This window comes from Mercenaria mercenaria, chromosome 8 (assembly GCF_021730395.1).
Source record: "Mercenaria mercenaria strain notata chromosome 8, MADL_Memer_1, whole genome shotgun sequence".
Lineage (NCBI taxonomy): Eukaryota > Metazoa > Mollusca > Bivalvia > Venerida > Veneridae > Mercenaria > Mercenaria mercenaria.
Window position 1 is genome coordinate 75,303,602 of NC_069368.1, and position 72,089 is coordinate 75,375,690.

At 33.6% G+C, this 72,089-nt stretch overlaps 2 protein-coding genes across 3 annotated transcripts in view; one reads left to right on the top strand and one right to left on the bottom strand.

Annotated features, from left to right (window-relative positions):
• The first annotated feature begins 2,207 nt into the window (after positions 1–2,207).
• LOC123566046 (carbohydrate sulfotransferase 15-like) lies at positions 2,208–35,061 on the top strand. The gene is made up of 8 exons (XM_045359872.2): positions 2,208–5,520; positions 6,961–7,070; positions 7,808–8,030; positions 17,345–17,446; positions 22,707–22,866; positions 23,631–23,775; positions 32,011–32,161; positions 34,102–35,061. The coding sequence occupies exons 1-8, from the start codon at positions 5,433–5,435 to the stop codon at positions 34,278–34,280; spliced, it is 1,158 nt and encodes a 385-aa protein (XP_045215807.2). The 5' UTR covers positions 2,208–5,432; the 3' UTR covers positions 34,281–35,061.
• A 21,322-nt stretch (positions 35,062–56,383) lies between these two features.
• The window catches only part of LOC123566044 (alpha-(1,3)-fucosyltransferase fut-5-like), a 17,078-nt gene continuing 1,372 nt past the window's right edge, over positions 56,384–72,089 (bottom strand). The window contains exons 1-2 of one of the 2 annotated variants that reach the window (XM_045359867.2): positions 69,235–69,603; positions 56,384–57,795 (exon numbers count right to left, since the gene is read on the bottom strand). In XM_045359867.2, the coding sequence (XP_045215802.2) occupies positions 56,556–57,795; positions 69,235–69,263 (1,269 nt within the window). In that variant the 5' untranslated portion in view covers positions 69,264–69,603 and the 3' untranslated portion in view covers positions 56,384–56,555. Of the gene's footprint in view, positions 57,796–69,234; positions 69,604–72,089 lie in introns of those variants that run through there. The other variant, XM_045359866.2, reaches the window with a different exon arrangement.

The following is a 72,089-nucleotide window of genomic DNA, read 5'->3' on the forward strand; positions in this document are numbered from 1 at the left end:
TGGTTTTGTCACCCCTTGAAGAATGTTTACACACATTCGCAGTTACATTCATATTTCATAGGCGCCCTGACTCTATTAAACTTGTTCATATCGATATTAAGGAAATGACTATTAGAAAATCAAGGACCGGGCTGGAAGAAATGTAAATACTTGTTTTTCAATGTATTTTATATTCATCACTAGATCTAAATTTAATGCATATTAGTAGTCCAATCTCAGGAATGAAGAAAATAATTTCCAGGAAATATATTCATATATCGCAAAGAATATTCTGATTGCTTCTCTCTTCAAAATATTTCAATATCTTTTAAAGTTTCCGATAAATTTCTCGTTCATGAACGGACGTGTCTCATTAATGGTTACTTCTGTGATCGTCCAATTGAATTATACTTAAACGGTAAGATAAATATTAGCAATAAAAATTATGATCTGGCCTCAATTAAGGGGAAATCTGATATATATTACAGAAATATAGAGGAACATGCCATGAATTTCCATACTTTCTCGTTTAAGAACGGATGTGTCTCTAACGGTTTCGTTAATAATAAGAACTTAAGAAACAGACTGATTTACCTGCGTCAAATTCGGCTACGAAAATAATTTTATAAGTGCAAAAATAAGCCATAAACTGAATATTTTTCTTCCAATTTAAACTTTATTTCTTTCAATCTATGGATCAAGTATAACATACTTTCATACGAAAAATTACTTCTCTTATTACGAAAAAAACGACTATAATTGTTATTCGTGAGTAATTTTAGTTTTCTCGAATTGCTTTGATGACGCATATATTTTATATAATCAATTAATAACTTTGCTAAAACTGATGAAAAAAAAAATCAAACTACGAAAGGTAACGAGATCATAGCGAAGAAATTCTATCCATTTTTGTCTACCATTAGGTCTCAGTCTTATTAAACTTTCCCTCAATTAAAAGACACTATAAGTGCACTATGAAAAACTCTATATCTTTATATATTATAGACGAAATGGTGTCAGTTTGCTTTCAAATATCACTCAGGTATATTGACGATTTAGGGGCGTAGTAAACCAATGACACAATAATTTTCATCAGATTTTTTTTGTAATATTAGTTTTGTTGCCTATGTTTTCTTGTTGGTTGTAAGCGTTGTTTCCTCCTTCTCGCTTCCCTATTGCCCCCCTTTTCCCTTACATTTGTGCTCCTTTTTGCATCCCCTTCCCATATACTTTCAGTTAGTTTTCGTAGTTCCCCTTTATTTTGGCTGACGGAAACCTAAGGCGAAACATGATTGTTTTTCCCTGCTTATAGGGGTGCGTTTGTGTGCTCGTGAGTCTAAAGTGGTGCCGTTCTGTGTTCTTGTATCTTACTTGTTTGTTTTTCAATGTTAGTTAGTTGGGTGTGGTTGTGTGTTTATCTTTGGTACATGAGTGTCTGCACTTTTGTGCTTTACGTTTAAGTGTAATTGTGATTCGGGAACATAGCATTCCCTTTGTATATTCATCGTTGTTCTACTTTCCCTTCCAACTTCCTCGCATCACCCCCCCCCCTCCCCCCCACACATGCACCTCCTATTTTACCCCTGACCACCTTCTCCACCTCTATCTTTATTTGGCATAAATTTATCTGTACTTGTTTGATTTTTGAAGCAACCCGTCTGTAATAATTTTCCTTTACAGCTTCTTTTTGTTGTGGGCCTACTTTGCAGTTGTGTGGCTCTGAGGCTGTGTTTTTGATGTCATCGTTTCCGAGAAATCTACCCTAACCTATTATCTTAGGTAATCTAAGTATATTGACGATGATACACGGCGTTAACGTCGCGCGAACGCTGTGTTCATTCTTTCTTTCATTGATATATACAGGATATTGCAAGTTCAGAAACATCTAATCGTTTTTCTTTAAATATATTTACATGATGTACATTGTTGCGTTTTACAATCCTAGTATTATATCTAGTAATATATGTCAAAGTCAGTAAAAGCTACTTGCCCACAGTTTGGGTGAAATATTTCAACATGTTCATGTCCACCAAGTTTGGCACAAATATGAATGTGAAGCGCTAAAACAGCTTATCTGGCTACTATTCAATGGTAAGTATAACATTAGTGTTTAGTGAATAATTTTATTTCGATAGGTCTCCAATAAGGAGATTACCGTGGTGATTGGAGGGGGTGGGGGTGGGGGCTGGGGGAGGGGGGTGGAGGAAGGAAATAAATCTATCTCCATGAATTAAAACGGAGCGGTCAAAATTCTTTATTTTCAAATATATGTGTTGTTTCCTGAGAAGAAAAAAAGGAGGAACCTTCCGACACATGCTTTGCAAATTTACATTTTACAATTTGTATGAAATGAAATGAAAGTGCGAAACTATACGTCAGCTTTTCAGTTTTGTAACGTCATGCCTTATTGCTGTTCAACTAATCCTCTGTTTACAAGATACGAAATGTGGTGAAACTGCTTTCCAGTTGAACGGTGGCAAAAACACCTATCTCGTTCTTTTTTGTTATGATATATAACTTTGTTTAGATATTTTGATTTTCATTATATCCTAATAGTGTATTATATTTCAATCACTTTTTAAACCTATATCGAATATTTTCAATGAATAACATCAGTGTGTTTTATTTTCTAGACATGTTCTATATGGAATCTTAAGCAGAAAATGAATGAATAGACTAATGCCAAGTACGATGAAAACAAGTACTTCAGTCTGTGTATTTGAAACTGCTCCTTGAATAAGGCTCATGTTGGTGCCACTGAGTACATGAAGCTTGAAATGTCAGCGTGAATACACAATGCAGTACTGTATTGAGAGAAAACTTGCTTCCAAACGACATAACAAAAAAAAAACTCTGGCACATTTTGCTTCAAAACATTCAGGAAATATAATAAAAAGGTACAGTCGACGCAAACTACATTTTAGGATGGTAAGATGGAAGAAGAGTGGTAGAACTGGGCCTGCTTGCGAGAAGTTACGAGGCATGCGTTCATTGTTCAGACGCGCTGTTTCTGTCAGATGTTCTCAAGAAAACGCACTTTCGACCTAGTTTATTGTTGTACATTCAAAAAGTCTCGAATATAAAATTTTGGCGGGAAATTGAGGTCATTCTTATTTCATGAAGGTATGTCCTCAATTCCATTTCAAGCCTAAGTATGATATTCCAAAGCTGAATATAATATTAAAAAGGACAATAATTTCATCTCATGCATTTCTGTTGGTGTTTCAAAAATTTTAGAAGACGGATAAAACTAAAGAATAGATAAAACAGTCATTTACTTTGAAATGTTTCGTTATTTACATGACCGCCAGAATGCTGAAAACAAAGTATTTAACTAGTATTTAGTGTAAAAGCGCATTTTGACGCAGATGCGATTAAATTTGGATATTTCCGGACTACGAAGACTGTGTCTCACTGCAGACCTTTGTAAATTACAGACTCCAGTATACAGCAATTTGACTGAAAAGTATCTTTAATGTATATATTTTGTGACCATGGTAATACTTACCAGTATATTACACATATTATACTCTAAATGCATGCTGTCATGCAACAATTTGCGTATTTTGCCGTGCGCTCCGATTGAGGACTTGCGCAGAAGACCGCTCCAGCTCTGGTTGACTGCAATGAGCAACATCGCTTAAAGAATTTCCGTGACACTGAGCTTAAAGTGAACAGATGTTGCGATATGCAAGCATCAAATGGGGATTTTATATTCACTTATTTAAATTAGCCTTGTCAGATTTTTCTGTTGATTCTTTTTCACAATTTTACATATCACGGTTCACAAATGAACCATAAATTGAAGTAAACAAGCAACCATCGACTGGATACATTCCTTAAACAGTTACTGAGATCATGGCATTGGAGATGTACGTCTTACAAATATACATTGAACTGATTAAACTGAAGTATACAGGCATTTACTTAGCTCTAGAACTTTCCAAAATGGATAAAACAATTTACCAGATGCATATTGGTTGCACACAATACTTATTACGACGCCAGTATTTAGAAATCCTTGTGAATGTACAATTTGATCTTATAGATAGTCTAAAACAATTTATGACAACCCTGAAACTTTAATACTCTGACAGAAAAGGCAAGGGTGCCTAAAGTAAGTCATCATTAATAAATAATATTTTACATGATAATATAGTCAAAATTAGTCAAAAAAAAAATCCGTTTATCTGATATTGAAGTATATTTCAAGATAATATACTGAAATTATCAATTCCTTATTAATGTTGATAATGTTAATCTGTTTAAATAAAATGAAATTCATTTTGTGTACTTTCATTGTCCTGTATATACAAACATGTACCTATAAAGGAAAGAATGAACAAATCGTTTGTGTGACGAAGGTCATATCAACGTCGCTTATCAACTTTTCCCCGTCCCTACTACGGATATCTTTTTATCTCAGCATTTTCCAAATGGCATAATTGACGAAACGCAATTTGTAAACAATAAAACTGAATTAAGCTATTCCTGAGTTTGAAAAATTGTCATTACATTAATTCTACCTAATAATGACAGAGTAATGGCAATTTCCCTTAAAAAACACATGTCTCGCTTGGAGGGTGGGGGCGCTCCTTAAAAAAATGTGGACTCGGAACGTTTTCATTTTTTCTCCGAATGAAAGACAGGAGGTGTTAGAACATACAGACCGTATATTAGTCTTATATCTCATAGTTTCGTAGGAAACCCACGAACCGACTTAAATGTATGCTTTCCATTTTTAAGGTTGTTTGCAGCTTATCAACTGCAATTATATAGAACTATAAGTGTATACCGATTGTGTAGGAGCAGTTTCAATGTAAGGGAGCTGTGTAAGAGGGGAGCATGGAAGTAGTGTAGAATATAACATAATGTAGCTGGCTTGATAACCAGAATGTAACATAATTGAGTCTAGATTACCACTACTAAAAATAATGTTCAATGATAATTATGTGATATGTTGTTGATTCTCATTATGTGTAAATGTGATAGTATTCTCTGTGATATTTGATAGAACAATATAGATGATCTCAACCGGTCTCATTGCTTCAGGAGTGATAGTTATATATCATTATTATGTTACTAATGAATCTTGGAAATCTGAGAAAGCATATGGCTAACAGAATAATGGAAATAATATATTTAAAAACTTGTAACAAGAGACATTTTTCAGTGATTTGGAGCCCAAAGTTTTAATGACTTATAGCCAGTACTATTTGTTTCAAATAAGAGGTCAGTTTTTCTTTTATAAAACTCGCGGGTCCATCCATAAACATAATATGGCCAGCGCCTTAGCAACCATAACTGTGTCAGAGCTAAATTGTCTCAGAAATATCTTAAAACTTGATATAGTTTAACAATTAATTATTCAGCAATTTTACATAGGAATGTTTATTATATAGCGAAATTGCTTTATAGCTTCTTTGCATTTTGTTTATCTTGACATACAGAAAATGGACAAGAAAACTAAACACTTTCTCACAGTTGTTCTGCTTACAGTTGTCTGCTTAGTATGTCAACGATTATGGATCCTAATTAAAGGTGAGAATATTTTTCTCTTTCTAAACCTTTTTGTTGGCACATTCACAGTATTGATATAAACATGTATTAGACAGGATCATTGAGATACAATGTTGTTAAATGATCTCCCATCTTGCGGAGCGGATGAAACTGAAAATAAGAATAGTGCATTTTTTATTTATCCGCAACCCTTTATATTAATCTAGTACATATGAAATAATTTAAAGGTATATATAATCAGGTTCTACTTCTTAAGCTTCGTTTTGTTAATTTTTGTATAATATTTGTATAAACGATACTTTTCTTATTAGTGTTAGGCATGAATTGCAATGTCCCCCCTATTTTACCACTTCCTCCCCTCTATCTATATTTCACATAAATGAATATTTACTTGATAGATGTTTGAAGCAAACCGTCAGTAATATTTTTCCATTACAGCTTCTTTTTGTTGTTGGCCTACTTTGCAAATGTGTGGCTCTAAGGTTGTGTTTTAGGTGCTTTGTGCTTCGGAGATATCTACCTTTACCTATTACCTTTTGCTCATATCGTTGGCGTGTACTAAATTTGAACGTTTAACATTGAAAGTTAAGATCTCTATGACACGCTATGACACGCAAGGTACAAACCTGGGGTTTATGCGCAAGCAAGTTTTCCTTGTGTCAGTTTCACAAATTATTGTCTTATATCCTTAAGAGCATTGAAAGTGCATTTTTAAACATGTTTAAATTGTAACAAATTCGTAACCTAAGCTCACTACGTGTTATCATGTTAGAAAATACTGGTTATCAGTTGGCAGGGATGGAGAAGGTTGGGAATGGATTCTGACCCAAAGGGTCCATAGTTCCCATTAACTTTATAATAATTTATGTAAATATTTTGTTTTGAAATTTGAAATATCCAAATTCTATTTCAAACCAAAGTATGATATTCCAGTGCTGAATGTAATATCAAAAAAGACTATAACTTCATCTGATGAGATGTCCAAAATGTATTAATTTTGTAAAATTTCTACATGAAAATCTAAGATAATTAAACGTGACGAAATACTGATAAAGCATTATAAATCATCTTAAATAAACAATTTCGTATTTGTGTAACATTTGGAATTCTACTTATACTTATATAAAGATCCAATTCTGCTTATCTAAAATAAAAATAAATAAAAAAGAATTGAAAACATCGAACAAGTCATTAGTTTCGAGGCTCAGTCTTTGCTTATAATACCGGCAACTACTAGTTAAGACGTTTAGATTGATAAAATGAGAATTACATTTTTAGGCTTTGTAATATTTTAAATAAATATTCAGTTTTAGTGAAAGGTTCTTGAAAAGTTCTGTAGCATTACTGCTGTAGTATTAGAATCATAATATATAACTATTTCATGTTGTTTTATTTTGTAATGCACGAAATAAAAATGCTTGAAATTAATTTGCAAAAATATATCATTTTAATTCTTTTTAGTTGAAGAACAGACATATATTTTACCATCAAGCAATACAGAAAGCATACATAAGCGAAATTATACACATGAGATACATTTTCACAGGAAGGACACCTCTCCTGAGAAAACGGTAGGCTAATTTGAATAAAAGTGTTTATCAACAACCATGTTTCCCGAAACTAATTGACATTTTAAAACTAAAACACAACAGTCTCAATATTAGGAGACAATATTACCTTTACCTTGGCAGAAAGAAACACATTTTTAAGGGAGCAATCAAATATAATGCATTCACATCATACTTCATTTATATTTTATTGCGCTCGACAAAACGTGCTCCACTAAACTAAAAATAATATATATTTATTAATTTTTTATTGCAATCATATATATATATATATAGGGAGAGAGAGAGAGAGCACAGGAACAACAAATCCATTAACCCTATAAGATAAGTTTCGATCCTGCTTTAAATACGCTACCGCATTGCATTGCTATCATCCCCACTGGTTCAACATATGCATATATAGTCAAATCTCTGTAATCAGGTCTCAATAATCAGCAGGCACATTTTAGCTTTTGTAAATGATTGCGATCAGAGAAACTGTTTTTACTCTCTCTGAAATTAAACTGGATCGCATTGAAACACTGAATTTATAGAGAGAGTTTGCATTAAATTATCTAATTCAGAACAGTTGACTTTCCCATACGTGAGACCTGTGAGGTTAGAATCTAGCATTGAGAAATATTACGGAAGTAGAGAGAATGTATACGCCTACATTACATGCTTTACAATGTTTTACAAAAGGAACTAAATAGAAAAAAAATCATAAATCACAATGACAGGATCTGACTTGTTATTTACAGGGGGCATTACAGTTTCTTAAGAATTTTAAAAATCCTTGTTGGAAAGAAGCGACTGGTCACGGAAAAAGCATGCGCATCCAATGTTTACCTTATTTTTACATAGTTGGCTCTCCAAGATGTGGGACAACTGACTTAAATAGTAGACTCATCATGCATCCTTCTATTTCAAAAAGAGTTTCTAAGGAAAACCACTGGATAGCAAGGAAAAGATTTTACAGAAAAGGTAAATAATCTTAAAAAATGGTTTACGAGGGATCTACTTTCCAGATTTTAATCTTTGATATAGCCCGACATTATCTTGACTTCTGATAGCATTATTTGATATAAGCATAAAATTGTCCTTATGACCAAACATGAATTTTGAAGAGGCTGTCGTTTTCTATGGTTTTAAAATATAGTATAATGAGGTCAATGATCAATCGTATGTGTTCACAAATAAACTTTACCACAGCACACTCATGCTATTTTTATTCAATTCTTATATAAGTTAAACAATGAAATTTAATTTTGTTCTTATTGACATACAGTCGAGTCCACTTAATACGAACTCGCTTGATACGAATTTTCGGCTATAACGAACAAAATCCGGATTCCCCGGCTGAGTCCTTCTATTTCTTTGTAAAATTATTTCGGTAATAGCGATCTCGCTTCATACGAATTTTCGGGAGATACGAACACATTTTGGAAGTCCCAATGAGCTAAAATGTTATAAGTTTCCTTTTTTTGATACAAACTAATTTTAGAAGTCGGCGGTCTTTTTCTTTTTTTTTTTGCTACGCTTGATCTTTTAACAGTTTGAATCTCTACAGTGCTGATATTTAGTCGAAGTGATTATCACCTGTATTCGATAAATACATAATAATGAGATTAATGTATGCAGTTATTTTATTCATTACAGTCGAGTCCAAGTAATAATGTCTTTAGCAATTCAGCGATAATTACTTTCATTTTTACAGTAAATGTTCGAAATACCATGTGTAAAGTACCTGTTGCAAAAATGCATTGACATATATTCGTTACTGTATTCCTGTGTAACTATATGTGCTAGATCGATATGTGCTATAAACACTTGGTGATTCAACACATTTGTATATTAAAATTTATTTTTCATACATTTTTACGTGTTTAAGTATGAGTTATTTCATTGTAAACTGAACACACTCACTTAATCAGTTACAACTACTAATGAGCATCTATTCACTACTGTATTTTATTTATCGGAAGCTATTCACCGGCGATACCGGTGATACTGCCCAACTTGCTCGTGCAAATTACCCGGTAGTCATACATTCGTTAATACGAATTTCGTTTGATACGAGCACATTTCCCAGGTCCCGAAGAGTTCGTATAAAGCAAGTTTGACTGTATATTAATTTCAGTCTGACTATACATCAGGAAAATTGTGACCTCAGATTGAAATGTTTGATAATGCTTAACAGCTATGCATATCCCTATACAATTTGTACTGGTTATTTTATGGTCAATGACAGTTGGAGTTATTAGTACATTTCTTTCCTTAATTTTCAACGTAAGATGGATTTGATTCATATTCTATAGTAATCGGGTGGGAAAAGGTACACGCTGAAAAGATAAATCATTAATTACCAAGTCTTAAATGCCATTGAATATCAGAAAACATATATTAAATAGAGGACATTAAGTAGTTTTGTTACCCAAAACTTCAATGATTTATTCTTATAGTCTTTATTCCCACTTTGCCCAGCGAAGCTGAACAATCTTAAATTTCATGAAAATAATGATTATGCAAATAACAACAATTTGCAAAATAAATTGAAAAATCACTATTCAGTCACTATTCAATATTTACCTATTTATCTACCCAGATAGAAAAAAAAACACCTACAATTATTGAAGTTCTCCGAATCTACGAATGTTCAAGATTCCACAATAACCTTTCAGTTTCTTCTTTATTTCATATAAACGATAAAATGTTAAAGCATTTCAATAATATGAAAATCCTGTGTGATCGCTTAGTAAATCTGTCTTCTTATTAAAAACAAATACGAAATATAAACATGTTTTGTTGAATATAAAATATTATATTTTCTGAAAACCATTACCCTGTGAAAATGCTCCAATAAAATTAGCCGTTTAGCAATTACTAGTATGTAGACAGTTTCCCAAAATTATTTAACGAAATTCTGGAAATTTACGATAAAATGGTCTAGATCTTTTTTCAATACAATAAGCAATAATACTAAGCCTAAAAAAAGAACTGCCACATCCTCATATGATTCTTGTATTAGATTTCGTCAACAGCAACATTTTCACTTCTTCAAATGTAACACGGAGTAGTCATTTCCTGATTGTTGCAATCAGTCATCAACTGCTTCAACTGTATGTTTTGCTTTAAATTTCATTAAAACATAGAAATTAATCGACAAGTCAGAATCGCTGGGGTCACTACTGATTTAAATTACATGCGGGTAGATATATTGTGCTAGTAAATTTTACTTATGGGGGATTCTGAACCAATATGAAATTATTTCAGAATCAGCACAGGAAGTCAATGCAATTTGACCTTCTGTCAGTGAAATGATATCGATTGATAATTTAAATTTTCTGCTTACTTGAAATATTTGGAAATGGATCATATGTTCATAGATAAATTTCCTGTTTAATTTTGATTTTTCTATGCGCCTAACATCGTTACCTCTACGCTTTTAGTTACATTTAATGTTTCTGATATATTAATTATCCAATGTGCATTGCAATCTAAAAGAAATGTAATACATTTATCCGAAGTCATTGCATATATTCTCATAAAATCATTGAAAAGGGAAAAGTTGATATTATGAGAGAAGAGGGGTGGGGGGGGGGGGGGGGGGGGGAGAGAGTTTGGGGATGGGGGCTATATGTAGCAAAATAAACCATGTTTGTAAGAACAAATGAATTGTTTAATGTAAAAAGAACGTTAGAGTGTCATTAAAAATAAATATATTATCTTATTTTATGCTAACTAATGAAATACTGTATTGTATCAGTTAAATATTTTTATATCTCATCACTCACACTGTGAAAATATGAAATCTATATTTTCACACTGTGAGAGATATAGCTCCACCCCCTCATTACATTGTGTATGAATTTTAAATTATTTGCTTAAAACAGGATGAAAATTTCGCACTTTGTTCTATATAGTATATTTCTCGATTCAAATTATTTTACTTAAAGAGAATTTCATACCGTTATGCAGCAAAAAATAAAACAAAACGGAACTTTAGATAGCATGCGTCTTTATAACGTCACAGCACGTCTGACGTCATGTCTGTTTACGCGCGCCTGTTTCCCGCGCTGAGATTAAAATAGTTGCAAAATGCACATCTCAACGTAATTGAGCATAAAATAAAAAGAACATTTGTTTGTTATTTTTTCGTGAATATTGAATATATCTCACCTCGAAGTGAGAAAATTTTCACATTTTCCCTCGCGCTACGCGCTCGTGCAAAATATTTGAAATTTCCTCACTTCTCAGTGAGCTATATTCCATATTCACTCAAAACAAACAAATATCCTCTATATCGTAAACTACTGAATTCCCGAATAATGAATTGAAATCTCTTCAGTGTCTGAAGACACTGAAAAAAATCATAAAGTAAAGACAACAGTTTTAATATCTATCATCAGAATAGGTAATATGTAGAGATCAGGGAACTATTTAGATGGTTAAAGGGAATTCCGATAGTTTTTTATGCGCATCTTTCTGCGCAGCCGACACTTTATATGGAAAACTGAACTGAAGTCAACATTTGTTGAAACATGTTACAGACAGTCTTAAATATGAGAAATCTTGAATGAAATAACATTTTTGATAAGTTTTATCAGTAATCAAATGTTGATACTGGTTTATGTTGTATTGACAAGTATCATGCCTGACAGGTATCTTGCTATTTTTGTGGTTGTGTTTTCAAATCGCATTTTGGTACAAAGACAGTGTTGTTCATATAATGTAAGATAATTGACTTAGTACTGATAAGATAATATCACCTTTCAGATTATTTAGTGTTCAATTATAGAAAGAATTAAGAATTTTAAAAACTTGTTTTTAACTTCTAGGAGACATACATGTAATCAATTTGGCCAGGTTCGCGCCTTTTTTCGTCCGAACAGGTGTTGTATTCTAGCGGTGTTAACATAAAATTTAGCCTGGTGACCCATACATTTTTAGCCATTCTTATGCTTATACATTGCTTATACAATTATCTATACACAAGAAAAACAGGAAAAAATTCAAATTTAAAAAAATATTCTTCACTATGGGTATTTTTCACTGAAAAAAGTTCACAAAAGTAAATATGAAACAATATTTTTTTTCATTTGTACCCATTATTGTAAGGATAGAGTATTACAAATATGACTATGATATCAAATAAGTATATGATAAAATCTGTAAAAAGTAAAAAAAACTTTATTGTGCTGTCTTGATGTATATTTTGGTTGGTATTCATAAAAAAGCAGAAAATTATGAAAATGTTGAAAAATCGCTAGCAGTTTCAGCAACAGTGGGTGTGTTCAAAACAGTTTTTTTAAAAAAACAAGCCTGGTGACCTATTGTTTTTATTTGTTCATTGTTTTCAGCACAAATTTTCCTATTATATATGTGAATTTTAAAAAAAATCTATGAAAGGAAAAAAACTATAGGAATTCTCATTAAATGGTTTTAATATTTTGGATATAGTTTGTGTTTTTTTTTTCTAATTTATATTTTACTACTATCCCAAAATTCTTACTCTCTGCCCTTAACAAATTGACTATTCAAGTTGAACATTTTGCCATAATATTCCGTTAACACACACATTCGATTAAAAAAATATCCACCTTCATTACAAAATTAAGGCAAATATAACATGTGTCAGCTATTACAATTAATGTATCATGTACGGTATACAAAATTCTGTTATAGTTGGTTTATATAAATTAGTTGTTAAATCATATTTGTTTGACTCATTTTTGCGTGTTAGTCGATCACCTTTAACATCTACTATGCTGAAGACATATAAAAGAAAACATACAAATATTCTGCAAATATGTATAGGGTACGATTCTATTAACAAGTCCAACTCTATTAGGTGCTATTGTTGCACAGATCCACAGTTGCCTCAGATTTTAACGGCAGAACATTTTGATGTAGTGCTTAACTGAACATTGACTGTAATGAGTCCAAAATGATAAATCGTCGGGTAAGAGCAAAAACCTAGTATCTCCATTTTTTAAAACTTCTCAGGAGAAGCAAAAAAACAGTATCATTTTTATGTATCTTTTATTTGGGGAAAACTGTTTTACACATATACTGGAAGTAATATTTTCTATGTTCTGTTCAAGTGATTTGTAAGTAAACTTAGTATTTATGGAGAAAGAGGCAAAAATTGCTTTTGCACAAACAGTTGTATATATTTCAAATATAATTTTAGTAAAAAAACACGTATATTGATAAACAGTGTTTTTGTTGGAACAGGTACTCGAAAAAAAAAAATCAACAATGCAAAACATTGCAAATACGTTTTTTTTTCTTGCTGGCACATTTATGTTAATTCCACTTCTAATACACCCTGCATAAACGCTGCAAATGTATATACATGATGTTTGCCGTCACAGTTTGATTATATTATCACTGAATTGCTGGGAAAGAAAATTGCTAATGAAACTAAGTGACTTATGCACTGACCAAACTCATACAAGTACTCGGTAAAAAAACAGTTATAAATATAGAATACGAAGATAAGACATTTTGTCATAACAATTATAGCAGATCTTAAGATAAAAAAAATGACAATATATATAATATACATGCACAATGTCTTTGCTTAATTGATTGTCTATTAAATAGTGAGAAGAGAAGACACGTAACAGTATCTTAAGTACATTGCTTTAATACAAAATAATTATGAAAGCATATAGTAATGAATACTTTCGATCTTTATTCCTGGTATTCAAAAATAGTCAGTGGGTAACTTCTTGTTCCGCTTCCTTCAAAAATAGTTCATGTTAGGATCTGTGTCTCGATCGCTTCCCTCAAGTCTGTTTTTTTTGCAAGCAGTACATTAGTCAATTTACTTGTCAGAAGAGACTTGTTATAATCAAGAAAGTCACTTGAAATAATTTTCTTAATAATCTTTTTCTTTTCGCAAATTGTAAAGAGCTTTTTCTTTTTGTGATTGATATACAGCTTCGGTAATTTGTGTTTGACTGGTAGTTGACTATCTTTTGTGAGTTATATCCTCTAATAATTCTTATCAGTCCTACTTATTTTGAAATAACAAGCCTGGAATTGTCTTTAATAAAACTGATTCACTTTATTTTCGTACAGTTTTACTTTCACTCCATTGTCCGAATGTGTGAGATTGATTTTTGAGAAAGTTATGTTTGTTTGTGTTGGATATAACGCCGTTTTATAACAGTAATTCAGTCATGTGACGGCGGGCAGTTACTGGATTCTGTACTAGTACAAACCTTTCCTCCGCAAGTAACTGCCAACTTCCCCACATGAATCAGAGGTGAAGGACAAATGATTTCAGACACATTATCTTTTGTCAAATCTTCATGGAGAACATACGCCCCGCCTGAGGAACAAACTCAAGACCTCGAGACCCGTAGACCAATGCTCTACCTACTGAGCTAAGCGGGTAGGCAAATTAAGAGTATCCATATGTTATTGGCACAATAGTTTACGGCTTGCCACGTCTGGTCATGGTTATCACAGTGTCCCACTATTTTTGAACGTTGATCTTTATTTTGTAAACTTGATTGCAGCGTGAATGATGTCGCTCTCCATATGTGTGTTGACAGATTAAAGATATATCAGATCTATTTGTTTAGTATTCTTGAATAAGTTTACAGCAGACCTGATAAAATAACTTGTTTCTGTTCTGTCCCGTGCATGCATCCGACTATTATACGACAGTTTCAACAGATGATGGTAGAGATTGTAGGTAAATGGATGCTCGTATAAATTTTCTAGAAACCCCTCTTTCCATTATAACTTCAGACCACACATAACATGAACCATTGCCATTTCTGAAACTTTAATTTGAGAGATTAAAGCAACACAACTTCCTCATACAGTAAATTACACTGACTAAACTACAAGGCGTGTACAGCACCGATTGTAGATCAAAGGTGCACGTGTGTTGCTATTATTCTGCTTGGTTGCATTCTTTGCTTCCAAGATATCTTTTTACAGATTTTACTTACCGTCATGATGTGGTCACGAATCAGTACCTAAAAAAAACACGACATATCCTATAGGTCTAAAAATTTGTGATGATGTGCAAATGATCAAAAAACATGTAAAAAGTCATTTTACCAAAAATATGTAGATACAAGGTTTTCGCTGTAACGCCGCGATATGTACTTGCTTCAAATGCACACAATTATAGTATTCAGTATGTTGGTAAAAAGTCTTTAAACATTCGTTTCCTTCAACATTCATAAAAATGCGTAGGAGGAACAATTTTCCTACCCTTTTTTACCAATACTTTCTTAATTAGACGAGAAAGCAGACTCGTGCCGTTTTCAAACACCTTTTTACACTGTATCATATCTAATTCAAATTTACACACGATACGTTCTCCATCGACATGTTGCCAGTCAATCTGACCGTGACAGACAATTTCTTTAATCATGCTTCATGAATAAAAAGGGATTGACTTCAGTTATGTTCCTTGAATATTTTGCGAAAGGCGTGTCATTATTCTGTGCATAAATAGTTCAGAAACTATGTTATATCTAATTACAATAAAACTTTTCCGACCTGGATGTTCAAGCAAATGCCTTTCGTACAGTTGTAAATGTGAAATTTCAAAGAATTGCTATTCACATGCCGTCAATGTCATCACTGGTAGTTATGATATTATTTAAAACAATGGTATTCCTAACTTGTTGTTTAAAAAAATATAAATAAAGAGTTCCTCAAAGATTGATTTTGATGCTTGTCGTGGTGAAGTTTCGGAATCCATCGCATTTTTAGTGTTAAAAGATGTCCTCGTGACAATGCTTATCTTAATCCATTAACGTCATAGAACGTATTATTTATTAACATTGTCCATTCTCGTATGTTTAAAAAAAACAGTATCTACTTCCATCAAAAACAGAAGTTTACTTTAAGACATCTAAAAACTGAAACCCTAGAACTTCAGTCTAAGTATGTTTTATTCCCAGCAGATAAAGCGGACAATAATCATATCATCATATGACGTGTACATTGTTTTTATTCTTTACGTAACCAACTAAATAGCATTAAATCTTATACAAACTGTATGTGAAGTCCTTGTGTTGAAAACCATTTTGTCACTGATCGCATCACTGAAGCCTGTAAATACTTTCAAGGTCTTCAGTCGGGTCTTTTTCCTTTTGCATAACACTTTTGCCGGAAGTTTTACTACTTGCATTATTAAAGATTGTGCCTGACGGAAGAGGGGAGAACTTTATGACACGTTGAGTTTTAATTCGATCAGGACTGAACTGTGTTGATTTCCATCTTCTAATTTGCACCATATTCCCCCTTTTCGCGCTTCTCTACATGTTCTGTCTTCTGCAAATGTATGAGTACATGCGTTTTTTTCTTTGATTCTTGACGTTTGCTTTTTACAAGTTACAATATTATTTTTCTTGTTAACATGCCATGCCTTCTGTTGGTATCGCGTTCTTAAGGGAATAACTTGGCGGGAAATGCTTTTATTTACACTTTCTCGTGGCTTTGTAACATGGTATGGGTAAAACTGAGTTTGGGTGTCCACCATAAACCGGTAAAAGCTGTCAAGTGGTATTTTTACCATAGACCGTTCCAAGAGCGTGCCAAGATGTGTTCCTTTTATTTGTCATTGTTTTTTTGTTTTGTATATGTTTGAGTGTGTCTGCAAAATGGTCATGTACTCGTCTGCGTGTTATGACTTGCTATATTGGGAGGCTGTATTTTTTATAACGTGGAATTTCCCTGTTGGATATTTATCCTTGGTTTCTCTTGTATTTTTTACCTGATAGTTTTTTGATTTGGTTTATCAGCTTCACAAAATTAAAGATATGGCGACTTACGAACTATATTTGAAAAAAAGTTATAGAAATTTTCACCAAGATACCGATTATTTTTACACCCAGTGCATGTTTGGTGTATTCTTTTTAACACATGGTCATTACGCTTTCCCCTTTGATTGCAGTGTTCCAGCTTCCTCCTTAACATTTCATCAGCTTTTGTGTACATTCGGTGATGGGCAAGTGATTTCAAGCCTGCGATTTGAACAACATGGTCTCTATTAGTATTGTGAATATCATCTAGTGTATAATATTATCTGTTTGTTTCTTTTTAAGCTATAGCTTATTATATTGTGTTCGTACTTGTTAAAATCTGACACAGTAAGATTGAGGTTTGTACTCCTTAAAGACCCATTATGAACTATTTGACTTTATGGCAGTACTTGATGTATCTACTTATAACTTTATGATCGTCCACTGTTATTTGTACGTTCGCCCGTCGTTAAAAGACATCTTTTAGTTACGTTCTTTAGATTTCTTACCTTTCAGGAAAAAGTAACACGCTATCACAATATTTGCGGCTGTTTGATCGAGCAGTACAGACAGACATAACAACAAAACAACGGAATGGTTATTACTACTCAATATTTGGTAATTTATTTTAATCTTTTTTTCTCAATTAAATCTGCCTATGTAATGCTAACATCCAGTAAATAATAAATTTTTGACCTAGATATACGTTTCTTATAAAGTTATAATGTAATATTGAATATGGTTATATCTTAACCCTGAGCTCCTTTGTGAAGTATTCGTGTCAAACACGTGATTAAATGATGAAACATCAATTGAAAGCGGATGACGAACAATTGGTAAAATATTAACCAGATAGTAGTAGTAGTAGTAGTAGTAGTACTAGTTTTATTTGTCACAAGTGTTCATAACGAGGCAATTTAAAACAAATGACATATAACACTGGCGACTTTATCAGACTAGAAATATGGCATGACATTGATAAATTATATGAAATAAAAGCCATGTATTCTTCACCATTCCAGGGATAACACAAAAAGAGGAAAGGATTACTCTTTTTTCCATTGTGGTCTCTGATATTGGAGGTATTACAGAGAAAGTCGTGTTTATTGAATATTCAGTATGAGTATCTCACATAATTACAAAATTCAGAAATGCATTTGAGATCACATAAATTACAATAAAAGATTGTATCACATTATTAAAACAAGAAATAGTTCATTACATAATTTGTCAGCAAAACTTTAAAACCAATCATTGATATTATTATAGTGGAGCTATTGATATTGTAAAAATGAATGCATTGATATTATTAAAATGAAATCAGTACTGCAGTAGAGTTAAAAATCGATAAATCACTTTGAGGAAAGTATCTTTAAACAAAAATTGTCAGAATAAACCATACTAAAAGATTCAAATACTACTTGAGAGTGACTAGAATGAAAATAACTGGCCATAAAGTGGGCCTTGATGGCAAGGCTGAATGTGTGGGAAAAATCATTTTCTTATTATGAGTACACAAACAGACAACTAAAATACGCAATTCAGTCATTATTTCCGGCTTCCTCAAAAAGTCTCTGTTCTGCATAAGATATGTTTATCATACACAATACAATAAAGGTGTCCCATACAATACCTGCGCGAAAGACAATTTATTACTGATAGTTTTGATCATCTGGACACTTACTACTGTTTGCAGATCAAATTGCCCTTTCGCTTTCTTTTTTTAAATTGATAGAATGGCGATGCTGAAGATATTTTTGGACCTCGTCTTTACAGATAGCTCAGCCCTTTCAGTAAACAATTTATTCCGATACGAGGTCAGATCAATTTACGCATGCACTGAATGGACTTTTTTAAACTGGCCGCGTGACCGATAATTTTACAAGATAAAACGTTGCTTTACGGTTGTTTAACCAAAAAGTAAAAGATATAACAATCGTCATTTAAATCTTAAATGAACACACACTACATCAGGTAAAATTATGTTACTGAATGGATTATGGTAGCGTGGATGTGAAAATAAAAACGGAACCCTCTAAAACATAATAGGAATACTCCAGCCAAAATTTCAGATAATAGAGTGTTTGAGATTTCAACCTTCGCCTTCCCCTTCGACCTCCCTCATATATATTTGGGATAAAACGTCACCGATATGCGTGTATTTTATTTACATCAGACGTTGCTACTAAAGTTTTTCATGCAATATCAAGTAGGCCTAACACTTCTCTTTATTACTATGTGAAATAAAAACATTAATTTCAGGATTTCTGCTTATAAAATTATTCGATTATCCATATGTATAATTAAACTAAATTTGATGCGAAACACTATCAACAAGTATGAGAATAATGAAGTTTTGTATGGCTAATGATTTTAACTAAGTACATTGAATTGAACCTGGAAGTTTGAAGTTATCAACACATTTTGAGAACCTTTGAGATTTTGTTCAAACTTTAACTTCTACGGCATATTTGTGTCCCCAGGCGGTATCGATTATACCAGATGGGCCTTTTTGTCGTATGAAGGGAAGTTTTGAACGTCCGGAGATGTGATATCATGAAAGTCAAAACTTCAGTCTTTTTCCATCTACTCTGTCCACATAGTCTGCATCAAAGACTGGAATCTGGATAGAGGCACATGGCATGACAGTCATTTTACTTGAAAAATAAATAATAACGCGCGATTATCTTTTGGTGGAACTTTTTATTTTCACTTCCAAATAAATTCAATCCGTTTCTGTCTGACACTTAATACGACAAATGCGTTTTAATTATAAACATAAAATGGTACTAGTAAGACGGAATATTCTGAAGTATCAGACAATTTCAGATCTATGATATCATGATGCGAGAAGTTTCCTGTTAGCCATATGGGATAACTCCATTCTTTACATGCGCGGACCCCGAGCCTGCCAAAGGGGCATTGTGGGTCAATCCCCCCTTTGATTCTTGCATTTTACAAAGAAAATCGGTCTTGAAACTCGGTGTGACCACCCCCCCCCCCCGCGGCCCCATCCCTGAAATGGGTGACCCCCTCTTTAAAGTTGGTGTCCCTCTAACCAAAATTTGATCTGTACATGCTTTCTTATAAAATAGTGTATTCAAACAAATACGTGTATATGCCCACATGTTATTTTGTGCGACAATTTTCGTCGCCACCTAACATTTCTTGACTGTTTCGCTAAACAATTGGTGACTTCGCACAATTATATTGTGCTGTATGAGAATTTGGCATTATACAGAGTCATACAGGGTGTCATGATGCCAAAACGTATGATATCACGAGAGTATCTTACATTTGTTTCAAATCGCGTGTTTAATGTATTCATAAATTGTTATGTTGGCTCATGTTATCAACGCGTCTTTTAAGGAATTCGATGTACAAAGTACCAATTAAAAGTAAAAATAACCTTTAATAAAAACTATGAAATACTAGTCAACAGAATGACGGATGAAACTGTTCTTTATATTTTATGGTCATGTCTTTTGTGTTTAAAGTATATCGAGAAATGCATTTGTAATAGTTGGTGTCTCATGTTTTTGTTTAAAAATATTAACTGTATTATCTTTCAAGAACACCATCAACAATAGAATACATTGATATGAGTATCAATCTTATTTCCATTCATGTATGATTTACAATCGTTCATTGTATACTGACATCATTTCATGTAAAACCTAAATGGAGCAAAACCAAAGAGTTTTTACATTGTTCACATAGTTTCATTTTTTTTTGTGTTATTTTTTTTTGTTATCGTAATCGCACTTATATCCATGCGATGATTATATTAATTGAAATGTTTTTATTTAATTTTCATTTTTAAAGCCTCTTGTAAAAGTCCTGCCCTTTCGGAAAATTGATTTCAAAATGCACCAAAAAAAATCATAATTACGGATAAATTGAATGGGCGGATTAAAAGAAGTAAGGTTCATTCTAAAGTTTGAAATCTCAAGGAATTTTTTATCGAACTTTAACTTTAAACGTTAACTTCGCAAGAGACGTTGAAGGGGAAGGCGAATGTTGAAATCTCAAACTCTCTATTGTATCTCGTGTAACGCGACTGACTCGTGTTCGCTGTAACCTATCATTGACTGAAGGTGTTTAGTTGAAAAAGTCGTAATTTCTTACAGAATATGTGGGTCTAGAAATGTTTCTTTCTCAGAACGAAGACAAGGCTTATCAACAACCGGTCTTTAGATAACTATGATAGTGTTTAAATGATGGGCATTAAACCCTTCAATTAAAGAGAAGATAAATTCACACATACATATAAATGATCTGACTGAACAGTTTTTATGGACATCACACTTACAAGTGCTGTGTTTTACATTAAATCTCCTTTATAACTTCACTTACTAATTATTATTACGCAACACAGCTAGTTCTGTATAACTACGTTGTGGCCGGAAATCACTATAGATGCAAATACCTTTCACTCGTCGATAATAATTGTAAAAACACAAATAATGCTTCAATTTAGGACGTAGTTGAAACAGAAGTGTTTTACTTTTTAAACAACACACCCATGATATTCTTACGCATGTAGGACGGGGATACTGGGCCTATTTTAAACAGGTTATAGTGTCAGAGCGCGCGCTTTATGTACACGTATACGCACCATGGAAAGGGCGCATTCAACTCTTTCAGGGACATGGCGAATACGGTAAAAAGCTAGAGGATGCGGCGGGGTTAACATGTCAGGATTACTCTGAAAATAGCTCCAGCTTCGTCGCTTTTGTACGTATAACTCTGTCGAATTCAAAAGTTGTGAAAGGGCAAATTGATCTTCAACAGTATTATTGTAATCGACAGATGTTTCCGTGATCATTTTTCATCAGGGAAGGGCAGGTATAGCCAGATTGTTTTGAACCAGCTCTAGCGAACAGAAAAGGTTGCTCTTTTCTTTTAATACCTTCAAATGATACTCATTGTATTTCATGACAATATGTTGTCAGTTTGCGAATTCATTCTGGTACGTGTACGCGTATATTCGTATGTATGTATTTATATATGTATGTTTGTCTATGTCATTGCAAGCTGCAAAATCACTATGTATAATTCATTATCGTTAGCTTCATTTATAGTAATGACAAAAGTTCAATACGTATATATTATGACCATGCGTGGGGTGATGGGTAGAGAAAATAAATGACTCTCAGGTTTCCTAGGCTTCTCAGTTAACCTCGTCCTTCCTAACAGTTGTGATAAAAAATGGTGCAAACACCTAACACCTTTATTCCCTTAACTGCTAATATTTATGCAAATAAAGTGATGTGCAGAAAAGAAGACGTTAGAACGATTAAAAACATGATAAAAAGCAACTATGGTGTAAACATCAATGTAGCCAGTGGTGATTTGAATGTTTTGGTACTAAACAACTGTTCTAGAGAAGAAAATGTTTTTCTATAATAATCAGCTGTAGTAGACGTTATCTGAAATGCTTGATGATCTAAGTGTCTGGACTTTTAATAGTAACGTGTAACTCACTGTTTACGATTATACTATAAACGTTGTGTTCCTCTTTGATTGAATCTATCAAAGTATATTTCCTTCCTTTCAAATAAAACTAGCAGATTTTGATGTACAATTTACAAAACATATTTTTATTCCATTTCTGCCTTTTACTAATAATGTACGATTTATCAGTGAGAGACTAACAATCACAGTTTTGTCCTTAGATGCTGCAACTGTATTTCACTTTATTGTAGCATTTAACTTAACTGTTCCTAAAGTGATCAAAATTGCGTCAAAACTTTTCGACATATGCATATTAAGAAGGCTGCGATCGATATTCTGACAATATGTAAATCAACGCTAGTGATCCATCCATGCGCTTTAAAAATGTTTAAGCAAACAATATAATGAATGTTAATTTCAGGTGACAGCAGTTGCTCAAATTTATGGGACAACGTTGTCTTATTAAGAGAATGGAAAAAAACAGGAATGACAGAGAAGCCTTACTACACAAACGCAAACGTTATATACAATTTAACACATACTGCTAAAATAATAATGCTCCTCCGAAATCCTGTAACAAGGTATATTTGTATTTTTACAAATAAACTCAACAATTGAACTTATCTTGCAGTAAGATTTTTTATTGTAGCACTGTAAGTATATGAATTTTTAAAGAAGGAGTTAGTGACTTTTTTATTATAAATTTAAAACAAAATCGAAGCAAGCGTTTGAAGTCATTTTATAATTTAACGATATATATAGTCTTCAAGCAATTACTCCTGTCGCACTGTCTAGTTTCCCACGTGGTAGTTCAGAGTATTGAAGCACTTTTTACATGCATTTCATCGGTCCTTATTTCATAATCAAAACATATGATGTATGATTTTAAAAATCTACCGGAAAATTTAGTTTAAAGAATTTTAGACATTGAATATTTGGAAAGAAAAAAACGGAGAAGTTAGGTTCTTGATCTCCAACTAGAATATAATGATTTTCCATTAGTTGGAATGTACCAACGCAGAACTGATTCCGTTGTTAAAATAATTTGCTATATTTGTGAACTATAAGATTTATCATACTGGAAACTTAGTAGAATATAAGAAAAGAAGCTTTGTTATTTTCAATAGATAAACACTTCCAAAAACTAATTAATATTGTGCCGGATGAGCACTACACAATAAACTTAATAGTTCAGTTGTACATCTGCTACATATTGTTTTATGTTACTAAATTGATTTTTTAATATTTAGCAATGTGTAAAATAATTAAGAGAAGAAAAATGAATAAAGTTAGTAATTAATAATAAAATTTTGAACAAAATGAAAAAAAAATCTCTTAATTTCAGACTTTACTCGGATTATCTAGCATTTACAAGACGACGAGTAAATGCTGCAGACTTTCACGAGAAAGTGGTATTTTCTGTAGATCACTACAAATACTGTTTAAAGAAACATGATGAACGTTATTGTGCGTATTATTACCCAAACACGGTAAGAATTTATAGGAGCATCACTGTTTTATCTTATTCCATGTTTTAAATGAAATATTCTGAAACCTGTAATTCAACTAACCGGACCTGTAAAGATAATTTAAAGCTTGCGATTAAGTACTATGAAACGCGTATGAGCAGTGAATCATTATATGTACAAGTTCTAATGGACGGCACTCTAGACAACTTTTCCACTTTGTCTATATAAAGCCACCATCCTGTCTTATAGATAAACGGGTAAAGGGATGTTACATCATGATATTCGATAGATTCCTTATCATTTGCTTCTTTGTAAAGTGTGAAGGCCTCTGTTCAACCCCCGAAAAAAGCTTCTCTAGGTTGTAAGTGTGTTACCATATCAAGCCTCTCTATAAACGTCCCAATTGCATTGTATTCTTTTAAAAATAATCAACTCAGACTCCCAGATAGATACGTAGGTGTAATCAAGCTCTTCTATCTATTTTGTTTCGTCAGAGTATTTTGATATATCTCCCCAATGGTTAGTTTATTGACAGGGTTTACCGTTGAACTTGAATAAAGTTTCGGATTAGTATGCCAGAAGTTTCCGTGGAACTCTTATACGACATTTTGGTCTCCTGTTAATAATAACGATCTACCCTACGATCTAAGGTCCACTTACCGTTTCATTCCCATCTCTAGCATATTGTATCCTAATACCCAGAACATGAGACTGGTATTTCACCCACTGTAAAGCTTATATAAATTGAACCTGTCGGAATTATAACAGTGTGTAGGAATGATCGTGGTTTCTCTGAGAAAGTTTGTTCTAAACACTGTTTGACAAGCGAAAGCAATGGTAATGTTCTTCTTAAATAGATCAACTTGGGAAACTTTGAGGGAGTTAGCTCTACATTTGAAACAGCATCGTCTTAGGATATCCACACCTGACTGACAATACTTCAACATTTCTTTTTGAAAATCAAACGGTGTGTTTATTGGCTTCGTACCACTCCATAAAAACTGGTCTCGAATCGTTTCTTTCAATCTGGGTTGTAATATTGCATACCCGGTAAATGGTTTAGAACAAAAGTTTGATTATCTTGTCGGTTAAATAGATGGGAGAAGTAACATTTAGATAATTCAGAAAATTCAAAAATGGCTGGCAGTTTTTTAAAGAGCCATTTAAAAAAAGTTAATGGAATCAGTCATTTTGATTTTACAATCTGGAACTATCAAGGACACGACTTAGGGTATCACAGTCAGAACGATGGTATTTTGGTACAAATATTGGGGAATGGGAGTCATAACCTTAGAAATTATGACATATGACGGTAGCATCGACATTTTCTTCAGAGAACAACCAACTACAAAAAGTATCGGTCCCGAAAATATAAGTTCAAATTTTCACACAACTCGCACTCACTTTTTTTTCACACAACTCTTTATCCATGCATACCGTACATACTTTATAAACCACACATTTGGTACATGTTCAAAGGCACCGCATTTTAAGTTTTACAATGTATAAATTTCCCATCTTCTCAATATCTTGCTGTCGACACTCCAAATCAAATAATATATATGTGTCAACGTTTTTTTTTCATTGTCATTTATCGTTAATCGTTCATCTTGGTTTAAATCCTCAGGTTGAATGTAGCATTGTTGTCCTTCCTTTTTTTTAACACAGGTAACAGTATTTTGAACCACATATATGAGGTTTGTTACCCATATCTTTTATTCAATGTTTTTCCGCAGTCTTCACATCTGATGTAAGTGAGACACATATACTTTCCTTTTGCTGTTGTATTTCGGTTAAGTTCAAAGCACTCCTGTCCTCGAAAAAAAAAACAGCAAAGAAAAAACGATAACATGTCTCGCAATAAAGCCATTCTTCTTCACTCGGGCTATTTATTTTCTTACAGTTGTGACACGCGTTGTTACACGAATGTTTTTCCTTCTGGTGATATCCCGGCATATGGTACATTAATAGCTTTTTGCTAGGAAGGAAGGTATACTGGTAATTATATCGTAATGGTCGTTATGATAGTAGAGAGAGATTGTCCTCGTCGCCTCTGGTCCGGTGTAGATAATACCGTTGAAATAATCACCCGTCACGATATGTATTTTGTATCCACTAAGGGTCTCTTGAAATTTCTTGATTTATTTGATACCACAAGGTCCAAGGGACACACCGACATGTTGATGCAACTCTTCAGCCATTTCCTTTTGTATTTCACGACCCTGTCTGATGCTGTTCCATTTTCGTGTTGATCTAACTTAGCTTTGGCCGTAACAATGGCCCTCGCGCAGCAGTCACCGTCATTTTGAATACGTATAAAACACTGTTTTTCTTTCAGGATCTTTTCTAAGTTCACATAAGGACGTCTTTTTTTGGCCTCCTCCATTTGGCATATCCACATGTATATCTTCAAATATTTCACACTTAGTCAATGGTAAAATCTTCATTTGAATGTTATACTCTCTCTACTTCTCCCATAGAACGTTCTGCAGTCAGTTCGTATATGCTAAAAAAAACGGTAAAATGATAGGATATTCCAATGTAGGACTCTTGATTACTGGATTACTAATCTGGTAATGTCTTCTGGCATAGGTCCTCTGGTCAAGTCTTCAAACATTGCATTAAACAACCGCTCGAGTGTTGCCGTCACATCATATGCCATTTTTGGATCTTTAAAAGTCACTTTGTAAGTAGAAGATGTTTTCTTAAATTTCTCGATGCGCTGTTCATTGATTTTCGTAATGTTGTAAAAATTCTTAGGATCATCGTTTTTCTTCATGCGCTTTGTAGGCATGTCATCATTCTCAGCCGGTCTCTTAAGCCCTCCCTCCGCCAATCTGATTCGTCTGAAGTTTGTGTCTATTGAGGTTGAAATGACGACTGAATGATTGTCCGCATTTATAACGTTGTAGATTGTTGGTTGCCATATGTCTCTGTTCCAGTTGATTGATTTTTTCGATTAAAAGCTTTAGAGCATACGTCGCAGGAGAATTGCTCCCAATCGTTTTCGCTCTTTCTGTGTTGAAGTAACTGACTCAGCCTGGGAAAATTACTCCTGCATTCGTTACAATTGTAAACCATGTCTGTTCTTTTTGACGTCCTGTGGCAGAATGAGAATTTAGCATATCACGTTCTTTGTACACGTATTTTCGTAATCTCTGCTAGCTCCTGATTAGTCTTTTTTTAAAGAATCTCATTGATCTATGATATGTTTATGACACAACTACATCCAATCAATTCTATTTAGAATGACATTTGATATTTATTTATAGAATAACATCACTATGAGCGACCTTGACGATATAACCTGCAATAATAAAACACGGGGATATATGAGCTAACAATGTTAATAATTGATATCCATTAACGTATTATTAAAACTGCCCAACTGACTTTTCAACATTCTTTTTTTTTTTTGAAATTGTAATGTTTCTTTTCTACAGCAAGTCCACTGACTGATTAATCGTTTTATTTTAGGTAGAAAAGTTATAATCTGACAGACCTTATATGACATTGAAACTCTAGAACTACATTGGTACAACATTTATTTATATAGCGAAAAACAGTATTTAAGCACTTAGATGTTGCAATAGTAAAAATTTAAATGATTTATATCTTCGTGTTTCCTCGCATATAGCCGATGATTAGTACGGTAAAACTACAGTGTACGGCATAATATATCCAGTAATACATTAATCAGCCATAGTTTATAAATAAAAATGACACATGGACCGTTAAGGACACGTCACGGCTGAAATAGTTTAGCATTATTACAATACACAATCGGTATTGAAATTGTGTTTCCCATACATGTGCTAATTAGATAAATCCTCAATATCTATGTGAAAATAAGGGATTGTGTTTTTTATGATTGCAACACTGTGAGTTGCTCTAATTAGTGACAAATGACTGAAACAATAGGAATTCGTACGTGACTTGGATAGACAAAACGACAGTGAGGTAACAATATATTCTTTTATTGTTTTAATTTATGAGTTGTAAGCTACAATATAGAATACCTATTTTATGAAAATCAAACTGGAAGTTTAAATAACAGAAAAAAATTAATTAGGTCATGAGTCATCATATACCAGTCAAAATTTGTCATTAGTTTTCACGAGCTGTCAAAATTATTTTTATCTCTCTATTCTGCAAATGCATTGTTTTTGTAAGTATCTTGGTCGGATAGTGTAGTGTGTAACTTACTTTACATTCCACATTAATATTTTTGCTTGAAATTGCTTTGTTGAGCTCAACGAAGTCACGTATGAATTTCTATTTTTTAGCTTATTGTCTGTTATAAAGGTACCAGATCTTAATATTAAGATATAAGAATTGTTCCTTTCTGGTAGACAAAGGAAACTATTTGGTTGAATCATAACATAACGGTTTTGGGAAAGAACTGAATATTCTTTGTTTTTTTTTTTTTGTTATTCACCGGAAATTCAAAAGGTGACATCACCTTAATTTTAATGGGACTGTATTTGAATTTACTTGTGAAATAATCGTTACCAATCATGTGTACTTAACACAGCTTTTTACGATATCAGACGGTTTATTATTGGTCTCAAATATGATCACATTTTATAACCCGATGGCTAATTTTTAACAACAAACGAGAACCTCTTGGACTATGAATGTCAATTAATTGTAATAAACCTCCATAACGCATTACATTGTCAATTTTTCTCTATAGTTAAGTTTTCATGCATAAAACTAGCGCGTGCGCTTTAAAATATGACATGTATAAATTATTAAAAGAAACAACGCTTTGTACCGGCCACTTGTTAACTGTCCGCAAGTCTAAATGCTGTTGAAAAAACGGGACTGTACCCACGCGTATTGTATGAAATACTTGACAATTTACTATGCTGGAACGTGTCTAATTATGATCTCGCTTCTCTCCAGATTAGACGAAATTTCCGATGGCCCATGCGTCTCAAAGGATTATTTAAATTTGAAATTATATCAATGAATTTTATCCGTCTCTATGATTGAAATCATTTTTCCCTGCGCGAGAAAGTCTGTCAACGTACTCGAATATAACAGTTTCGAACGGTATCAAAATCACAGTGTCCATTAAAGGTTGTCCTTAGAGTTCGTCAATTCATGTTGAAATTGTAATAATTTGACTACGTTTAATTACAAGTCATGTTTTCTTCGGGTAGTTAACGCTTGGGAAAATTTGTACCTGTTTTTTTTACCAAGACATGCAAGCGTAAGAGAATATGACAATAATGAGAGATATTTTTCAAGTTTTTTTCTATGATCCTTCCTAGAGATTTATTGTTATCTAAATCGCTTAAGAACATATATAGCGGTGACATATCGCCAAGTACTTCCAAATTTTAAAAGATCTTTTTATTTTATGTCATTAGTCCCTTACTTTTATCTTGCAATAAAGCAGTTCTATATTTAACATTGACTATCAAGAAAAGAAATCATGCGAGTGACTAGTATTATAGAGAATGAAATAATTAACCTTTACGCAATATTTCTTTTTGTAGGAGCACACACTGTTTAGGGCACTTTGATGATGACAGTAATCTTTCATTTACTTGTTAGCTGTATGACTACGCTTAAAAAATGATCGTTATGCAAATCAAATGAGCATTTATTGTCAGATTCTATCTGCCGGTTTCGATTAAGAAATTTGACAACACTCGTTTAAAGAGTGATTCAAGCTTGTCATTTCTTTATCCTAGTGGTCACAAAACTATTAGTATAGTTTGTGAAGTTGAATAAATAAATAATGATTTTATTTACATTAGAATCCGTGTCACAACACAAATCAAATTTTGAAAAAATACTTAAAATTGTTACCGCGTGATAAACATACATATGATACGGTAAAGTACGCTTAGAATCAGAATGAACCAAGCATATATTGATCTGATGCTCAGAAAGAATGGTTTAGAATAATGAATTCTGGCTTATAAAGGCTTTAGACAGAGAATGCTTGAAATGCCCTAATTCGTGTCCTACTTTTACTGCTTTTCATTCAATAAATAATTCGTATATTGACAGAACTTGATAAAGATTTTATATATCTTGTGATAAATTATTTGAATAACTAGCCAAATCGGCACAGGCATTCGTAACATTGCTTTCGATAATTAAGAAACTGAAAGTCTGTTTGGGTTGTATCAAAGGGCCGAAATTCTGTATGGGTCTTACAAAAGCGCCGAAAGTCTGTATCGGCTGTACTGAAAGACTGTTTTGGTGGAGGGAGGAGAGAAAAAGGAGGAATGAGGAAGGAGGAGGAGGGAAGAGAGAGGAGGGAGATGGAAGGAGGTTGAGAGGAGGGAGGAGAGAGGAGGGCGGAGGAGGGAGAGAGAGGAGTGAGGCAAACGAGGAGGAAGGATGGGGGAAGAGGGAGGAGGAAGGAGGTTGAGGAGGGAAGAGAGAGGAGTGAGGAGGGGAAGAGGAAGGAGGAGAGAGGACTGAGGAGAAAGGAGATTGAGGAGGGAGGAGAGAGGAGATTGAGTAGTAAGGATAGGAGGGAGGAGGAGGGAGGAGGAAGAACGAGAAAGGAGGGAGGAGAGTTGTCGAGGAGGAAGGAGGGAAGTAGAGTGAGGGTCAAAAAATGTGTCGAGATTAGATCGAACGAGACTGTAAATGATGACGCCAACGAAAAAGCATAGGACTGTATTTGATGAGAGAGTGAGAGGTGGACGTATATCTTACCCGTATGGATATTGAGTATATATATTTGATGGTATTTTCATTGTTTTTTTTTACAAAAAATAAAAGATGAACAGATCGGTATCGTTTCTTATGTTTTCATTATTCCCAATATATAAAGCTGAGGTCAATTATGCGTCATTGAGCCCCATCCCGAGACTTGTCTGCTCCTAATCCAAGATGGCGACTTAATATAGACAAAGAAGGGGAATAGTGATCTAGAGTGCCGTCCTCTACTTCTTGTACAAAACAAAGAACTGAAATTGTCCGATAATTATACACGTTAAATACTTGTTAGCCTAGTTTTTTTTTCTACTCAAACTATTAAACATTACAGCTATGTTACATAAAAGTCTAGAATTGGAAAAAAAAGGTAAATTGTAATCACAGTAAAAAAAACAAATCTGAATGAAAATCATTACCTTACACATATCAAATTGAATGCTAATTTAGGGTTCATGGCATTAATTTGTGATGGCATTGATGTTTTCATGCCCTGCAGAAAAATGTGAATTATCAGTGAGTTATAAGGCAGGGGTAAATTTCACAATGCGTAGATTTGATAGAAAGTAGCCAGAAAACTTTAGAGTTGGTTTAACACGGCGTTTGTTTTCTCCTATAACTACCTAATTTTTAGTTTTATCAGCCATTCGATGAGTAACTGCCGATAAACGAGATCGTTTTAACACGACGTAAAGTCATTTGGCACCATTTGTTTCTCTAAATGTTTCTTTGTACTTTTTCTGTGGGAATTTTGTCCTTGTTTTTTTTTTCAGAATCAGTTCCTGAAGGTGAAGTAGTATATTCAAAAATATTTAAAAACGATCAAAAACACTACAGTGGCTTTTACAGCAACTAATGACTGCGTCGGATTCATATACGTATTGCGATATTTAATTCCTCCGACATAGTTTACAAATAAAATGAGAAGACATGAGGAATAGCTTTTCTGCGTGTTACGGTCCACTTTTCACATTTAATAAAATATAGAAAGAAAAATACATTCGCCTTCATATTGAAAGAAACTCATAAAAAATATAAGGTGATATTATTAACTTTTAACTGAATTAATTTTAAGTCTGCTCGATTAGTTCAATATGAATAGCGCAGAACTACGAATCCTCCTCGAACGAGACGTATGTTCCTCAGGACGACTTGATAACAGATATTTAGTTTTATGATCTCATTTGTCCTCCACCTTTGATTCACCGTGGGAGGGTGACGGTTACTTACGGAAAACAGGCTTGTCATGGTACTAAATCCAGGAAATCTGGTAACATCACTGAAATATCGCAGAAAACGACGTAAACCAAAACTTTACGTCCAAATATACATGCAAATGTTTTTTTTTTTTTTTTTTTTTTTTTTTTTTTTTTTTTTTTTTTTATCAAACTAAAGATGAATAAATAAATAAACTTCAATTTTTTTAAAAAAATACCTTAACATTCACATATTAAATATCATGGTTTGAAAATCAATTTCATTAATTTAAAACAATGTTTTCAAAATAGATATTTATTATTGAGTTTTGCTTTATTATTCATGTCGCTTTTTTGTTGTTTTTTATTCCAGGGAGTGAGACTAACGATTGGCTTATATATCATTTACATAGAAGATTATTTGAGAGTTTTCCCCAGAAATCAGATAAAAATTTTAAAGACTGAAAATTATTCGGAGAATATATCGAGTTCCCTGAAAGATGTTTTCAATTTTCTAGAAATCGGTAAGTAATTTCTCTTCAGAAACAAATGCTACATTATTTAAGCAACACAATTTTGTGCTATTTGATATATTTCCATTTATTTTATTTTTAAGCAAACCTTAACATGAGGATAAATAATCGGTATATCGCATCATTTTACATAAGTTTGATTTCAGGGGAAAATTGGATGTCTTCAAGTGTTGTTAAATATATTTTACTTTGAGAAGTATATTCTATTTGGTGAAAATCAGTTTGTATATACAGTAGAAACTCTGAAAATCAAACCCTGTCCGGATGAAGTCAAAAGTTCGGTTGTCAGAGGATTCCGGTTTTCAGAGGATTTCGCACAAATTTCTGAGAAGATTTAAATATATATATATATATTTAAATCTTCTATATATATATTTTATATATATATATATTCATTTCATCTGACCGTGTCATGTTCAGTAACTTTAAGTCTTTTTTCTTTTCCAAAATCTGCATTGAATGTCTCTGTTATCTTATTAAACTGAATTATTTCTAACAGACAAAAGCTCACTTAAACTGATGTTTTATCATGAAAAGAATGTTTTGCTTATCGTGGTGATGAAAATCATATTAGTTGAGTCTGTTGTTAGTGGTAACACGCTTGGCTGTCAATCCGGAGGTCCGGGATTCGAATCCCGGTCCAGACACTGGAGTTTTCTGAGATGATCTTGTGTGTCTCATCAGGAAAGACGGCTTCGCCTGTATCGGTGCTATACACCGGGCACGTTAAAGAACCAGACTGTCTATTTGCAAAGAGCTAGGTTAAGTAAGCCGGACAAGTATATAGCTACAAAAGTTTCGCTCTGTTCTGGGGGCTTTATCTTACTCTGTCCCTCTGGTCAGATCGCACTGTGTCTGTACTAGTAGAAGATGAATTTTAGCGCCCTGTGTGGATGCGTTTGCTATATGTAAAGAACCTTTGAACTAGATTATCATTAAATGGGCGCTATGTAATCTGTTATAGTAATAATAATAACAATTTCTTAAAAAGTTTATTTGTATTATTCATAGGCATAATTTGTAAGTTATTTTTGTTTAGTGTAAGGCAGACATTATTCCAATACTCGGGACAACGTGGATAAAAAGGCTCACCAGTTCCTTCCAACCCACGTTGTCTTTCGATTTGTGTAAATTCTTTTTTTTCTGACATAAAGACATCTAGGCTACTGGAACTGCAATATGTTTTTGCCAGTTTCATCAGGCCCTTGATGGCGTTGTTATTCAGCTTCTGAATATATAATATGTACGTGTGAATTGTTCTTTAATATTTTTTTTTACTTCTGAAACTGGTTACGATTTGCCTCTGAGATTTGCATCAATTTCATAACATAATTGCATTTAATGCATTGTTATACGGTTTCTGTTTCAAATAAATATGCCCATAGCTGATTTCCATTGAGCTTATATATGTACTAGTCTTTATATAAGTTGATGTATTTTTGTTCAAATACATTTTATATGCGTCTATTCATATATCTTAAAGATTCATATTTTAGGCGGCTTTGATTGAACGTTTCTTACTCGATCGACTTTTTTTTCATCATTTCTTAGCTCTGTTAGTGTTATTCATCAGATATATGCCTTCTCAGTCAAAGCCTGCCGGCACTTCGCTAAGATGTTAGTGTTATTTCATGTAGATAAAAAATCAAGCTTGGTAATAGAAGGTCAGAAGTTGTCGATGTCTGTTAATTTCACTTTGAGTCGTTTTAGAGAAATCATACATAGAAAGTGTCATATGACCTAACTTGTTGTAACAAGAAACATTTATAGCCATTTTGTTATAAATGTACATTATTTTATCCGGTGATATTTGATTTTTTTTAAGTTCATCAATGTTTAGAAATGAAATGTTTAGAAATAAACATTTATTTTCATGAAGCATTTGTCTATTCTATTTCTTGTGATATGGGTTATTAAATATTATCTTGCAGGTATACCCACGGAAAGTATTATGAATTCGATAACTGGCAAAGGAAAGATAAATGGAAACAGAAGACGTCAAATAGAATCTGGGAAAATGTTACCAAAGACACATACTCTTCTATCAAATTTTTATCAGCCATACAACGAGAAATTGGTTAAGCTATTGGGCGATCGATTTATTTTTTGATATTTGCATAAACCTTTTTAATTAGTCACAAACGAGGGATATTTCGTCATGAAAAGTGTGTAAGGAATTAAATAAATAGAAGAACTTTTGTGCGCCAAAAGAGTAATAGGTTAAGAGTAAAGTTAGGTGAACAATAGACCGGTTAAAAAAAAATACAACTCCAAGTGGTGCTTTTGCTACTGACCGTTCCAAGTACTTTTTTATTAGTTGTTTTTTCCTCATGCTTTTGCTATACGTGTGTATATGAACTTGGTGTGAGTTCAGGTTAAGGAAGCCGCGTTTTAGTAACGTAGCTACACAATGTAACACTTTTAAGTATCTTTTACTGTTTTTTACATAAATAATTTCATACCATTGGATGGGATTATACATTACAACACAGGTCATAAAAAGTGGTGTAAAAGAGTGACACAAGAATCCAAAGATAAATTTTGTGTTAAAAATGATACATATCAGGACGACTTCATTGATGTAAATTTCAATAGTGCATCCAATCATATTTCATGAAAATGACATTTTTAAAATAAATTGGTGAAGTGGACCCTTTTTATCCGGAGAAGATGATAATATTTCAAGATTTGTGTAAAATGGCTTGTATGTATACAATAACGTACTCGTCATAGCAGTTTTCTGATGTTTAGTTTTATTTCGGCAGGATTTTGTTTCCGGACTGTGTGTTGATAGCTACATATATATCTAGAATTTATAGTGCTTACTTGAAGTTTGTAGTTAAGTTCCAGTGCCAATATTATAAGGATTGCAATAAATTTATATTTGTAAACATTGTTATAATTCTACTAGTAAATTAAATACTTCTCTTTTAGAAAATATATGCCCCACATAATCCTTAAATTGAACTTATAATCATTGTTTTTTATGCAGCACAGTAGGACATAGTATCTCCTACGTAGGACTTAATATCTCCTACGTAGGACATTGTATCTCCTATGTAGGACATAGTACCCACTACCTAGGAGTTAGTATCACCTACGTAGGACTTAGTATCTCCTTGCTGGACTTAGTATCTCCTACGTAGGACATAGTATCTCCTACGTAGGAGATATTAAGTACTACGAAGGACATAATATCTCCTACGTAGGGCATAGTATATCGTACGAAGTACTTAATATTTCCTATGTAGGATAGAGTATCTCTTATGTAGTACTTAGTATCCCCTACGTAGTACTTAATATCTCCTACGTAGGATATAGTAAATTCTACGTAGTACTTCGTTTCTCCTACGTAGGACTTAGTATCTCCTACGTAGGACATAGTATCTCCTAAGTAGGACATAGTAATTCATACGTAAGGGTTCCTATTTTGCGGCGCTGAAACGTTTGTGGTCTAACTTGCGTCCTGATCAATGGCATTTATTGCAAGATCTAATTTATTTTCTAAACTATTTATATTCTCGTATTTTATGTGTTGTCTCGAGAAGAGGCTTGAATAATAAATTTTTCATTGAACTCAGTGAAATTATCTAATAACCAGTTCCCACGATGAGGATGCGCACACCGGATATTGCCACCAAGTGATAAGGTATTTTCCGAAAACGTGATTATTTTTCGTCAACAAGGTAAGTAAAATTCCGATTTACTATTGTATTATACTACTTCAGAAGAAAAGATCATTATTTTTCATAACTAGATACTATGTATATGCTTTCACAAGCGTAAAATGGGTCACTCTTAAGTAGAAATGCTAATTTTTTTGATAAAATGACAAGTTTATCATTTGATAAATGCATGCCGTAAAAACATTTGTCCCGATACCATAACATGTTTGCATTGTGGGGAAAATCTGAATCGTACGTTTTATTTAGTCACATACAAAGAAAAAATGTGCAAAATTTCAGCTTTGTAAATGTTCAAATTACGGAGAAATCGGTGATAAATGATCGTCGATGGTGTACTGTGTACTGAGTTTTCAAAGTAATATTTGTACTGTGTATTGCAGTTTGGTGTACTGAGTATTGATATTGAAAAATGTACATGTTTTCAGCATTTATGGTCATAAGATAGACGAGGCATGTAATTCCATTGGCCTAAATAATGGAATGTCTTTTTCTGTTTGCAGATGAAATTAGACTTCACAGCGAAAATAACAAGCACCAGTTTGACCACTGTTATTACAACTTACAATTACAGCGATATGCCAATATCACTCCGAGAAACTGTCTAAAGACTAGCCACTGCCGAGTAAAGACCCAACCACAAGTTCAGCCGTGAATTTAAGTTTTATAATAATGGAACACAGGATATGATGACAAGTGTGGAAAAGGTCTCACTTTATAAGAAGAGCAAACATGAAAATATGCTATCCTTTCGCTTTCATACTACAAAGAGACATAAACCTTGATCAATATACGACCTTTATTGATTATGGTGTCAATAGTTCAAAGGTCAATATGGTAGGGTCTTTGAACTTTTAAAGTTGTTCCTCCTCAATAACCCTAGACACATTTAACGCAAATCTTTCGAACTAGTTTCACTTGAAATTTTCTTAAATAATATAATCAAAGCTATTTATATTGTTTAAATGCATTGTTCTGAAAGGTAATTAGCTCACCACTTGCTTCATACGAAACAAAATGGGAGTCATATGCACTGAGCAATTTGTGTTAAATGTATGAGGAATCAGTGCCATGTGTTATTCTTGAAAGTATTTTGCACACTTCATTTGCAAGATATATGTCATTTCTATGCAAACAATTCGTTATCACTTTTATGTGACCCACTTCCCTGTTGACCAAAATTGTATATTTATTGTCAAGGTCAACTTCGAACTAAAATAAAGATCGGGAACTCACTTGAAGATCATTTCGATTTTTTTCATGTATACAAACTCTTGAATGTCAAATGTTTATGATCTTTGGTTTAAACATATATTTATTCCCAACAATATACATAACTATATTTATATACTAACATTACAAGTACAGTTGGTGGAAAGGATTAGAACGAAAAACAAATCTTATAGAGTTCTTCTACCATCTTATTATTATCTTTGCTATTTTATGAATTTGTGTTTACGTTTCAAGTTTGTTTAATAAATATTTCAATGTACATGACTTTTTTACTTTATCAAAGTAAAACATTACTTTTACAATATTACTTGGTGGTAAAATAAATCTGTCACAACGGAACCTATTTCAGTATCAATGCCCAATCTTATGTGGAAGTAATGTACACTCATCACATTTATGCAGTAACTAGCTGCTTCTTTTAATGTCAATAAGTATTCGTCTGTCTTGCTTTTCTCTTTCCTCTTAATTTAGCGTCATAAACGCGGTCTCTGTTATGCAAGAAGTTGTATAACTGTAAAATCAGTGGAAGAGTTATAAGCCTGCTCTTCAAAACAACTTGTAGTCTTCACTAAACCTCGTATTAACCAAGTTGTCGATTGAAACATTTTGCAACGTCAAGAAATATAGGAAACTATAAAATCGAAGAAAACATTTCTTGGCAACTAAACTGATTAAAGGTTATTTATTCATCCATCGTATTTTGTCACATTCTTCATAGACTGTATAAAAATACTCCCTGAAAACCCTGGCTATGGAATTGCACTCTATGTAACATTGAAAGTTCCATGTACACCGCCGTGTATGTGTCTCTAGATTATATTTTTGTACTGGTAGCATGTTTAAATGGTGAGTTCTGCTAGATGGCGAGGTAGGTAGCATACATTTCCACTGCCGTCAATGAACAGGCTACTCACCATTTGTACAAATCAAAGGTTTCTTTCTGTTGCAAATTGGTCCCTTTTGTGAACGGGTTCCTTTTTGAAACAAGTATGCTGATATTTTCTGAATCAACAGTGTTTTATGCTTTTTTTTCTCTGCATATGTCTGGTGCAATCTTGTAATTTACTTTTTTGCCGTTTTGGTCGTTAGCGTACTATAATATTATCGTCATTTTATGTGGTGTTCAACAAAATGACATACAATGGCCTTAAATTCGTTCGTCCAGCCAGCCATAAACACACATAAACAAGTTGAATGTGCATGGAAAAAATCACAATATAGTATTTATTAGTAGGGCTGGACTTTCTGCTAGATATTGACTGTAAGTCTTAGTGACATCCCAATGCAAAATTATAAACTGTTTTTGAGATAATTCGTGTGAAATCAACTTAAAATCAATGCTCAGTGGAAGAATAGAATATATATATATATATTTACAACTGCTAAACGTAACAAAACATATTACCCGCTGTTGCACTATGGTGACTGAGAGTTACGTTTAGAGCTTATTACATGAATTACAACAGAGTAAACGCTATAAAAATCAATGTAAAACATCACATGTCTTCAGGGCTAAAGAAAATACTGTTTTGTACTTTGGAAAGGAAATGATAATGTACATTTTGTAAGATTAATTCTATAAAACTCAGCGATAATGTAAACAATACACAGTACAGTGAAATTTGATACAAGTCAATACTCAGTACATATATTTGCAATACACAGTACACCATCGACGCTCATTTATCATCGAGTTCTCCGTCATTTGAACATTTACAAAGCTGAAATTTTGCACATATTTTCTTTGTATGTAACTAAATAAATCATACGATTCAGAATTTTTATCACAAGAAAATAAGTGACGATACCGGGAGAAATGTGTCTCCGACCTGCATTTTTATCAGATGATAAAGATGCCATTTTATCACAAATTTTAGCATTTCCTCATAAGATTGACTAATTTTACGCTTGTGAAAGCATATACACAGTATCTAGTTATTAAAAACAATGCTCTTTTCTTCTATAGAAGTATAATACAATAGGCAATAGGTGTTTTACTTACCTTGTTGACGAAAAATAAACACGTTTTCGGAAAAATACCTTATCATTAAATGGCAATATCCCGAGTACGCATCCTCACCATGGTTCCTAACCAATAACAAAAAAGAAGAACAAAGACAAATATCAAACAGGGAATGCCACGTACCAAAAACGCAGTCTCTCCAAAACGAAACCCACAGCACGCAGACGCGCACACCACAAACACATACACGCGCACACACACAAAGCCAACACATTAGCACACCACAAACACACGCACACATACACGCGCACACACACAAAGCCAACACTTTAGGACAAAATGAACAAACAAAGGAACACAGTGGGGCACCGCCTTGGAACGGTCAGTGGCAAAAACAGCACTGGGGAGCTTAAACCGGTTTATGGTGCGCATCCGACATCACTCTTACCCCCACCATGTTCCAAAAACACGGGACAGTGTAAATAAAAGTAATCCCCTCCAGGTGAATTTCCAACACACGTAATGGAAACAAAAAGGCATGGCAAGTAAAACACAAAAATGCTCGACGTGTAAAAATATATAAAAAGCAAACCTTTAGAACCAAAAACGTATGTACTCAATACCTTTTAAGAAGACAGAGCAACACGAGAAACACCCAAAGAATGATTTGTTTTATTATTAATTTATATAGATCTGATTGTATGACACTATTATCAATGTTCTATAAGATTTAGTAAGTTTCAACTAGTCAGCCATTCTTTTATCTAGTCACTCTGATCGTGTCAAACAAAATTGTTAAGATTATTTCGCGTGAAATTAGCTCATAATAAAAGAACTACAGTAAACCTCACTTATAAGGAACTCGGATATAAGGAACATTCGCTTATAAGGAACAGTTTTCAATTCCCTGATCTAATTCCTTCTTTATTCAATGTAAAAATCATCGGTTATAGGGAACTCGTTTATAAGGAACACTCGGTTACAAGGAACACTTTTTCCTGTCCCAAAGTACGAAATTCAATGGAAAACCCTCGGTTATAGATAACTGACAAAAAGAACATAGATTATTAAAAACAGGAAATAAACAGGGGAATCGCTGATTACGTCAGAGAGTAGCGTCGGCACTTTCACGCACATAAACACAAATTATTTCATTATTATGATCAATAGTTTGTCAATTTCACGGCTACGATAAAAATACAATATATAATATCATCATTAACATTTACCGAATACTAGTCGATTATGTATTGTGCCTCGGTCTTTAAAGTATACTCGTAGACAATACACCTGTGCTGTTTAGTTTATATCCCTACATTTGTAGAGACTCACAGAAAAGTATTAAAATCAACGTAACCAAATAATACAACCTGCTTATTTTTGCGTATTTGGACGCATACATTTTAAAAAAGGGCGTTAGAAAATCCCAAACGCGATTCCCCGGGACGCTTTCTTTGCCATGCGCGTGCTTGCACAATACACAATGAATGACATTAACGGAAAACAGTTGCGCCTGTCAATCAAAAGGCGGAGTTGACGATGACTCTTTAAGGTACATGTAGTATTGTTCGTTTACGTAATCATCAACACGCAACAAACAACTCTGACTATAACAGTGTTCCGTTTGGACAAATGTGACTTTATTTAATACTAAACCGCTATGCACGATTGTACGATGACGAAAGCGCGATGGCGCGATGGCACGATGATGGTACGATGGTGAAAATGCGATGGTACGATGATGATTACGCGACTGCACGATGGTGAAAACGCGATGGTACGATGGTCAAAACGCGATAGCACGATGGTGCGATGGTGGAAACGCGATGGTACGATGATGAAAACGCGATATTACATCGACATTTTACCATCGTACCATTGCACCATCGCGATTTCATCATCGTGCCATCGTGTTTTCACCAAGTTACAAGTACATTAATTGATCATATTTATACCAATAGCCTAAAAATATAACTGATGTTAGTGTTCCCAAAATTGGAAATAGTGATCATTTTCCAGTGTTTTGCAATAGAAAACTAAATAAAAAAAATTCTTTTCACATGAAACTATTGCATACCGTAATTTCAAGCATTTTTAATGAACATGAGTTCTGTAACAAGCTTTCAAATATAAACTGGGATATTATTATAGAGTGTGAAACTGTTGATACTTTGTTAAAAACATGGAATGAAGCATTTATAAAAGTAGTTAATAAACATGCACCGATTCAACTCAGACTTGTTAAACGCAAGTATCAGCCGGATTGGTTTATCACAGAAATATCTCAAGAAATACAAGAGCGCGATTTACTGTTACATGATAAAACCTCGGCTATATATACAGAGAAACGAAATGCAGTGCTTTCAATGATCAGACAAAAAAGGAAATGTTCATATAAGAATAGAGTCGAAGAAGGTAAAAAAGGCCCGAAAAACATTTGGAAAATATTATAAGGGTTTAGAACAAATACAGATGATAAAGATGAAGTAAAAAAAAAATAAAATATATCAATTAACAATCAAATAATAACAGACCCACAAGAAATTGCAAATAATTTCAATGAAGTGTTTGCTACGATTGCTGAGAAAATTAAAAATACGATAAAAACATTCAGATTTTACATGTATTAAGAACTTTGGTAACTCTAAGTTTCCGCCGAAAAATTGCTTTCTCATTCCATCTATATCAGTTTTCAAACTACAGTATTTTTTGCAAAAACTTGATGTCACTACGTCAACAGGTCTAGATAATATAGGACCAAGACTGTTGAAAGTTTATATCTCATAACATTACATTTTTTATAAATCGCAGCTTTAGTGAGCTCTCTTTCCCAACTGTCTTGAAAAGTGCAAAAGTTAAACCATTGCATAAAAACGGGGACCTTGTTAATGTAAACAATTACAGACCTATCTCAATTCTGCCTACCTTATCTGAAGTAATTGAGAAACATGTGCATGACACACTTATGAGTTTTTTAATAAATTTTAATTTACTATATGATAAACAGAGTGGTTTTCGCAAAGCCCATTCAACAGAAACAGCATTTACCCAAATGTTAGATTCTTTGTTAAAAGCCATAAATGATGGTTATCTTACTGAAGCTGTGATGATTGATTTCAGAAAAGCATTTGATTTGGTCGATCACGGAATATTGTTAAAACAGTTGGAACCATATAAATGTAACAAAGCCGCTATACAATGGTTTAAATCTTATCTGTCAAAGTGCCATCAAGTTTGCAAATTAACAACTCGTTGTCAAACAATGAAAATGCGATAACGTGCAGTGTACCGCAGGGGTCCATATTAGGTCCTTTACTATTTCTTTTGTTAATAAACGACTTACCAATAGCAGTCGGCAAAACGGTATCATCTACAAATCTATATGCAGATGATACCACGTTTTATGGTGTTAAAACGAAAAAATTGTTTTGAAAACTAATTTAAACACAGCCTTATCTATTTTGGACAAATTGTGTCTGAAAAACGGTATGACTAATATTCACTTTTTGTACTTTAAACACAATGCAGAATAATACAATAAGCCATATCGATAAGCCAAATAAGTAAGTATAAAGAAAAAGGTTCAAAGAGAGTGTCACAAACTGACATACGGGCCTCATTGTATCTGTAGTTTAAATGCAGGTATTGCATCATCTTTTTGTAAATTTTTGAATTATTGAGGTAAATGTCAGATTTCACGCATAAAATACCTCTCATGTTTTTTCTATATTTCATAACTTAAATCTCCATGTAAATTTTATTAAATTCGGTTCAGTAATAAGAAAGTTGGTATTCTATAAACTTCGCTAATTCATGTTTTTTATCCCCAAAACCATTATAACGGGCCTCAAATTGTCAATTTCAATCCGCGCCAACGTAGTCAGATTTCTCGGCTATATCGTGATTCCCGTGGAAATACAGTCAGAGTACACGCATTAGTTGTGAGTCCCATGAAATAATTTAGTATTTGGCGGGACATTACGCTGCAGATGGACTGGTCTAGATATGCCTAGCGCACACCACATTTCGACATTAGACGAATCTATGTCAAATTGATTTTTCTTGGTAGAAATTTATGCTCGATCGAGGTAAGAAGTTTATTTGTTAGATTTTTGTATAATTTTTGAATTACTATTTTTATTTAGTAAATTTTTGTTTATGTTGCATTATTTTGCAACATTTATTTTTCGGCATGTGATTTTGGCTAGTTTCGGTATGTCAGGATAATTTATTAAATTTTTCAGACTTTCGTAAATTATTTTGAAAGAGGAGTCTAAAATGTTTCGTTTCTATAAGCTGTAAGATTTGTACTGAAATTTGTATAACATGATAATTGCAAAGTACTCTTTTTCAAAAACATATGTCAAACATTTTGTTGTTAATTATGGAACGCCATTACTGCATTGTATTGTAATGTATAAATCTATATGGCAAGTCTAGTACTCTGTATGTAATATATTATTGTAATTTGATATTGTGTGCCAGTCTATAGCATATACATACAATGTCCGTTTTGTTGTATGGCATTAGATATTATATTGATGCCAACTATGGTATAACGTTTGGTTTGCATTGAATTTTGTTAATTTGTAGCTGTAAATAATAGCTGCAGTTTAGTATTTCCATATCTATATTTTTTCATCATAAACTTTTCATATCTTTTCCTTACTTTTACTTTAGACTTTTAAGTAATTAATTTTAGTAATAATGGAAGTATTCAGTGACGTATTTTAATCACGTGACGTATGAACGTAGTAGCACTTATATTTTGTATAAGTAGCACGTATTATTTATGGGAGCCTACGGAGGTATGGTGTACCCAAAAGGAGCAGTTTTATACCCTGTATTATTTGTTTTGCTATGGTGCTTACCATATGTTATATATTTTAGCTTCTTCCGCCAGACGACTTTGACCTGGTGATGATGTCACAACTCGGAAGTACAATACCCGAGGTTCACTTGTCTTCACTCGCCTGGGTGTGATTTTCCCAGCGCAGAGCTTTAGTCCCATGGTTGTGCCGTAAACCGCAAAGACGATGAGCTTTGTTATCCTCTGATGTCAGCTCAGGGATGCAATCACCTACCATCATAGGGAGCCAAAACGGAGTCAACGTATTCACGGTTTAAAGGGACTTTACTTGAAGATATGTTGTATTTTTGTGCTACTTAAATTCGAAATTAACGGAAACAACTGTGCCACGTCACGTTAAAACGGAACTGTCAGTGTTAGAACTTTATATCTAGAGATACTGAGCTCAGAGTTTCTTTCTTTCTTTGTTACAATCAGATTTTTTTTTTCATTTATCATTTTTTCATTGTTAATAATCATTTTATGTAAATAAATTTGTAAATATTGTAAAGGGTGTTGATTTGTTCTGATAGTTATTGTCCCCGGTACGTCCATTCTGTCACAGTGGTGTCAGAAGTGGGATTGGTCGATCGGACACGGTAGCTATTCGAACATTATTAACACTCATTAAACTGCAGCAATAATTTGTAAAGATTCCTCTTGTTTTGTTATATTTTTGTTAGACATATAATAATTTTATTCATTTTTCAGGGTGACGACTTACCTCAGACAAGACCAGACAGATCCATAGCTTCAGCTAACCAGCTTTAGTGGTCACAGACTGATAGACAGATGCATACGACACTTGGATTCTGAGGAGAGTTCGTTCCTTTTATTTTTCTTTTGGGTTTATTTTGTGTCGCTCTATGATTAAGCCACCATATATCTGTGCTGTGAGTGACCGCCCTTGACAAGGAGAGTTATCCTACTCACTCTTACTTGTGCGTCGCCCTACTTCTCCCAGTGATCCTATTATGTATTAGTGTACTGTATACATACTAGATACAGTATTTTAATTTGCGTGTGTTAGAAAGCTTGTTTACTTGCATATACTTTTAACCTACTCTTATGTGCTACACAGTTGTGTTATACCTACACTTTATCTTAGGATAAAGCATTTTGGTTTATTTTTGTTTTATTTATTACACTAAAGTGTTAACACCAGTTACAGCTGATTATTTTTTAATAAGGCTAGGGTATTGTTACAGCCTACTGTCACTGTACATTGTTGATTGTTGCCTATGCAACCCTGATTGACACATAGTACTGTTGCGCAATTTAGTGTATTCTTATTTTAGTGAGGACGTCTTGTGTTGTATTTACGTAGAGTATAGTATTTTGTTTTGGCTTCAGTGGTAACTGTATAGCCTTAGTGTAAACTAGTGTAGTCTAGTATTTCCTCACGATTGTTTAATTAGTGTCTCAGGTTGTTATAGTAGCTGTTGTACGTAGTGTTGTATAGTGTTAACATAGTGTAATCATTTAAACATGACTAGTGTAGTAGAGTTAACGAAGGTAGGACAGGAGTTAGGTTATGAAGGAGAGGAGTTACGTAACTTTGTTAAGGAAGAGCAGGTTAGGGAACGTGAGGAAAGACGTAGTAGATTAGAAGCAGAGAAAGATATGTTAGAAGCAGAGAAGGAAATGTTAGAGTTAGAACCTAGGTTGCAGGAAGAAAATATAGAATATGAACGACAAAGTAGTTTAGAGGCAGAGAAGGAAAGATTAGAGTTAGAGGCTAGGTTGCAGAAGAAAAAGATAGAATATGAATGACGTAGTAGCTTAGACACTGAGAAGGAAAGGTTAGAGTTAGAACGTAAGTTAGAACTAGATAAGTTAGAAATAGAAAAGGAGAAGTTAATGTTAGCTAGGAAGTTAGAAACAGAGAAGGAGGAAGCAGAAAGTAGGAAATTAGAAACAGAGCATAAGTTTAAGAGAGACTTAGAACCGATGAGTAAGAAAAAGGTAAAGGTTAATATGTCTCCCTTTGATGAGAAAATTGATTTCATGGATGCGTACTTGAATGTGTACGAAACGTACGCTGTTGCGCAGGATTGGGACAAAGAGATATGGTCACTAATCTTACCGTTCCTTCAGGTACGGCAAGAGACGTTTTTGATATGCTTCCGTTAGAAGACCGGAAGGACTATGATAAACTTAAAGCCGCTTTGCTGCGTCAGTTCGAACTTACTGACGATGGCTATAAGAAAAAGTTTAGAACTGAAAGGCCTCGTGATAATGAGACCTTTGTGATGTTTTTAGCCAGAATAAGTAGATATTTAGATGGTTGGCTTAGATTGAGTAAGGTAGAGAAAACTTACGAAGGATTGTTAGATTTTATACTTAGGGACCAATTCTTAGATGTATGTAACAGAGAACTGTATCAGAATTTGAGTAGTAAGAGGTTAGTTAAAGCTAGGATGTAGCAGAAGATGCAAATTTGTTTGCAAAGACTCGTGGAGGTCCCAAATATGACGTGAATCGAACCAATAAGGACCGAAGCCATAAACCATATGAAATACCTCAGAGACAGTATCCTAGTAGTCGTAATGTAGGTACTATTAATAGAGGCAGTAGTAATGGTGCAAATAGAGGCAGAGTTTATCAACCCTATGGTGTACTGAAGTGTACTAATTGTTGTCGTATAGGGCATAGCTCATATTACTGTAGGAGCGGAAAGTACGGTAATAGTGCTAATGCAGCAGCAGAGGTAGAGGTAGAGCAGGAACAGGAAAGTAGCAAAGGGGAGAATAGAAATAGTAAGGAAAATAGAAATAGAGGTAGAGGCCGTGACCGATCTAGGAGTAGAGGTAGAGGAAGAAATAGAGATAGAGATAGGAATAAGTCAAGTAGGTCAGAGAGTGGAAATAGTATTATAGAACTCAGTGATGTTGAGGAGTTAGGTATGCTTAGTGTAAGTACATGTCCTACAAAACCCGGTACTGTAATGGTAGGGATGTAATCGCTATGCGTGATACAGGTTGTACATGTGTGATAGTGAAACGTGACTTAGTAGAAGCAAGTCAGTTTGTAGAGAAAACCCATAGATGTAGCTAGAGTAAATATTGAGTGTCCGTATTTCAAGGGTACAGTAGAGGCGTTGGTTGTAGATAATCCTACCAATGATGTTATAATTGGTAATGTAGAGGGAGCTGTAGAACCTCAGTTTAGTAGCTTAGCGTCAGCAGTAGAAACTAGGGCGCAAGCCAAAGTTAAGAAGCAAGTAAAGCTTAAAGTTCCGTCTCAGATTTTAGATATATCTAGAGAGGAATTCTTAGAAAAGCAACAGAAAGATAGCACTTTAGATTTGTGAAGAAAGAAGGCTGAGGAAGGTACGATTAAGCAGTGTAGAGGTAAGGGTTCAGTTAGGTTTGAGATTAGGAATAAGTTGTTATATAGAGAGTATACCGCCCAGAATTTAGACAAAAGTAGACAGTTGATTGTACCTAAATGTCTTAGAGAAACTGTGTTGAAAGTTGCACATGATTCATTACAGTCAGGTCATTTAGGAGTCAGGAAAACTAGTGATAGGGTATGAGGTGAATTTTACTGGCCAGGAGTAATGGCAGAGGTTAGGAGGTACTGTCAGTCATGTAGTATTTGTCAACGTACTATAGCTAAGGATAGAGTAAGCAAAGTTCCGTTAGGAAAAATGCCTTTGATTGATATTCCGTTTAAGAGAGTTGCTGTTGACATTGTTGGTCCGATCGAACCTATGACTGATAGGCAAAACAGATATATTTTGACTAAGTTAGATAATGCTACTAGATATCCGGAAGCCATAGCACTACCTAGTATTAAACTGAGAGAGTAGCAGAGGCATTTGTAGATATGTATAGTAGATTAGGAGTTCCAGGGGAAATGCTTACCGATTGTTGATCGCAGTTTACGTCAGACCTTATGGCAGAAGTTAGTAGGTTATTGTCATTAAGGTAGTTAACTACAACACCGTATCACCCTATGTGTAACGGCTTAGTAGAGAAGTTTAACGGTAGTTTGAAGCAGATGTTGAAGCGTATGTGTAGTGAGAGGCCTAGAGATTGAGATAGGTATTTGAATGCTATGTTGTTTGCTTACCGTGAAGTTCCGCAAGAAAGTTTGGGATTTTCTCCCTTTGAGTTACTTTACGGCAGAACAATCCGTGGACCGATAACTGTGCTAAGAGAGTTATGGGCTGGTAAGACGGAGAATGATGAGGTTAAAACCACTTCTCAGTATGTTATGGATTTGCAAGAAAAATTGGAAGATACGTGTAAGGTAGCTCAGCAACAGTTAGCGAAAAGTAGTGCTAGATACAAGAAGTATTACAATAGGAAGGCTAGAGGTAGGGGGTTTAAGGCAGGTAGTAAGGTATCTATATTGTTACCTACGAAACTTAATGAGTTGTTGTTACATTGGAAGGGTCCTTACGTAGTAGTAGAGGTAGTAAATAGACTAGATTACAGGATAGATTAGGAAAGTTGAAAATTGTTCACGCAAACATGCTGAAACAGTAGTATGAAAGGAAGGATGATAGTAAGTCTATACTAGATAAGGGTATATTAAGTAAGGTTGGAGCAGCTATTGTAGAGGAGGATCAGAGAGATTATGACAGATTAGATCCGAATGAAAGTAGTGATGAGTCTTCAAGTAGAGTAGAAAAGGATATAGTTTTATGTCCTATAAAGCAGGGTACAGAAACGAACAAAGATGTAGAGGTAATTCCAGAGTTAGTAGTAGAATGTAAGCAGGAAGTAGTAGATTTATTAGAAAATTTCTCAGATGTACTGACAGATATTCCTGGGAATACCAACTTAGTTGAACACGATATTCAGTTGTCAACTACAGATCCGATAAGAGTTAAGGGTTATCCTATTCCTTTTCATTTGCAGCCAGTAGTGAAAGAGGAAGTAGATAAAATGTTGGAGTTGGGAGTAATCGAACCATCAAATGCTCCATTTTCCTCCCTTATTGTCCTCATAAGGAAAAAAGATAAGAGTATCAGGTTCTGTATAGATTTTCGCCAGGTCAACAAACTGACGGTTTTCGATGAACCTATGTCAAACATGGAGGAGATGTTTTCAAAACTATCTAAGTATAGATATTATTCTAAACTAGACTTTAGCAAAGGTTACTGGCAGGTTCCTTTATCTGAAAAGGCAAAACTCATGACTGCTTTTGAAATCCCGAATGGTTTGTTTCTATTCCGTAAGATGCCCTTTGGATTAGTTAACGCGCCTGCAACGTTTTGCAGACTGATGCGAAAGGTTTTGAAAGACCTTGGGCACTCAGATAGCTTCATTGATGATATCCTGGTGTATACAATCACATGGCCAGAACATGTAATAGCTCTTACTGAGTTGTTAACCAGACTAAGAGAGGCTAAGTTAACAGCAAAACCGACTAAGTGTTTTATAGGGTCAGTAGTTAGAATGTTTAGGGCATATGATAGGAGATGTCCAGACCTTTGAACCAGTTCCAAATAAGGTACAGGCCATACAGAATGCCGAGAGACCGAAACCCAAGAAGGCAATACGTTCATTCTTAGGTGTAGTCGGATTTTACAGAAAGTTTATTCCAAATTTTGCCGCAATTGCAGTTCCACTCACAGATTTGACGGAAAAGGGTCAGCCAAATCTTGTAGAGTGGGGTTAAGGTCAAGAAAAGGCTTTCCAGACTTTGAAGGCTAGCTTAATGGGTCCAACTGTTTTGAAGTTGCCAGATTTAGATCAGACTTTTATATTGAGAGTAGATGCTTCAGATGTAGATTTAGGCTCAGTATTGCTTCAGGAAAGTGATGCAGAGAAATTACCTGTAGCGTATGCTAGTAGGAAATTGCTACATAGGGAGCAAAATTACTCAGTGATAGAGAAGGGAGTGTTTAGCGATAGTATGGGCAGTAGCTTAGTTTCACCGGTATTTGGTCGGTAAAGACTTTGTATTAGAGACAGATCATCAGTCGCTCACTTATTTGAATAAAGCGAAACTTAGCAATTCCAGGCTGATGAGATGGGCATTGGCATTGCAGCCATATAGGATCAGTATTAGAGCAATTCCTGGTAGAGAAAATGTAAGCGCAGATTATTTGAGTAGAGTTTAGACAGGTGGCTATATTATATGATGTACATATAGTGACAGTGTGTTTTTTTTTTCTGTTTGTCATTTTCAGTATGTCATTTTGTTTTCATTTAAGAAAATAATAAATTTTCATTTTAAGGGGGGACGTGTGTCACAAACTGACATACGGGCCTCATTGTATCTGTAGTTTAAATGCAGGTATTGCATCATCTTTTTGTAAATTTTTGAATTATTTAGGTAAATGTCAGATTTCACGCATAAAATACCTTTCATGTTTTTCTGTATTTCATAACTTAAATCTCCATGTAAATTTTATTAAATTCGGTTCAGTAATAAGAAAGTTGGTATTTTATAAACTTCGATAATTCATGTTTCTATCCCCAAAACACTATAACGGGCCTCAAATTATCAATTTCAATCCGCGCCAAAGTAGTCAGATTTCCCGGCTATATTGTGATTCCCGTGGAAATACAAATAGTCAGAGTACACGCATTAGTCGTGAGTCCCATGAAATTTAGTATTTGGCGGGACATTACCCTACAAATAGACTGGTCTAGATATGCCAAGCTCACACCACATTTCGACATTAGACGAATCTATGTCAAATTGATTTTTCTTGGTAGAAATTTATGCTCGAGCGAGGTAAGAAGTTTATTTGTTAGATTTTTGTATAATTTTTGAATAACGATTTTTATTTAGTAAATTTTTGTTCATTTTGCATAATTTTGCAACATTTACTTTTTGGCATGTGATTTTGGCTAGTTTCGGTATGTCAGGATAATTTATTAAATTTTTCAGACTTTTGTAAATTATTTCGAAAAAGGAGTCTAAAATGTTTCGTTTCTATAAGCTGTAAGATTTGTACTGAAATTTGTATAACATGATAATTGCAAAGAAATCTTTTTTCAAAAACAGATGTCAAACATTTCTTTGTTAATTATGGAACGCCATTACTGCATTGTATTGTAATGTATAAATCTATATGGCAAGTCTAGTACTCTGTATGTAATATTTTATTGTAATTTGAAATTGTGTGCCAGTCTATAGCATATAAATACAATGTCTGTTTTGTTGTATGGCACTAGATATTATATTGATGCCAACTATGGTATAACGTTTGATTTTTTGTATCGAATTTTGTTAATTTGTAGCTGTAAATAATAGCTGCAGTTTATCATTTCCATATCTATATTTTTTCATCATAAACTTTTCATATCTTTTCCATACTTTTACTTTAGACTTTTAAGTAATTAATTTTAGTAATAATGGAAGTAATCAGTGACGTATTTTAATCACGTGACGTATGAACGTAGTAGCACTTATATTTTGTATTAGTAGCACGTATTATTTTTGGGAGCCTACGGAGGTATGGTGTACCCAAAGGAGCAGTTTTATTCCCTGAATTATTCGTTTTGCTATGGTGCTTACCATATGTTATATATTTTAGCATCTTCCGCCAGATGACTTTGACCTGGTGATGATGTCACAACCCGAAAGTACAATACCCGAGGTTCACTTGTCTTCACTCGCCTGGGTATGATTTTCCCAGCGCAGAACTTTCGTCCGTCCCATGGTTGTGCTGTAAACCGCAAAGACGATGATTTTTGTTATCCCCTGAAATCAGCTCAGGGATGCAATCACCTACCATCATAGGGAGCCAAAACAGAGTCAACGTATTCACGGTTTAAAGGGACTTTACTTGAAGATATGTTGTATTTTTGTGCTATTTAAAGTTCGAAATTAACGGAAACAACTGTGCCACGTCACGTTAAAACGGAACTATTAGTGTTAGAACTTTATATCTAGAGATACAGGGCTCAGATCTTCTTTCTTTCTTTCTTATAATCAGATTTTTTTTTCATTTAACATTTTTTCATTGTTAATAATCATTTTATGTAAATAAATGTGTAAATATTGTAAAGAGTGTTGATTAGTTCTGATATTTATTGTCCCCGGTACGTCCATCCTGTCACAGAGAGCAGGCTTCTGGGAAACATTTGTCAAAAACTGTTGCACTGTCTCTTTAGAAATGTCTTATCATTTGCACTAGGGCAGGGTGTTGAGATATATTTCACAATTTGTGGAGAAATTTTTAATTTTATGCTTGATTCGTGTCACATTTTCAGATTACAGTCAGATATAATAGACATTTGCGAATTACGTCTAAGTGGACTGTGGACACCTAAGACGATCGATATTTTAAGGGGGGCATCTCAAAATTTAATGTTATGTGCAGACGAAAATACATGCCCATAATAATGATCTTCTTCTTCTTCTTGGCTGTCATCATGATAAGGTCCGTCTGACTATCCCCTGCCGAAGGCGAAGGGATATTGTTTTGATGTTGTCCGTCCGTATGCCCGTGCGTCCGTCCGTCTGGCCGAAATTGAAAATGCTTATGATCAAAAAGTGTTTAAGCTAGAATTAGCAAATCTCAAATATTTATGAAAAAGCACACGACCCTTTGCTCATTCGTAGAATTCTTCCTCTTGACCTTGTAAAAACAGATTTTTTCCCATGTTTGAATAAAAAAGAAAAAAGAGAAAACACTTATAATTCCAAAAGTGTTTCAGCTAGAATAACCAAACCACACAGAATTATAAATTTGCACACGACCTGTGCTCACGCATATCATCCACCTTGACCCAGTAAAAGCAGATATTTCCCCCTTGATGTGTTTGGAAAAAACAAACTGAATGTCCTCGTGATTCAAAAAGTATTTCAGGTAGAATCACCAAGCCTCACATAATTATTTACCAGCATATGACCTTTGCTCACACGTAGTATTATAACTTGTTACCGGTACAATCAGTGTTTTTCCTTGATTTGGTAAAAAATGAAAATGCTTATAATTCAATAAGTAGTTTTGCTACAATCACCAAACCTCACATAATAATTAATTTGCACATGATATTTATTCATATGTAGTATTACTCCCTTTACTCTGTAAATGAAGATTATTTCCCATTGATTTGGGAAAGTAGTGATTTTTGACGCTATCTAAGTAACCTTATGATGGATCTTCATGAACATTTTCAAAAATGCAGATCATGATAGGGTAGTGGCGCACACCAATTTTGTCAGGATCTCTTCATTAACCAGAGTTATTGCCCTTCAATTATTTTAGAATCTGTAAATTCCAACATAACAAAGTAACATATTGATAGATCTTCATAAAATTTGACACAAAATTTATATAGATCAATGAACGACGGCGAGGCATGCATATTTTTCATCAGAATCACTTCAGTAACTGTAGAGCTATTGCCCTTTAATTGTTTTGAAATTTATTAATTTCTACTGAACAATGTTATTAATTGATGAATCTTCATGAAACTTATCGAAAACTACAGAGCCGAGATTTTCCTAAAAATAATAGTTTGTGCATAACTTTTGTGTATCTGCAAAGAAAATATCATTCAAAATACCCCTTCCCCGCCCCCTCATTCAAAAAACATCTTGTTTGGGATATAGATTTGGCTTTGTGTTTTCGCTTTGAATGCTCCAGAGATAACACTTATCGCCCGGTCGTTGGCGACTTGGTCAGAATCATTGTCTTTACAAAATATCGGACACCATAGATTTCTCCCAGATAACACTATGTCTACATTTATAATGAGAAATGTTCTGACTTATATTCAAGTATAAGATATGACATCTGGAGTGTAAAGAATGTTTTTTCTTTGATTCATTTTACTGCCCTATCTTTTAACGTTAGATGACCAAGTTTCAAGCTTGACCTTGAATTGACTTTCGCAAATATCATGACTGTGTCTCATATAAATTAGGTCAACAATTTAGTCTGTATGGTGTTTACAAGGCTTTATTATTGCTGTTTGGCCTAACTTTTACCCCGTTTCAAAGTCAGCATACATTTTGACCCGGTTTCATAAGGTCCAGTAGAAAATATTACACATAATATAATAAAGTAATGTTGAGATTGTCCCCGTGAAAAATCTATCGTCATAGGTGTTCACAATCCACTTCGTCTGAATTCGCAGTTGTCTAATAATTCGAGTGGGATGAGGTATGAATTTGCATAAAATTTCAATTATACTCACACATTTGCAAGTCATTCCAAGCACAATCTAAAATTGAATTCTGTTTTTGTTATTAAAATAGATTTTTACGGAAATACATGTAAAGAAATAACGCCCAAATTTCCAATCTCCGAGTCGGATTTTTATCATTACGGACGCGATAACAGTGACAATATGCTAGTCAACTGTAAAGCACACATACTCTGACTTTCAAACACAATTAAAAGTCTCTAATTAGCTGCAGAATGTACACAATGCGGATGATTAAATGCAGCTTTTGTTTTTGTTTACAGAAGACCTCCTTCTGTTACCAAATAAAGATAGGCAGGTGCTTCCGTTACTATATTTAGATGCGGGCTATCCTGTTTTCAAGCTGTAAATATTATAAAAACTTAGGCTTAACACAATATATTTTTCTGAAAAGTTTCTTACTTACTGAAGTTTTATTTTAGCTAAGAATTACTTGATTTGTTTTATGAATAACAAATATGCTTAATTAGATAAATTTCTTACGTAAGTAATACTTAAGTTAATAATCAATTTCTTATACTGATACTTAAGATTCTTTATGAATACGGCCCCAGGTCTTATTGTTTAAGACAAAAATATTTTAAAGTTTTTTTCCCATACAAGTCTATGATTTGAAAAATCTTGGTTGAGGACCACTAGATAATGTCACACACCAAATATCAAAGCTTTAGCCCCCCCCCTGTACTTTTTGACAAGAAGATTTTCAAAGATTTCCTTTATAAGTCAATGTAAACCATGTTAACCCAAGGGCAGAGCCATATTTGACCCTAGGAGGATAACTTGAATAATCTTGGTGAAGGAGCACTAGATGATGCTACATGTCAAATATTAAATCCCTAGGACCTGTGGTTTTGGACAAGAAGATTTTTACTATTGTTTCCTTTCAGTTGTCATGGCAACCAGAACTCTGTATTGAATTCAATTCTTTGAAAATTTTTAAAGACCATCTAAGGAACATCTCTGTGTAGTTTTATCAAAATTGGCATGATGGTTTAGAAAGAGATGTCGTTTAAAGGAAAGTATTGACGAACGGATGGAAGAGCCAATATATGTTATGTAACATTTTCTTTGATGTTTAGTCGCTAAATTACCATATAAACGTATCAGTCTGTTTTAGGAGGTTTTCTTCTAAAGTTCATATAAAACATGGACGGAAGCTCATAGACACCAGGAAGTTCGCCCTGACGGACGGGTGGACGACGGACGGAAGCCCGACGATGAGCGATCACAATAGCTCACCCTGGGCCTTTTGCTCAGAAAAGCTAAAAAGGCACAAAAATTAAAATTAACAATTTGGAAAAGAATGGTTGTTTTAAAATCTCAAATAATATGAAAAGCTCAGAAATACGTTTTTCTTTCAAGAGAAATTTACGCAGTAACTGACACGTAACGTCATGATGTCGATGGAGTCATTTTAGTGCAAAATTGTCTTGTTTTTTTCCCGGGGTAATTTATTCATTATATCAGAAGTATTTACAATTAAATAGCAAATATATTTTGTTTCAGAAGAATTGATATACAAACTGATTTAGTTATTTTCGTAGATGTCATAATCCCCACGTTAACTTCCGATTGGGCATGCGCACATACAAATATTGAAGCAACCTACTATCTAAATTTGCTCCCTTCATAAACAGATTTTTTTCCGGAGTTACTGCTTTACTTAGTTATTAAAAGTCTCAAAGTATGTTATCATTTTACATTTGGAAGCAACAAGAACTGTAGAGCAGTATGGTTACACAACAAAACGTGAACAATTTTAATTCGATATATATATATATATATATATATATATATATATATCCCATGGAATTACTATTGAAATATGCAAAATAAAAAAAAAGATATTTGTAAGCATAGAACATAACAAGGCAAATAATAGCTGTCTCATTTTGATGTAGTCCGTTTATTACATTATTTAGGAATGAAATATTCAACTCCCACTTGCAAAGTCTATTTACATCGACTTAATCGGAATTATATCACAGTAAATTTGAATTGAATCTATGATCTGATCCCACAAACCTACCTCTGAAAAAAGCACAGAAAATATAACAATACTGAATCCTAGTCAGATTCAATGTTCAATGTTCCAATGTCCTTATATAACTGCTAACGATCGAGAATATAATATTTTTTACTGCATATAGATGCAGACCGGAACAATCGGCTAAATGGTGACTGTTTAGGTGGTGACAAAACTCTGCCATCGAGTATTATAGAAACGGATATTACTATTTTACCTGTCTTGAATGTATGAATATAAAAAAATGAAAAAAAAATCTTCATAAATCAACTGTTTGGTGTCTTATATTGCACTAACTAAAACAAGAGTAGACATGACTAATACAGTAAGAGCTCTTTTACAGAAATGTTTAATTTATAAAAATGTCACGTTTCAATATATGTAACATGTTATCTATTACTTTTCAATCACATTACAATGAAATTGAAGCTTCAAATCCAACAAAAAAATTCACAGCTTTGAGTTGAACCTTACTAATTTGAATATGTTTAAAATGATAAAAACTTAATGGTAATCATTTGGTTTAAAACATGTGTTATTATTAACATAATTTTCAATGCTGTCATAGATGTTGTGAAACTTGTCTGCATTATTAAGTTTTGCACATAGCTGACAAGCGGATTGTTGAATGGTCTGTTCTTGAGTTAAGGCTGGTATGTACTGCTCTTTATTTCTTAAGTAATGCGTGTAAGCATACTCGCTTTTGCTGATCGTTAACATATATTTTGCTAACTCTTTTACTGAAGAAAAGTCTGTTGTATCAATAAAAGCGGATTTATCAAAATACTTTGAATAGTTTAGACTACCTCTGACAATTAAAACTACGTCAAGTCCGAAATAAGTAAAAAACTTCTCAGTAATATAATCTTCACAGAAGCTATTTTCAAGCGAAAGGTAATATTTATACTCATTACTTATTTTCTTCTGAATATAATTTGAATCTTCGCGATGTCCTTGCTTCGAACAGCTTCCAAATATATCGACACTAATGCCTTCTCTTACAAGCCTAGACACAAACGTTTCCCGTAGGCTTTGGGTTTGGCAGTGGCTAACAACCCATGCTGCCATTTTTGTCTTCCTTTTAAATATTGCTGCATAGTCGCGCTTGATAAAATCGTTTTGCTTAGCTAATGTCCTAATAGGACGGAATATATCAGAGTTCAGTCTGTAACTCCAGGACCAGTTCATAGAATTGTGGAAAATTTTGTTTTTTAACCGCTCTATGTTGATTCTTGTAGGGGGTTCCATCTGAAAAAATACCCACACTTGCTTTGAAGGACGTTGATAAAACAATAATTGGGACAAATTTTGTAGACTTTCCATTGTATTGAATATAAGAGCATCGTTTCTTTCAAAAAAGTGCCGAGTTTCAGTCATTATGCAATTCCAATATGGGCATTTCTTTGCAAGATAATCATTCACATTTTTTATATTAAGCCATCTTGGTTTGTTGAGCCATGATATCCTTAGTCTGTTTGCATATTGGTTATTACCATAATGTTGAAACAATACTACGTCAACAAATTTTCTGTCATACTTTTGCGTATGAAAGGACAAATTATGTGTATTTGAAATTGTTTGAAAAGTCCACTTTCTCATCTCTTGAACATGCATAGTTGGTTCCGTAAGATAATTGATGTCGTAAGAACTGGTCAATTCTGTTGTTACGTAAAACATAGTCGAAACAATGTAACACATTGGTATAAAGCAAATAAGTACGATTCTTCTGTATTTTGCTGTGCACCTGAAAGTAAATACCTTTTATTACTATTCAAAGAATGACTTGTATCAGTATGCGCAATAATCGTGGAATAAGTGTTTTGTAGAATACAATTGCAAACTAAAATAACATTATTTATAACATGCTGCAAGTAGAATTAAAGATTGTGGTTATTGAATACTTGTTTTAATAATAATGCTAATCATGATGATGATTATGATAATAATAATAATAATAATAATAACAATAATAAGATAAAAATGATAATAATATTGATGATAACTTTATTTAACTGTAACATCAACAGATAGACCAAAGCATTATCGAAAATTCAACAAAAAGTACTTGACTCTAGAAGAACAATGAATGAATCCCACAGGAAATAAGAATCTCAAACGACAGCAAAAGGCCAGAAAATATGTTAATAAATATGTAGCCTTAACCTAAGATCCTTGAAAAACAATCGACATCCTTCTATGACTTTATATTCACGAATAATCTAGATCTTATCGCCGTGACTGAGACATGGTTAGGCACCTCTATGAATACATCATATCTAGGTGAACTGTTATCTGATTGGTACAAAATCAATCATGTGTCACGCCCTGGTAGTGAGCGTGGCGGTAGGGTTGCCCTGATTTATAGATCGGCGATAGATGTAAAAGTAGTCTCTTCAACTTGTGATAATACATTTTCATTATTTGAACATATTGAGTGTAATGTAAGTATCAACAACTACACATTGCTCATGGCCATTATTTTCAGACCTCCTCCATAAAAAAAAACGTTTTGAAGAAAAACGATTTTCTGGATACAGAATGGCCAGATTTCTTATCAAAATACGCTACAATTGACAAGAGTATCATCATTACTGGCGATCAGAATTTTCATTTGGACATTCTTTCTGATCGTGACACCATCAGATTTAACGGTGTGCTACAATCTTGTGGCATATATCAACTTAAAAGGGGCCAACCCATGCCAACAGTCATACCCTAGACGTGGTCATCACCAGAGACATCGATAACACAGTATCGTCTGTAGTAGTGACTGATCCTGGATTATCAGATAGCTCTGGAAAAATAGCCAAGGACAATTTCGCGGTAAGTGAATAGTGAACTTTCAGCTTTAATCATGCGCCTCTATGTTCATAAACCATCACATTGAGACCATTTTGTCCATTGTTTTCGGAGGAGCTCTATGATGCCAAACAATTGAAGCGTAAACAAGAACGTAAATGGCAGACTTCAGGACTCACCGTTGACCACTTAATGTGTAGGAACCAATGCGTATCCGTTAATAAAATGTTTGAAAAGGCAAGAATTGATTATTACTCAGAGAAAGTAGAATCAAGTGAACGAGACCAAAAAAGTATGTTCAAAAGAACGAACCATTTATTGAACAGTCCAACCGAAATTGCACTTCCATCAGGCAAACACCAAGAAGTACTAGCACAGGAGTTCAGCGGTTACTTCATATATAAAATAGAAATAATCGAAACTAATTTGCATCCAAGGCAGGATCAGAGTGAATCAGTAACCCTTCAAGACGGACGCATAGAACTATGTGATACTGCGCGTTTGGCTAGTTTCAGTCCAACAACAGAGGAGGAGGTGAAATAGCCTGTTCAACAGTCAGCTAATAAGTCATGTTAAATAAGACACTCTTCCTACATGGCTCTTAAAGTCGTGTATAAACGAACTTCTCCCAATATTGACGAAAATTGTTAACATCTCTCTACAAAGTGCAATCGTTCCAAAATCACTTAAAACATCACGAATAAGACCAATGCTAAACAGCCAAGTCTTGACCAAAGCACACTCAAGAATAACAGACCTGTTTCCAATCTGTCATACCTTTCAAAATCCTCGAAAATGTGGTAAATAGAAGAATTGAGGAACATTTGACAAACAATCAACTACATATAATAAACCAGTCAGCATACAGAAAAATTCAACTGAAACTGCATTGTAAAAAGTTCAGAACGACATTCTCGAATCCCTAGACAAAAGTGACGTCACAGTACTTGTGATGTTGGACATGTTGGCTGCATTCGACTCCATTGACCATAACATTCTTCTTCATAGACTCGGATTTAATTTTGGATTAGCCGATAATCATCTTCAATGGGTGGCATCATATCTAACAGACCACTACCAAACAGTATGCATCGATGGCAAACTCTCTGAACCAGTCCTTATGAAATTCAGTGTTCCTCAAGGATATGTTCTTGGCCCAAAACGTCTACAAGATGCACAAAAGCCAGTCGGGTCCATCTGTAGAAACTACGGTCTAAATCACCATTTTTATGCAGATGACAATAAAAAACTCGACCTATCGTATAAACCAGTTGACCAAGCCACAATTACGCGAGTTGAATAATGCGTAAAAAAACTATTTCATTGTTGAATTCAAACAAGTAAAAACTGAATGCATTACTTTTTCTGAGTCAAAAGCACTCAAAACATGTTGAAAATCTAGAACTGAAAGTTGGCGATTCGTGCATAAGACCATCAAAAACTGTTCAAAACCTTAGTGCTACGCTTGATTCGAACATGGACATGAACCATCATGTAAATTCTGTGACTCGAACAAGGTATGGTCAAACACGACAAATTGGTCACATTTGACCATATTTTACAACTGATGCCACCAAAACTCTTATAAATACGCTTGTGACCTCACGACTAGATTACTACTGCAATGCTCTTTTGTATGGTGTGCCAAAATGAACAACGAGTAAACTGCAAATGTTCAAAACACAGCTGCACGTCTTACTACTAAAACAACCCGTTTTGAAAATATAGCACCAATCCTTGAATATCTTCATTTCCTTCATATACAAAATTCTCATTCAAACATTCAAGGCCATGCATGGAAAGTCGCCGGTGTATAGGTGTATATGAAAGACTTATTGGAGGTCTACGGACCAACTGGAAATCTGAGATCAGCAAGTGCAGTAACAAATCTTGTGTCACAAAAAAGTCGACTGATTTCCTACGGTGATAGAAGTTTCATAGTTGCCTGCGCAAAACTATGGAATTCTCTCACTGACAATCTCAGAAAAAAATCATCACTAAATTCATTTAAAAAAGATCTCAAAAGACACCTCTTCAAAATTTTCTACAACACATATATACCAGCTGTGACTGTTTCTACTCATAATAAATATGCTATTGCTATTTTTGTGATACAGAACTACGGCAAGTCATTCGTCGCTGACGAAGATTTCTTTACTGTACAATTCATCATGTATTTAACTAAATTGGCAATTCATCTTTTTTTCATCATGTCACATTTCAAGGGTTATGACGTTCTATGTGAGTGTTTTGCAAGACTTGAGTTTCACTTGAAGTGTGTGGTATTTCATTCTAATGCAGTATATGATGGCACCATTAACCGGGGAGTTTGAACCTCTTTGTGCAGCCCGTCTGGGTGTGCCAGATGCTTAAAGTACTGGTATTGGCAATAAGTGTAAAATGACCTCAAGGGGAGGGTTGCGGTCATGACTGTTTGTTACAATAAGGCTGTAATTATTATCATTGTCATTATTAATATTGTTATAATGATTATTTTATTATTATGTACAACGCCATGGAATATATCATTTATCAAAATAGGCGTTTCATCAGTTTCAGTTTTATGATTGCATATGTCATGTTTCGTGATTTTCCTACATATCTGCGATATGTCACATGTTCAATTGTAAAGCGCCCTTGAACGTATATTTTACATGAAAAGTGCGCTCAACAAATCTCAACATATAAAGACATAAAACAGCTCTAAAACATATAGCAAATCTTAAGTTTCAATGTGGCCTTCTGTAAAATAAAAATGCAACAATTCAACATAAAAAGATAAAAACTGATTATCTAATTATAATAAAAATGATGGAATTTACGAGATGAACATTTAAAACAACATTCACTCTTGACAAACGCTCCAGTAAATTAGAAAAAGAAAATGAATATATATATATATCTATATCAATCCGTAAAGGTAAAGTTCAAAACACTCGGATAAAGAGTCACCCGTGCAAAAGAAAATAAGGACTTAGCAATGACAGAGAAGTTGCAGCTTATTCAGGTACTAATTGATTTGTTTTATTTGTTTTTGAAAGAAGTAAGTGATCCACACAAAGAATATTCTGTTTAATGATATTTCGTATTTCAGCATTAGTATAACCAAATGAACTTTTTATATAATTAGTGCGATGTTTAGGTATTAAAATATCATTATGTACAACTGACCTAAGGTCATAATTTTCATTACTGGAAATGGTAAGATATCAGATCAGTGAAATGGTACAAGATTTTTTGTAGTTTTATATATCTTTACCCCGGTATGATATTTCCATCGTTCAGAAAAAAATCATACATCCGAGTTCTTTTAGCATTTCAGATTTACTTCTCTGCAGTTCTGTATTCAACGATTCTAGAAACTTATGCTTGAAGTTCAACAATCTTATTTAACTGAGCAGCAGTAGTCTAAAATAGACAAAATATACATATTGTAGAATACTTTTTTTCGCATCCTCCGTTAAAATATAAACGATCTCCTTTTAAGGTGCAATTTTTGAATTAACTTTTAAAAATATTTTACCTCTTTGTATATACCTCGAAAGTGTATTGCCGATATAAATTTCTGATACATTTTAAACTTTTACATTTTCTATGAAAGCTCCATCAATTGTTAATTTCAAATTGCTTCAATTACGTTGCTTTTGTGTTTTACATATTAGCATACATTTTGTTGTTGATGGATGTAACAGCATATTGTTTTTTAAAACACTAACACTATTTTTCTATTTTATTTAAGGTTTCTTGGAGTTTAATTTAAAAAATTTTCATATTACAATCAGAGTTATATATTGTTGAAAAGTCAGCCTACATATCAATGTTTCCTTTGTTTGTTGATAAGGCTATGTCATTGATATAAAATAAACACAGCAGGAGGCCGAGAATTAACCCTTGTGGAACGCCGGAACTAACAGCTATTTATTCGGATCTGAGATTACCAACTTTGATCAACTGTTTCCTGTTTGAAAAATACGACTTGAATAATTTAATTGTACTCTCTGTAAATTTATAGAATCTTGGTTTATATATCAAAATGGTGTGATTAACAAGATCAAATGCTGTTCTTAAAAAAAAAAACATAAAAAAAACTTACATATTTTCCAGAATCTACGTCTTTAAACCAGGCATCTATAATCACTTGAGAGCTATATGGCATAAATGATTGGAGTAAATCCTGACTGAGTTTCGTGTATGATGTTAGATTATTTTGGAAAAAAATGTATAAAATATTAAATTTGTTAATGAGACATATTTTTTAAAAGCAGACATTTTACGCCATTTTTACCATATCTTTTAGTTGCTTCATGTTTTCACATATTTGCATTCTCCCTATTCTTTCCTATTGAAAATTATGACGTTCATTTCATATCAACAGCTAAAGGAAAGGCGCGAAATTTATGGCATCGGTCCCTAGTGATAACCGACCGCTGTTTTGACGACGTCCGCGTATAGTTAGGGAAAACGTTCGAAGTTATTCCGTGTGTTGAACAAAATTGCCGGGAAGCTGATTTTATAGGTAAATGCCACAAAGTATGTGCAATTTATAATATCATCTTGTTTACAAAGGGAAAGGAAATATAATGAAAATATAAGAAATGAAACTTATTTTCTCCGGTGTCCATGCGAAATAAACGACAGGCTAGGATTGGCAAAGGACTCGGAAACTATGATATGCTTCTAGCCTACATTTTGAACGCAACATTCTCCTTAAGTATTTAAACAATATCCAAATTATTTAGAATGACATATAAACCAATATGTGAGGTTACATATTATAACAGAAACTGGTTTGTATCCATTCTTATCAAGATGTTTTCTTTTTTATTTAATCTAGGCCAGGGTATATTTTTCTTGAAAAACTAAAATGTTTAATTTGCGTAAAAATATGATGTCATCACTTTATGCAAGTTTTAAATATATGAATTCCAATTGAAAAAAGTGACAAAATTTGTTTATTCAAGGAAAAAATAACATTTTAAGGTAATATGCGCCACCTAACGAAAGTCAACGGACCGTTATGAAATTTTGCCGAATCAAGATTGACGATATTTCCGATTGACTGGTATTTTTTCATTTTTCTGTTATTTTCCATTTTGCTGCTGTAAATCTTCAAACATGACCACTAACGTCATTTTTTCAGCAGAGTGGTTTTTCGAGTATTGTTTTTATATACAACCAAAAAACGGCAAACATTCTTTATTTTCAAGTTTATATTAAAATTATCTCTCTAATGATATATAATATGTCATGTTTATTTCAACGTCACATCAGAGGCAAACGATTTATGAACGCAAAACATGCAAAACTGACGTCAAGCTTTACCCAAAATTTTGCGTGAAGACGCCTTTATTTCAGAAACTGTCAGATACTTTTTTGAATAAATTTGAGCAGGCGTGCAAATTTTCAATCACTATCGATTCCGTAAAAGAAAAATGGGGGTCACCGTTTTAGATTTCGCTCTATTTACCGTGGCGCTACCCCTACCCCCAGTAAAAATTAACAATGTTTTTATATATATTTCGTAAATTTTCATAAATTTTAATTCCGTTTCTTTTTCTGTTAGTGGATATAATGCTATTAAATTCCAGTAATGATAAAAAGAAGATATGATTAAATGAAAATATTGAAATAAATGAATAATTTCAGGAAATTGCTCTCCTATACATGACACAGAAACACAAAGAGTCCTTTTTATTGAAACAGGATATAGGTATCGGTAAAGTGCATTTTAGCCGAAAGTTGTATTCGCCTAGAATACGCTGATTTTTATTTGTAGTTGCAGCTTCAATTCTTAAGCAAACTTTGTTTAAATTTAACAAAATAAAAAACATTTGTCAAAACGCTAAAACCTTAGCAGAAAAGTGAAGCACATCAAATGTTAAAGTTCTAAGCAAAATGTTTGTAGTCAATCTTAAAGAGATTCTATTACCGGATATTTTGGTGTTCATCTTAAACTTCGTTAGCTTTTAAATTTATGTTCACGCAGGTATGCTTCATGCCAGTACTGGATATTTCCATGTCAGTGTATTTTTATCTTACTTTGGTATTCTGTCGAACGCATGATAGGGACAAAAGGAACCGTTCTAGAAAATAATTCTGCACGTGATTTGTGTGCACAAACCGTTATCTGGAGAGGAAACAAGTACAAGTTCGAACTATCCCGCCGGAAGTTCAGTTTGCCGGTTCGTGTGAGGTAAACAAAATAAAATGGTTTATAAGAAAACGTAGAAGACGGTGCGGTCTTAACAAAATGCAGTTATTTCGATACATGAGTGCAGTTTTTACATACTAGGTTCTATTAAAACAATAGATTATCGGGGCTAAAAATGCAGTTTGGGAGTATAAAGACTGATTCTTTGTTCTTACACATTTTTTTTTATATATTTTAGTTGCTTTGTCATTCATGCTACTACAGTGTTCAATATCTGTCACTTAAACGTCAAAACATAAATGAGCCGCGCCATGAGAAAACCAACATAGTGGCTTTGCGACCAGCATGCGCATCCGCGCAGTCTGTCTGGTCAGGATCCATGCTGTTCGCTTTCAAAGCCTATTGCAATTAGAGAAATTGTTAGCGAACAGCATGAACCATGACCAGAATGCGTGGATGCGCAGGCTGGTCTCGGTCCATGCTGGTCGCAAACGCACTAGGTTTGTTTTCTCATGGCTGGCTCAAATGATAAGATCGTCATCTAGATTGACTACACCGATGAAAGTTTGCGTCTGATATCAGGAGACGTAGGTTCAAACCATACAAATACCACAATTTTAAATGTCTCATTTTAAAGGCATTGAAAGCATGCGCACGGTAGATAGTTTAATTAACCAAATGTGGCCAGAAAATAAAATGGAGACTTTGTAAAACATGACTGTAGTATAAAATTAAATTATAAAATAGGGTAATATATAAAGCCGTGCTCACGTTTTGTGAGCATTTTATTCAATTTACTGCTTAATTTCCAGCAGATGTTTATAATTTTGTCGGGATATATAGCACATGTATCAACCAGCGTCTTCTGATATCAGGCGCATACAATCCTCGGTGTTGTTTGTAACATTTGTTTACCGGGATATATAAACAAAACAAGTATTTTGTTAAAGTACTAAACATTAATCAAAAGTACCACGAGCGAAACTTTGCAGTGTGAACGTCTTGGAGGTACATGTGATTCTTAACACCCTAAATAAACTTATGGGACAAATTCCTTTCTCTCCTCATTAGAGTACTGTATGCGTAATCTAAATTTCTGTAAACTGTTTCTATGTAAAGATGGAATCATTAACTGCGCACTCTTCGAAATACTATATAGAGTGCACAGGCACTTAGGCAAAATTGTCTGTAATAAAACATGTCTGTTTGTCATGTATAGAACATTTTATAGAAAACATTCATCTGTTTGAAAAATTTAATAAACAAAAAAAAACGTCTTCATTTTATCATTACTGTGATATCATTTCATTATATCCAACAGCAGAAACTGATATTATTTCATTATATCCACCAACAGAAGAAGACACTGAATTTGAATTAATGGAAATTTACGAAATAAGTATGAAAACGTCGTTATTTTTACTGGGGGTAGGGGAAGTGCAACGGTAAACAGAGTGAAATCTAAATCGGTGACCCCCATTTTTCTTTTGAGGAATCGATAGCAATTGAAATTTTGTACTTCTGTTGAAATTTATTCAAAAAACTATCTCACAGTTTTTAAGATATAGGCGTTTTTACGCGAAATTTCGGGTGAAACTCAACGTCAGTTTTATATGTGTAATAGAGTTCTGCTTAAGCCGGTGCTAGGGGGCGTGATAGGTGTTGCACACACATTACCTCTCATGAACAGACTCAATCAAACCGAGTCTGCTATTATTCTTCTTGGTTGCATTCCTTGCTTCCAAAGGATCTTTTTACAGATTTTATTACGTATTTTGCGTTCATAAATCGATTGCCTCTGATGTGACGTTGAAATAAACATGACACATTATATATCACTGGAGAGATAATTTAAATATAAACTTGAAAATAAAGGATTTTTGCCGTTTTTTAGTTGTATATAAAAACGATACTCGAAAAACCAGTCAAGTACGTCATTTTGCGCTCTGCTGAAAAAATGACGTTAGTGGCCATGTTTGAAAATTTACAGCAGCAAAATGGAGAATAACAGAAACATGAAAAAAATACCAGTCAATCGGAAATATCGTCAATTTTGATTCGGCAAAATTTCATAACGGTCCGTTGACTTTCGTTAGGTGGCGCATAATACCTTAAGATTAAAATCCTATAAATAGATAAAAAACAAAACGACGTTTTTGCAGACAACCTGTACTTGATTTAAACTTACTTTACTTTCGTCTATACACTGTTCATAATGTAAAATTATTGATGCATTGCATGTTTGAATAGGAATGCTACAGATAAACATGTATAAGTGACCGATCAGTTTAATAACAGTGGACACTACTACAAATACATGTACTTGTCTGTATAGCTCTGTTTTAAGTGGTGGCAGATATGTTTGTTTGTTGCTTTTTTTCCCAACAAAATTGCAGTTATGTAACGGCGGGCAATTAACCAAACCAGTATTCCTTGTTTCTGTAACAATACAAACCCATTGTCCGCAACCAGAATAAGTCAAATTCAATGAAAATTCAGCCTAACGAATGATTATGATTTCACAATATTTGCTTCTCACTGCCATACATGTATGCATAACATGCATATTTACACGCTTTGCAAACATGTGTATGTTATTTCAGTTACAGGCAGATGTAAAGATATGTTACTATCAAATTATTTAAAATGAATTTAAAAAGTATTTGTTAGTTAACATAGGGGAATGGCACCAAGGGAACAGATCTGTTTGCAGGGAGGAAATTGTTCTTTCTCGCTGTCGAATAGGTCATACCCGTTTGACTCATTCTTATCTTTTGAATAAAGAAGATCAACCCGAATGTGTACCATGTCAAACACCGCTAACTATTAAACATATTCTAATCGACTGTGTGGACTTTGCTACACAGCGCGGTGCATATTATGACGTCCAATCTTTGAAAGAGTTATTTGAAAACGTTTCAGTTGGAAATATTTTATCGTTTTTAAAGCAGATAGGAATATATAAAAAAATCTAACATTTCATATTTTTTGCAATATTATTACGTTTGCAGCTGATATTTTAACACACACGTATATACATTTTTACATAACTGTTTTTAGATATGCTTTACATTTTTACATGGATGTTTTTAGATATGTTTTACATTGCTCATAGTGTTCTTTACATTTTTACATTGGTGTTTTGGGGTATGCTTTACATTTGTACATCAATGTTTATGCTTTACAGTTTGGCGTTTGCAATATGACTTCTTCTCGGCGATATATGACCATTTTGTGTCGATTCGCCGTAAAACCCAACTCACTCACTCACTTGGGAACACCTGCACTTATATTTTTTGTTTAAAAGTACCGTTCCACCCCTTGCATCATCACAATAGTTACAGAAAATGTGCACAATTGATATCTACTTATGCTGGCCAAATATGGTTTTGATGCACGGGTGGTGGTAACAATGTTGTATAAAGAAAAATGGCTTTAATATGTTTATAACAGGGTACGTAATTCTATTCAAAACAAAAATCACCGTTCTCCAAAACAAATATTGAAAATTTGACTTAACGAAATGATCTCAAGTATGTACTTTGATGGTATTTGTAATTAAAAATTTATTTCTGAGTGGTTTAGTTTTCACTCTTGGTGCAGGCAGATTCTTATAGAAAGTGTCCTTACGATTCATGGATTTGCCGATCCTATTCTGTCGTTTATTTCGCATGAACACCGAAAAAAATCGTTTCATTTTTTTAATTGACTTGTCAGCAGTGTTTATAATACAAAATAAAGGTATGTTTTAACGGATCATATTATCTTTATAACGTTTAGCCTAACACCGCTTCTTTAATATTAAAAGACACTGTAACGTGTACGTTCTAAGTTGAAGGAAAGACTTCTAAGTTGAATGAAAAGTTTTATACAAAGTCCTTTTATTATTTAGGGAACATTATTTCATATTCAAAACAAACATATGACGTCATTATTGATAAAGTCGTTGCCTGACAATGACGTAATTAACATTCTACTGAAGATCCATATTAATGGTGAAACCTGTTTAGACTTGTAAATTGTAACTGTACTCAATTATTTAATACAAAAAAGCATTTCCTTCAATACCTTTTCCCGCTGTATCATCAATATTATTCAGCAACAGTACAATTAAACTATGTTATCCCCTCCCATCACCCCTCCCCCACCCCCCGGAAAAAAGATCCTTCTATATTTTTTCCCACTGTATTATCCGTATGTTTCAACAATAATACGTTTTGGATATGTTCTTACCTCGGTTTCATCCTTTCAAAGAATTTCATATTTAATCAAACAACCCCGATGATCAAACCAGGGAAAATATATTATTTTGATTATCGACGCTTCAGGATAACACTGTCAAACGTTTCCTCAAATATCTATGCACTTCATATCGTTTAGATGCAACGAAATAATGCTTATAATTCTATTATGTTAATTTCACAACATGTTTACCATAAGTTTTCTTAAGGTGGTGCCACATATTCCAGTTTTATGTATCACCAACATCTTCTTAAGGAAGTAAAGACAAAAATTGAGTCTGCGCGAGTTTATCCTGGGTGTCAAATGTGAAAATATAACCTAATCTTTACTACAAACTAAATGTGTATATATGTCCATTCTTCTGTACAATAACATAAACTTGTCTCAATTTAATGCCTATCGGTTAATATTGTCAAAACATTATAATCTTTCGCAGAAACACTGTAAAATTTGTGTGTTAAAATTACATAAAATACATCATGACGTTACGGAACAGTGACCGCTTAAAATTGATTAATTTGATCTTGAAAATGATTTTGAGCATTTTATTGTTCGAACTTTTTATCAAATGTTTTCCGTTTTGTTCTTCGGCTATCATTTCTCTATTATTTATCTAAAACGGCATTCAAAATATGCGAAAATGGAAATCGGCGACTGATGTTATTAAGAAGTTTGAGCAAGTATAATTCCCAAGGCCAATTTCAATTATAATATGGACAGCTTGATTTGATAAAGTGGTATTTGCTTATTTATAATTATGCTAGAATTGTCCATATTTCAGTATAAAATATTGATCTATGAACTAAATAAATGCTTCTTTGGAAACAAATCATGCGACCTGCTTTGACACTGTATTTATGAATGAATATCGTTTCAACTGTATCTAAAAACAGGCATTTATAACTGCAAGCACACATTTGATAGCTATTTCAAAGAATGAATGAAAATAAAGAAATATATAAACTATTTTAGAAATGAAATTTAACATTTAAAATGATAGAATTTGATATCTTAAACAGAAAATACTTAAGGTAAAAGCATTTTTAAGTTTTATGCTGTTGGCTTAAAGAAACGATATTATTCACTTTTACGTGTCTGGCATTCTGCTCGTGTATTAACTTTTATATATCATGAAGGTGATTAAACAAAAACCATTGAAACTCCTCTTATGATATCAAGTTGTTTAAAAGACAGTGGAAATCTGTTGCTTTGGAAAAATAAATAATGTTGAAACTAATGATGTGCCAATGAATTCTGCCACTGGTATAAATTCATTGAAATTGACTAAGCTAAACTTATTTCGTCAAAGAAATATCAAATTGGAACAAATTAAAAATTCCTGCATATTATGATCGGTTGAAATACTTTTGCGAGACATAGATTTGACCGTGCATTATTACCTTCATGTCGTTTATTTAGTGAAATGACGCACATATATCACATAGTGAAAATATATTGTAAGTGACTATGTCATTATTATTGTTCTTGTGATAGGTGTGTTATTTCAAAACTTGCCATTTCAGCAGTCGAAGGTTTGCATAGATCAGATATGACATTCGTCAAATTTCTTTGCTAGTATGACATTTTAGAAACTATAAACGAGTCCTTTAAAACTGAAATTATCATATATGTTCAACATGTTACATAGGTATAACAATTCTGCCGCTAGCCAGAAGTAATAGTAATTGTAAGGCCTAATAACTTATAGGTATAATGCGTTTGCATGAAATTTGAACGCCGAAAGCCAATAATATACACGTTTTGCAAGAATTTAGCAATAAACAATATGATATTCCTTGGCATAAACAAATGAAATCACTTTACCAATAAATCACACGGTGAACGTTTTTATGAACAAGGTTTCTTGTTATATTATATTTCGGTAAGTTTAATAAAAAAATAAACAGACCATGATTTTGGATATACCATTGTGATAAAATGTTTTGACTAGTGAGAAACTATATACCAGAATATATAAAAACTAATACTGTCATATTATATTGAAACATATTTAAATAAGAATTATTTTTCATGCATGAATTTGTCATTGCTTAAACTGTTACGAAAGTGTGACACTGCATTTAATCACATCTTAGTCTGAAAAGCTATTAACTGCAACGTTCAAAATTATATGATATCTTCAATAGTTATTTTAGTATACCTTTTACGATATTGTCTTCAAAACAATAATATCTGTCACTGTATCTGATCTACATTGCTGAAATTTCTTTCTTTTTGTCCACCCCTATGGTCTTGATGCCCGTGAGGAAGATCTTATCAGATATTACCAGATATCACCCCCTGTTCATTTATAAAAAAGCAAAATTTCGAGCTTTTCTGATTTTTAGACATGGATAGATTATACACGCCTATGACGAATAACTTTATAGACGCAAAATATGGGTAATTTGCCGACTTTAAAATAAAGAGAACATTTGAAGTAGTTTTAAGATGCAAGAGTGTAAAGATGAAAGGCCGAACCATATTGTTTGCATTGACAGTTACGAAAAGTTGACTCTATATGTATTTCCTATTAAAGGAGCAACTGACGGCTTCTCCCGAAGGGTGATATAGCTGAAAGTGGTACGATCCAATGAGAGCCAATACTTTGCCTGAAAGTTTTATTTCTGTTTATTGATAAAGCCGCCGGACCATGTTCCAGAAATAAAACAATTTGATTAAAGACATCGAAAATGTTTTGGTCACAGAGCTGCATAATCTATTTCGTTGTGATCATACAGATCACTTTGTTGGTCGTTTCACCTATCAGATTAGGCCAGGTGACACAGGTATTATAACGTGAGCTAAATTAATTCCAAATGTTCGGGAACGCGCACAAAAAATGT

Excerpts from the sequence above, each read along its gene's own strand:
- LOC123566046 (XM_045359872.2), top strand. The coding sequence starts at position 5,433 with ATGGACAAGAAAACTAAACACTTTCTCACAGTTGTTCTGCTTACAGTT. Across the intron at positions 7,071-7,807 it reads ACACCTCTCCTGAGAAAACG|GGGGCATTACAGTTTCTTAA; the intron begins GTAGGCTAATTT and ends TGTTATTTACAG. Across the intron at positions 22,867-23,630 it reads CTCCGAAATCCTGTAACAAG|ACTTTACTCGGATTATCTAG; the intron begins GTATATTTGTAT and ends TCTTAATTTCAG.